General features: G+C 37.5%; 1 protein-coding gene across 1 annotated transcript; it reads left to right on the top strand.

Annotated features, from left to right (window-relative positions):
- The first annotated feature begins 26,293 nt into the window (after positions 1-26,293).
- Positions 26,294-27,028, top strand: LOC116020226. Its single transcript, XM_031260712.1, has one exon. The coding sequence runs from the start codon at positions 26,294-26,296 to the stop codon at positions 27,026-27,028; it is 735 nt and encodes a 244-aa protein (XP_031116572.1).
- The last annotated feature ends 45,061 nt before the right edge of the window (positions 27,029-72,089 follow it).

The raw sequence follows: 72,089 nt of genomic DNA, 5'->3' as shown, positions 1-72,089 counted from the left end.
GGATTTATTACAAAATCACTAATAATATATATATCACAGCGGAAGCTAATAATCCAACCAGCAGAAAACTGGGTGTTACCGCCACGCTTAGGTATCTCTCCTATACCCAAACGCACAGGCTAAACTTACAACATCAAAATACATCCAAAGTCCAACTTAATACAAGTGGACATAATTCTTCCAAGGTGGCTATTCTAGGATCTCAACCTCAACCTCCATCCTATTCAGAGCTCATCGGCTACCTGAGCATACCCACGCTAGACTTCATCTGATAAGGTACACAATGAAGTGTAGTTAGCGCGGCGGCTAAGTAAGGATATCCATGGTCACTTGAAAATAAACAAAGGTTTTCAAAAATAATTCTCAATAATAACAAGGCGAGATAACATTACCCAACAATCGCAATCAACCTGCAAACATTTTAACAACAAGCAGTTTCACTTTATTTCAGCAATTCAAGCATATAACACAGTCATTAATTCACCCGATGGTTAGCTCTCACACATCGCCCGTGGTACACAATTCTCGCCTTACTCATAAGTGGGGTACGAAACACATCCACTGTTAGTTCTCGGTGGGGTACACAACACATCCACCTTTAATTCACGGTGGGGTACAAAACACATCCACCTTTAATTCACGAGTGGGGTACGAAACACATCCACTGTTAGTTCTCGGTGGGGTACACAACACATCCACCTTTAATTCACGATGGGGTACAAAACACATCCACCTTTAATTCTCGCGTGGGGTACAAAACACATCCACGTTTAGTTCTCGGTGGGGTACACAACACATCCACCTTTAATTCACGGTGGGGTACGAAACACATCCACCTTTAATTCTCGCGTGGGGTACAAAACACATCCACGTTTAGTTCTCGGTGGGGTACACAACACATCCCCCTTTAATTCACGAGTGGGGTACGAAACACATCCACTGTTAGTTCTCGGTGGGGTACACAACACATCCACCTTTAATTCACGGTGGGGTACAAAACACATCCACCCTTAATTCTCGCGTGGGGTACAAAACACATCCACGTTTAGTTCTTAATTCTCGCGTGGGGTACAAAACACATCCACGTTTAGTTCTCGGTTCTCGCGTGGGGTACAAAACACATCCACGTTTAGTTCTCGGTGGGCGCGTGGGGTACAAAACACATCCACGTTTAGTTCTCGGTGGGGTACACAACACATCCACCTTTAATCGTTTAGTTCTCGGTGGGGTACACAACACATCCACCTTTAATTCACGGTGGGGTACGAAACACATCCACCTTTAATTCTCGCGTGGGGTACAAAGTACGAAACACATCCACCTTTAATTCTCGCGTGGGGTACAAAACACATCCACGTTTAGTTCTCGGTGGGGTACACAACACATCCACCTTTAATTCACCACACGACCCCATAACCAATAAACTTACTCAAGTATATTTTCCCAACCCGCATGCTTAGGTTAGTATTAGTCACATCACAGAAATCCAAGTATAGGAGTCATAATAATTTTCAAACATAATTATTTTCCAAGTTAGTAAAATACACGAACACGAAAATATTATTTGAGCCTTCAAAAGATTTCACCCGGATGCCCGTAGGCTTTCAAAACATCGCAACACACAAGGTTAAAAGCATCGGGGAAAAACCGGGTCAAGAACAAGTCGAAAACGAGTCCGCGTCGCGCGGACTCGCGACTGAACAAGTCGAAAACGAGTCCGCGTCGCGCGGACTCGCGACTGGCCGCGCCAGCGGACGCACGGCGGACGCACGTCCGGACCGCGTCCGCTGGTTCGGCGTGCTGTGCCGAAGGCTGGGCGCCTACGGACGCGCAGCGGACGCGCTGTGCCGAAGGCTGGGCGCCTACGGACGCGCAGCGGACGCGCGCGTCCGAAGGCTGGGCGCCTACGGACGCGCAGCGGACGCGCGCGTCCGCGAGGCGTCCAGCTACGGACGCGCAGCGGACGCGCGCGTCCGCGAGGCGTCCAGCCTCGCTGCCGGAGGTTACGCGCGCGTCCGCGAGGCGTCCAGCCTCGCTGCCGGAGGTTTCTGCTGGCGACACTCGAAAGATCGGGCCGTTAAAAATAGTTCCCGAACTCTTTTCCACTTGAAATTTTTATGGTAGAACCCTAACTCATAGTACTTGATGTCCATAAAAAGTTTTGGTCAAAAAGGTCCACGAATTAACACAGAAAATTACCTTTTTGCCCCTGGTCCGAAATAGTTTTCACACTGGACCAGTTTTGGAAAAATGAGCAAAAACTATATTTACACTACTCCGATCATTATGAAATTTTATATGTAGGTTCTACACTTGTTGATCTACATGTCTACAAAATTTGGAGTCAAAATACCTCACCAATTTTTCCCAATAATTTTCGAAAGGTCACTGCTGGAAACTAGTTTGGTTTTTACCCAATAATTTCACAAATATAAATTTATATGGGCAAAAATACAACCTATACATGCATAAAATAGCTATAACATGTATGTTAGAATTTACCAAAAATCAAAGTAAGGATTTTTGAAGCCAATTTATAGATCTATGGCATAACACATAATTAGTGCGTAAAAATTCCTAATCATATAATTCCTAGCAATTGTCTATATCCAAGTGATTGAGCCAACTTAAGGGATTCCTTACCTTTGTAGAAACCTTTAAAAACCGCACTAGTTGATGGTGCTTTCCTTGGATTCCTTCACCAAAGATCCTAACATAACACCATAATAACAATATTTTCATAAATCTTAAGTTCAAGCTTAAATCTTAGGAGGGATTGAACCGAACAAAACCGAAGTTCTTACCTATAGTAGAGCTCTTGGAGTTGAAGAAATGCCTAAGGAGTTCTTGGATCACAATGGAAGACTAAGCTAATTTTTTTCTTCTTCTCCTACTAGTATGGTTCGAAAATGAGAGAGAGAGAGAGAGAGATGAGTGTGATAGTGTAGATCTTGTTCTTGAAGATCAAGCAAGCAAGTGCAATGCCTCCATACCTCATTAATGCTAGCATTAAATGATCAATCTTAGTCTAGATTTGCTTGCCACTTGTCAACACCCTATGGAGTCCTTAAGAAGATCACAAATTTAATTGGCCAGTTTATGCTTAAATCAGATGAAAGCTCGGAGGATTATAACTTAATTCGGGAAAATTCTAATACCAAAATTATCCTAAAAATAATCCCGTCGCAAATCACCAAAATTGGGAATTTTTCGGTATCTCGCGAAATATAGGTACAGAGTTCGTAACAATTTACCCCTTACAGTCCATTTAATATTTTCTTGAACTAACTAGAAGTTCAGGCTTAATCGTATGATACTTAATAATCCAATTTCTAGGAAAATTCGAATTGAATCTACGTCCTTAAAATTTCCTCGATTCGTAACCGATACGTAGCTCGCAGCTTATCGATAATTAATCCTAAAAAAATTATTTCAAGCACCGAACCGTCTTCTCTTAAATGTCATAGCTTAAGAAAAAAAATTTTATACCGCTATTCTCGGACTTTAACCTTGTCGTAAAAACCGAGGGGTTACACCTTGTCCTTTTGTTGCTGCTGTGCTGGTGGTGGTGTTGGAGTCAGCCCTAAATCACTCCCTTGCTGCTGTGCTGGTTGTGGTGGTGGAGTCAGCCCTAAATCCCCCTCCTGTTGCTGTGCTGGTGGTGGTGATGGACTCAGCCCCAAATCAAAGGTCGGAGCATCCAATTGGTCCGATGGCTGTGTTGCTTGAGATAGCCCCAAGTCAAAAGAAGGGGCATTAGGGTCCATTTGTTTCCTTGTCTTTTCAAAGGCTTCGACAAGGGCATCCACAGCCGCAGTGAAGCTTTCACTACCAAAGAAGATGTCGTCCAGCTGGGAGGATGTTGGGGTTGAAGTGGCTTCTATGGTGCTGGCAACATTTAGCATGTTTGATAAGCCCGAAAATGTCTTCCTCATCACATTTACGGGTGCTCCTTGCTGTCCAATTTCAGCCATAGCCTCACCAAACTCTCCTACTGTCGAAGCCAGCTTTTGTAGGATCCCTGCCACCCTATCTACACTTGATGATGGGATATTCAATGCAGCAACAGGAGGTTGATCATTCTGCCTGGAGGTGGCAGCAGCAATATCAGTAGGTTTTGATATTCTAGGGAGCACTGTCCCCCTTCCAAACGACCCTGCTTTGTTTTCTTCTTTAACCCTTTTTCTAGCAAGTTCAGCACTCCACCCAACAATGGTTGGGTATGTTCTATTCACTTTCATCCCCTTGAACTGTACTCGGTCAAAGTACACAAGCTGCACAAGACAGGGAGTTAGAACTGAAGTTTATTCACAGTTTGAAAAGCCCATATTTACACATTCACAGATTCAGTACAGTATATTCACATATTCAATACACTATTACTATCTGTTATAGATTCACACATTCATGTCTATATATTCACAACTTCAATACATTATATTCACAGTTTGAAAAGCCCATATTTACACATTCACAGATTCAGTACAGTATATTCACATATTCAATACACTATTACTATCTGTTATAGATTCACACATGCATGTCTATATATTCACAACTTCAATACATTATATTCACAGTTTGAAAAGCCCATATTTACACATTCACAGATTCAGTACAGTATATTCACATATTCAATACACTATTACTATCTGTTATAGATTCACACATTCATGTCTATATATTCACAACTTCAATACATTATATTCACAGTTTGAAAAGTTCATATTCACACATTCCAGTGATACTTGTTCACATATTTCAATAATTATAGTAGTATCTGTTCTAGATTCACACATTCATGTCCATATATTCATAGCTTCAATACTATATATTCACAATCTGACAAGTATATATTCATAGATTTCAGTAATTATATTACTATCTGTTATAGATTCACACATTCATGTCTATATATTCACAACTTCAATACATTATATTCACAGTTTGAAAAGTTCATATTCACACATTCCAGTGATACTTGTTCACATATTTCAATAATTACAGTAGTATCTGTTCTAGATTCACACATTCATGTCCATATATTCACAGCTTCAATACTATATATTCACAAACAAATAAGTCATTATTTTATAAAAAATAGTAATGAAAATTCAAAATAAAGTGAACTTACTAGGATGAATGCAACCGGTCCAGTGAAGAATTGCTTGTCATTCTTCTGAAAAGATTGAATGGAGTCGACCATAGAGTTGTGTGTATAGGCACAGCAATTGTAGCTCTTGATCTGGTCAAGGTCTATCAAGGATTTTCAATTGTAGCTCTTGATCTGGTCAAGGTCTATCAAGGATTTTAAAATGTAGCTCTTGATCTGGTCAAGGTCTATCAAGGATTTTAAAATCCTAAAGTTGCTCTGGTCAAGGTCTATCAAGGATTTTAAAATCCTAAAGTTGCAATGGTCAAGGTCTATCAAGGATTTTAAAATCCTAAAGTTGCAACACCTATCTTGGTTCAAGGATTTTAAAATCCTAAAGTTGCAACACCTATCTTGGTGGCCACACAGCATTGCCGATACTATAAACAGGACAAAGTCGCGTTTAAACATATCGCCATGGTCTCCTCTTTTCAGAATTTGCCCCAGCATTGATGTTGTGATTGGGGATTTACCATCAATTCCCCATCGTTCCCTCCATAAGGCCACGAGGTTGGCATACGCTCCACTAGCACCATCTTCTGCCATATGCTCAAATCTTGTGGCCTCCTCAACCACTTTGCTCCCTTGTGGGATCCCCAACGTTCTTTGAACATCATCCTCTTCAATAAGCAGCAATTCACCCCCTTCAAGCCGGATTGCAGAGCGATAAACATCAAACTGTCTAAGCAAGTACTTCATTAGAGGGCCTTCACTCTTTGTTAGTTGGAGGTGTAATATCCCTCCAAATCCGATCTCCTCCATAGCCCTTTTCTGTTCATCAGTCAGCTCTTGCACAAACTCAGCCACAATCTTCGGGCTCATCCTTGTATTCCACGTTTTTTGTTGTTTCTCTACATTTTCATCCTCATCTGTGCGTGGATTTTTTCTTGTAGATTTTCTCTTTGCTGCTCTTTCAGCCCGACTACCTTCCCCTTGTTCCACTGCTTTCCTCTTTCCTGTTTTTTTTCAGCGGCAGATGGCCTNATTTCGCTGTTTTGTTCTTACTTCGGCTTGGATAGAGGAGTCTGAACTTTCTGCCTCTGCAGCTTGAGAGGAAAGTATAGCTCTTGTCTTCCTTGCCTCTTTGTTCACACGGCTAGGATTTGTTTTCTCCATTGCTGCCAATTGTACCAATGAATAGTTTAGAAATAAAAACAGAACACCACAGGGCTATAGATTCACACATTGAAAACTATATATTCACATAAGCTATACTACATATTCACAATCTAGAAACACCATAGGGCTATATGTTTATTAATTATATCAACACTGTTATGCATTCACACATTCAAAACTATATATTCACAGTTAATATACTCTATATTCACAGTTAGAAAACAACACATTCACACATTTCAGTGATAATTGTTCAGTAATATAATTACTATCTCTTCTACATTCACACATTCGTAACACTAGATTCACATACCATATACTGTATATTCACATTTTGAAAACTCTAGATTCACACATTTAAGGGGCAATATGTTTAGTACTTATATCAACACTGTTATGCATTCACACACTCAAATCACTACATTCACAGAAGCAGTACTCTATATTCACAGTTTGAACACTCCACATTCACACATTTCAAGGGCAATATGTTTTGTAATTATATTTATCAATGTCATGCATTTAGACATTCAAAACTCTATTTTCACGCTTCATATTCTCCATATTCACAGTTTGAAAACCTCACATTCACAGAGATTAAACTCTATGTCACAAAATTATAATCTCACATTCACAAAGATTAAACTATTAACATTGTATGTTACATACAATAGAAATCTACTCCACAGAAACTCATTAAACTACTTAGAATCACAAAATATTGAATAAAACGTAAAATTTTTGAACTAAAATCCCATAATATAAAAATGTGAAGAAATACCTGTTTTCAAAATGCTTCAATGATAATATGAAGACTACTGCTTAGTGTTGTTGCAAAAACTTCCGGCGAACGAGTGCTATTGTGAGCGTCGCCGATGCGATTATGTCGGGAAAACGGCGAAATGCTCTTGCGGAGGAAGGGATTCGTCGTTGAAATGGCGAAGAAACGCAGACAGTAACTTGCTTGAGAAGACTTATTTGGCTTATATATTTAAAAAAAAAAATTGATTGGCTGGGGATAACGGTGCCACTAACAGCACCGTTATACCCAGCAATTAAACGGTGTCGTTTAAGGACCCAGGTGCACCTTGCAAGGTGCACCTGGGTCCACGGCATAACAGTTGCGGTTATCACATATAAAAAAAAAAAATTCTCTTCTCTTTTCTTCTAGAGTTGAAATCTTTCTTCCAAAGCCAAAGGGAAACCTCGTCAATTGAAGGTTTTAAGGGGAAAGTGAAGGAATTGCTTTCAAGTAAGTGGTTATGTCTTCTATTACTTTGCCTTTTTTATAAATAAAAAAAAACCATATGAACTTTGGACGGTTAATGATTATAAGAATGTTTTAACTTTTTTGTATGATTATTTGGAAGTATGAGTTGTGATATTGTACTCAATTGCTTTTGTATAAAATGCATAATAAAAAAATATATATTCATTTTCCTTATATTTATATAAATTGGGTGTATATAAAAAAAAATAATTAATTGTAGAGTTAAAGAAATAGCAAATTTTTAGATTGTTATGTACCTACAGTGTTCGGATTGTAGGTTTGCATAAAAAAATTAAATTAAATTATTATTTGTGTAAATGTAAGTACTACCGTATATATATAAAAAATTTATAATTTATATTTTAAATCTTCAATTTATTATATATTATTGTTGGCTAAAAAAAAAAGAAAAAGAATATGTATATATATATATATATATAATAAAACTGTACCATTTGTCATACATATATAATGTTTTAATTAATTTAAATTTATATAAAAGTTTTGTACGCATTATAATATTTAAACATGGGTAATTTGCATTTACTAGCTAAATCTATTTTTTTTAGAAAATATATGTATGTGTAATTCGTGCAGTGTATTGATATCTATAAATAATAATATATGTTTTATATGTGTGATGTTCGTACATATGAATGTATTTAGTAGCAAATCAATTCTCACAATTTATACAATTGCCGTACGTAATTATGTTTTATTTTAATTTTTATAATAGTTAAATATGATTAATATGAAACAAGTGTGTGCTCTTTATTTTAAAAGAGGAAAACTTTATTTTGCATTGTGCATGAAGTATAAATGCTCAAGTGTTGAATGAGGTTGCTGTAATGATCAATCTTTTCTCTATGGTATGTAAGTTGGAAGAATTTTGATTTTGAAAGTTCATCAATTGGAGTTGTTAAATGTGATCTTGAGCACATGAACTTCTTAATTAAATTGTTGAAGTCTAAAAGCTAAGCTTGAATTGATGAAATTAATTTATGTAAGCTTATGGAAGATATGATATGATCATGTGAAGTATTTAGTTGGATACTAAATACTAGGGCATTAATTGTCCTGTTTAAATTTTAGAGTGGTTATATGAATTTACCATTGGGGCGTTATTTGTCCTGTTTAAATTTTGGAGTGGTTATATGAATTTATCACTAGGGCATTATTTGTCCTGTTTAGTTGTGAAGTGGTTATATGAATTTACCACTAGGGTCGTCTATGTACCCTATTTTGGGAGGAGCCAGTAGAAACATATCATGGCTACCTTGGGCTTAGAACTTCTCGGTGAGGCTTGGAATCCTCATTCGGGGGTGTGCACACTTAAGGTTTGGGTCCAGATTCCACTGGAATGGGAATTTGTGGAGTGTTCAGCGTGGAGCTGTTCACTAGGGCCTAAGTATAAAGGACCCTGTCTCATTTATATGTTGATGTTCTTCCATAATCTTTTAACTTGTTAGAAAGTAAATTTAATATTGCTAAGGTAAAATTTTGGTATATGGAGATTTATTGTTGATGAAGCAAGAGGTGTATTGTAAGTAACTTTTAAAGAATATTCGTTTTGAAAAACATGTACCTTATTTTATTTAATGTATGTTTTTGGGCAAAGTACACCCTTACTTAGCAAGTGTTGCTAATATTTTTGTTATTTGTGTTATTTTCCTTCTATGATTTAGCAGGAATGGATTGAAGAATTGATATGGATGAGAGCGTTAGCACGATTTGCAAGTCTGGTGTAATAGTTGGTTTTTATCTATTATGGACTTAAATAGAATTGAATAAGGGGTGATGTTTTCCCTAAAGATTAATTTTTGGATGGAGATTTTACTTAAATTTTGTTTTGTGGTTTAGCCTTAAATTAGCACTTAGGTTCATTAGTTGCCTAAGTGTGGCGGTAATACCCTTAATAAAGTTTGTAAAGCTTCCATATTTCAAATTATGTTTTAAGGTCTATTGAATTGTTTTGTGAAAATAAGAAAAAAAAAATTGGCCGTTTTTGGGGGTGTTACACCCTAGCTTAGGATTGCTTATTAGCCAACTAAAAGCATTAGAGGCATTTCATTGAACACTTAGACTTCAACACCTTCCTACTAACCTAACCTTAGATAGTTAGATCTACATAGGAATTCATGATTGCAAGGAGCTAGCATCAACACTAATCACTAACATGCTTAGATTAAGGCCTTAATCGTCAAAGAGATTGGCCAACAACTCTTAGAATTCAATCAATATAAAATCATGAAACAAGAATAGGAATTCCAATTAGAGTAATCAATTTCCACAATTGAAAATTAAAGATCAACACTAGTCATCACAACTTTTCACAATTCAATCCCTATAAAGCAATTAGCTATTCATTCTAGGAATGAAATCACAAAACCTAATTTCATACAAGGAATTAAAATTGCAATCAAAATTGAAACATAAACTAAAATAGAAATGAAGATTACCTAAGAGAATTCAATTACAAGCTTCAATGTAAAATTGCTTCTTCAAACTTGGATCAAATGATGAAAATCTCTAGAATCTCTCCTTTCTCTCTCTACAATGTTTTTTTTTTTTTTTGAAAACCTCTCTACAATGTTCTTCAAAGTAAAAGTCTAATCTAGAATTATGATCTAAAAAATTGTCTAACTCTTCTAAAATTTCCTTATTAAGCCTTTAAATAGCTTCCCAAAATAGCCCATCTCATTAATGATTTCCGCACCTCCTGTCTACGTAGGCTCTACGCGTGGAGGCTTGGCGTGGATCAGAGCTAGAAACGATCAATGCAGGCTCTACACGTGGAGAGGTGTTCAGCACTGCCCCGGGCTTTTCTTCCTCGCTTCATTTGCTCGTTAAGTCCTCATGTCTTGCCACTTGATTTCTGGGACCTATAAAAACACTCAAATACACCAAGATATAGGTTTGCAATAGACCTACTCATTAGAGCACGGAAACGCCATATATAATTCACATAAGGATAGTAAACGTTACTAAATAACCCCAACTTAGACCCTTGATTCTAGTTATCTTGGGTGCTTATCAAAGTTTCCACACTTAACTTTGCTTTTCCTCAAGCAAATCATTCCAAACCATAAGCACATAAGAACCAAAGATAACTAGGATCGCTCTATTGGCAATTCGGTCAATCAACAATGAATGCAAAAGCTACCGGAGAGGGGGAAATCCCTCATGCTATCTACAAAGAGTGTTAGCTAAATGTCATACAACTCAAGAAATATTCTAGGGAAGCAAAAACCCTTTAAAGATAGACATTTAAGTATTAGGGACACACCTCTCATACCATGTGCAAGCATGCAAACCAAATTAAATTCACCTCCTATTTAGCTAGGGCCTTAAAGCCAATCCCACTAGTGGGAACAATGTACACAATTCAATCAACCCTTCCAACCGAATGCCAAAGCCTTATGCGTAAAAATAAATGAGGGTAGGGGCATGGACCACTCACCGCCGATGGCTTAGGGTGGTCCCTCTTTCTTCTCACTTCCTAGGGTAACGTCATCGGGCACCCGACTTCACATGGATCTCCATGCTTTTTCAAAGGTCGGTGCAATGGGTACCCGAACCCTAGCAAAGCGTCTCACCTCCTTTATTGTTTTCTCATCTTCTAGAATCATTTCATTTGGACTACCGACTTCACGTAGAGTTCTACACTTGTTCGAAGACGGTGCAATGGTTGCCCAATCCTACCAAGACGACTTTCCTTGGTTTTTTACCTCTAGGAGTGGCCTTTTTCCTTTTCTACTTTTTCACCATACAACCCTTCTTGCCTTTTTCTTAGGATTTGGGATTTTTCTCTCTCTAATGCTCACCAATAGGCTCACCTTTTTCCCATGCCCTACCAAGGTTAGTTCAATTTCGGGCTTCGCTTACAATATCCTTCTCAAATTAAGATGTGTACATACACTCCCACTTCGAGAGATTCTTGACTAAGGTCCTAACGAAATAAGAGGTGAACATCATGCAAGCATACAAGAACGTAAACCTACTTGGTTCTAAACACTCTCATCTTCCGTTTCCCCGCTTTTCTTTCCACCTTGGTCAATTTTAGCTCGAACTTAGCACCGTTTTGGCCACCAAACCCTGCAAATTAGTCTCCAAAAACATACGCAAACAAAACACTAACAAAAATGACAAAAAACCACAAGAAAATCAAAACAAAATATACACAAAAACACATTGGGTTGCCTCCCAAGAAGTGCCACGTTTAACGTCCTTGGCTAGACGCAACGTTCTTCCTTCTTTTCAACCATATTCTTTGATCTTTGGTTGGAAGCACTTGGGCACCCAAGTGTTCTTCTACACTAACTTCTCACTTTCCCATCTCGGTCTGGTCTTAGTTTTCACCTTGACCATTCCTTTCAACTCTTCCCTTCCTTCTTTCTCAGCATTCACCTTCTCCGTATTGGCTTTCTCACCATCAAATTTTAATGTAATTTCGCCCGTGCCCACATCAATTCGGGAACGGCACGTCTCCAAGAACGGTCTCCCTAGAATCAAAGAGCCGAAGGGCTCATATCTCCCCATCTCACAAACCACGAAGTCAACCGGCACAAGAAAGTCACCAACCTTTATAAGCACATCCTCCACCAAGCTTCTCAGATACCGAGTGGTACCATCGGCTATACGGAGTGAAAGTGTAGTACCCCGTAATTTCGTTCAAGCCTTGAGACCGGTAATTATTTCCACCGGGTAATTTATTTGATTTAATTGGGCTTAATCTTTCCAATTGATATATATATATATATATATATATATATATATATATCAAATTCTTGAATCCGGAATTAATTATTTATTCTAAGGCCCAATTCTTGATTTAATTCTTGTAAGGGATTTATTTAAATTTGGATCCTTACAATTCTTATAAGTAAGAGTATTTTTATAATGGCCCAATATGTATATTTATTCTTGAAGGATTAATTCCCTACTAACTAGTAGTATAATAAATAATGTGAGACCCATTTTATAAGGGCCCATTATTTCATGTCTTACCCTAATTGATACATACATGATATATGTAATGATCTTTCCCTACTAATATAAAAGTCTTGTACTTACAACCCTATTCCTCTTTTCATTTCCTGCAAATATAATTCATCCTACTCCTTTCACCTCTAAAGAACCCTAAGTAAATCCTACACTTTCATCTTCAAGATTCAAGACCAAGATTGCTCTTTTAGGATTGATAAGGCTTGGGTAAGTGTCTATCTTTAGGAATATACCACTACAAAAAAATGCATTTTTAGTGACGGACAAAATCCGTCGCTAAAAGGGCGAAATCCGTCGCTATTTAGCGACGGATTATGTCCGTCGCTAAAACCCTCCTCACTAGAATTTAGCGACAAAATTTTTGTCAGTCGCTAGGGTTTAGCGACGAATATTTCCGTCGCTAAGTAAAATAAATCTGTCGCTAAATTTCTTCCGACGACGAATTTGATGATGAAATTTGTGAGGGAATAACGACGATGAAATCCGTCGTTAAATCTAGCAACGGAAAATCCGTCGTTAGGTTAAGAAAAAAATCCGTCGCTGATTTTCTAATTTGAAGATCTAGTGACGAATTTGAAAGGGAATAGCAACAGATATTTCCGTCGCTAATTATATTTAAAAAAATATATATTTTATTTTTTAATTAAGACTCCTATTTTTTTAATTTACCTGCTAAAACTTAAAATCCATATCAACACACTATATCTAACACTATTATCATCAACACTACCTACTACTATCAAATTACCATCAAATTTTATATTATCATAAAATTAAACTATTATCAAACTTTATAGTAACACAATACTTTAAATCACACTTTAATAAAATAATATATATATATATCATCAAAATACAATAGTATCAAATCAAAACTACAGTTACATAACAAAAGTCTTTTGGTTGATTTTGGAAGTAAATGATGCAAATCCATTCTGTGTATACAACATTGATGGAAGTGAATGGAAATGGAAACCATCAGCATGATACTCCTCCACCCACATGCAAAACATCATTACATTATTTTCACAAGCAATTAAGCATTAAGCATCAAACATCATACTCTTTTCTTTGACTTCAATTCCATTGGAACTAAATTTTAAACTCAGGAGTTCAAGTAAATAGGCACAAGTAAATTTTAAACTCAAGAGTTCAACAATAGACTACTAATCATCTTAATAATTCATAAATAATCTCTAATCACCATTATTAAAAATCTAACCACCATTAATCAATAAAAGCTAAGTGTAATGCACAGTAGTTGGAAATTTCAACTTGGCCGCAGTCTGAAAGATTATTTCTGTAAAAATACTTTCCGAACTCATTTTTACTTGAAATTTTTATGGTAGAACCTAAACTTATAGTACTTGATATCCATTAAAAGTTTGAGTCAGTTTGATCTTCAAATAAACACAGAAAATTACGTTTCTACCCTTGGCAGTGTGCTGTCCAGATTTTGTTTTCTCTCTGGATCAGTTTTGGAAAATAATTCGAAAACAATACTTCTACATATATATATGTATATATGTATATGTATATATGTATATACATATATATATATATGTATATGTATATATGTATATACATATATATATATATGTATATGTATATATGTATATACATATATACATATACATATATACATATATATATATATCCAAATAAATCATCAAAGATTGTTAAAAATAAACTGAAAGAGAGAGAGAGAGAGAGAGGGGAGAGGTACCAGCATAATAGGCAAAAAAAAATAAAACCATCAAAGCATACATAGCTGACCCTTCACCAGCCTTCCAACTGCATTTTCTACTGCAGCTCCCCACTTCTCCCCATCAACCAAGGTCTATAAAGCACAAATTTCACCTTAGCATTACATGGGGTGCTCTCTGCTGTAATAACAACAACAACTAACAACAAAAAAAAAAAAAAAACACACACACACACACACGAGAATTGGAGTTAAGGGAAAAAAAAGTGAAATTTTAACTTCAAAGTAGAAGTGTAGATGAAGCTCTAAATTGCCCTTGATTTTTACACACGAGAAGATTTTGTTTTTTATAAGACTAAAACCAACAACAAAAGAACTTTTATTTCAACCAAGAAGCGTCCGGTACGATTGACGGAGGAATTAGGGCTACTGAATTGAATGTTTTCTTAGGGTTTATGAATACGCGAGAGGACTCTACAAATTCGAGTCCTTCGTGTGACGCAGTAAAAATGCTTTTCTTTGCCGTTTAGCCTCGCCTCGCCTCGCAAGTCGCCGTTTAGCCTCGCCTTGCTGCCTCGCAAGTCGTAGTCGGCGTCACTGCCTTGCCATTTAGCCTCACCTCACCTCGCAAGTCGACATTTAGCGTTCGGGGCCTAGGCGGATATGGGGCATGCACGGCAGAGCAGTCGGCGGTCGGGCAGGGGATACGGTGTTGTCGACTGTCGACGGCGGATGTAGTGCTGTCGGTGGTCGGCGGTCTACGGCAGATGCTGTGCAGTCGGCTAGGGGAAGTCCTGGCAGAGCTCTCAGCGGCGGCTGTGTATGTAAATTGTAAACCAATGTTTAGGGCTGAAATGTTGAATGTTCACACCAAAGGTTGCAATATTCTATATTCACATTTAGCGACAGAATTAAATTTCGTCGCTAGAATTAGCGACGGATTTCAATTCCGTCGCTAGATTCTATTACACAAGGTTATATTACTTTAGTGACGGATTTTGAATCCGTCGCTATATGTAGAGATGGATCGTAGCGACGGATTTTATTCAAAATCCGTCGCTAAATTTCATTAAAAATCCCACTATTTTTAGTGAAAATCTAGCGACGGATTCAAATTTCGTCGCTAGATTTTTATTTTGAAAAATTTTTGCCCGTTTCCTTAATTATCTAGCGACGGAATTTTGAATCCGTCGCTACTTTAGCAACGGATTAAAATTTCCGTCGCTAGATTTTGTCAAAAAAATTCCGGCTCACAATTACCTGGTATATCTTGCTTCTAAAAAATTAGCGTGAATTTTTGACAAAAATCCGTAGCAAGTTTATGCGCGAAAATTTACCGCTAAAATTAGCTACGGATTTAACGATAAAAAGTTTTCGTCGCTAATCCGTCGCTAATTTTCATTTTTTTTTAAATAAGCAAATTCATCGCTAAACCGTCGCTAAATCCGTCGTTATTTCCGCGTTTTTTTGTAGTGTACCTTGCATCATGTTATTTTCATAATCTTTATGGATTTATGAACTTGTGTTCTTGATCCTTTGTATCTTGATGTTTATGGATATTTATTGGTATGGATTCCATGTTTATTTGGCTTATGGGAGTTGTAATCTGAACAATCTGATCTTATTTTTGTATTCTGGAATGGACATTGCGTATTCTGTCTGAGTCTGTGATCTGAGGTTTGGGTTTGCCTTTGCGGAGTACCCCAGCGGTATACTGTGTCCCGCTGGAGTCTTCCGTAAGTGGGTCACGGTGAGGGACGGCGGAAGAGAGGGTTCCGTTGAGGTGGTCCGCTCCCTTCTTGCGGAGGTGGGTGGCGGAGGGCAGAGTTCCGTTTGGGGGTTCCGTCTGTTCTATTGAGATTCTGTTCCAGTGAGTTATTTTGTGATCTGTTGTTTGGTTGTTTCCCCTTTTGTTCTGGATTTTGTTGGAATAATTAGTTGGGTATTTTACCATGTTTTTGGAGTATTTATTCACATATCTTGGTTCATTATTTGAGTCTCTTGGTTAGTTAAATCCTTGATTATATTCCCTGGGAGTTGGTTGAGTTCATAATCTGAGATGAACACTGTGAATGGTTTGTTCTTGGGTTGAGTCTAAGGTTGGATGTGGATGATGGATCTTTGAGTATCTTTGGGGTGTTTGAGGGTGAATTAATCGTGGGCACCATTTGCCTCTATGTATTTGGGCACCATTTGCCTCTATGTATTTGGGCACCATTTGCCTTTGTGTATTTGGGCACCATTTGCCTCTATGTATTTGGGCACCATTTGTCTCTGTGTATTTGGACACCATTTGCCTCTGTGTATTTGGGCACTATTTGCCTATGTGTATATGGGCACCATTTGCTTCTGTGTATTTGGGCACCATTTGCCTCTATTGTTTGGGCATTATTTGCCTTTGTGAACTGAGTTTGGGTTTGATGATTGGTATGAGGAATAGTATGTTGGTTGGAGGGTAAGGGTTGGTGTTATCCTTAGGTTGAGATCTGTTTGGTTCCTAAAGTAAACAAGTAATGAAACAATCAAACGGAAGAAACTAGGGAACGAATCGTGCTTGGTTGTGATGCATCATCATGCGTCTATTCCAATGGAACATTGATTCACCTAAATGGGTTATTCAAGGGTGTTTGATCTCGATTCATTTCCACAAATAGTGTACTAGAGCTCCCTAGCTTTGGAGTGCTTATTAGCCAACCAAAAGCATTAGAGGCATTTCATCGAACACTTAGACTTCAACACCTTCCTACTAACCTAACCTTAGATCTACATAGGAATTCATGATTGCAAGGAGCTAGCCTCAACACTAATCACTAACATGCTTAGATTAAGGCCTTAATCATCCAAGAGATTGGCCAATAACGCTTAGAATTCAATCAATACTACAATCATGAAATAAGAATAGGAATTCCAATTAGAACAATCAATTTCCACAATTGAGAATTATAGATCAACACTAGGCATCACAACTTTTCACAATTCAATCCCTATAAAGCAATTAGCTATTCATTCTATCAATTGAAATCACAAAACCTAATTTCATACAAGGAATTAAAATTGCAATCAAAATTGAAATATAAACTAGAATAGAAATGAAGATTACCTAAGAGAATTCAATTGTTTAAATAGAAATATATCTCATATTCTAATTTATTTAATTGTTAAGAATGCCTAATTCCTTGATTTAATTTTTAAAAGGGATTTTCCATTTTGGTCTCTTTCACCCCTTATAGTAAATTAAATATTTAAGTGGCCCAATCTATGAAGGACCATGCTTTATATTAATTTAACTAGTATTTAATTGGATAGCCCATCCCTTATGGGTGAGGCCATGTTCTATTTAAACACCCTAATATTATATACACTATGTATTTAATGATTTTAAGATTCATATAAAAGCTTCCTAATAATAATTCCCTACCCTCTTTCCTTCTCTTGCAAAAGACTTTCACCATCTCTTTCATTCCTAAAACCCTACATACACACCATTCTTCATCCTAGCAAAGTTGCAAGCAAGATTACTCTTTTAGGATTTATTGTGATTGGGTAAGTACTAATCCCTAGTTTGATTGGATTTCATCTTATAATTTCCTAGTCTTTTTATAAATTTCTTATTATTCTTCTTTGGGCTTCTTGGGTTAAGATGACCAAGGAGGTGATGATGGTCTGAGGGATTGAGCTTAGGAATTGTGATTGCTTTTGGATTGTTAAAGCTTCAAGATGTAATCTTCCATGTTACACTAAAACCTACTTTCACTCTTGAATATGTATATGATTTGGTGTTGTGGATCCTGTAGATTATTCTTGGTTTTGCCCTGATTTGTTGATTTGATGAGCATATCATGTGATTCTTGAGTTGTATTCATTATCCTTGAACCTTGGTTTGTTTGGGTGTTGATATTATGGATTCCATGTATTATTCAGCTTCTAGAAATGTATATTCTGATCTTGATCTGGGTACTGGAATGGTTTATTGATCATCGCTTCGAGTCTGGTTGGATTCTATGTATTCTGCGTGGGGAGTTATTCTTACGGAAGTGAGTGGCGGTATAATGTGTCCCGCTAATACTTTCCTCTTGAACACGGCGGAATGGTGCAGCGGTGAGGTGTGATTCGTGGATCCCCTCCGCAGCTTTCTTACGGACCAGTCCAGCGGACTGTGGTGTTCTGCCACTATGTTCCTTCAGTTCATTTCTGGTTCTGTTCCAATGATTGTTTGATGGTTTATTAACTCTATTGTTTCACCTTTGATTCTAGAATATGTCATGAGTATGTTATTGAGTATCCTACCTTGATTATTGAGTATTTATTCATAATCGTTGGTCAATTATCTCGAATTATTGAGCTAGTATTATTGGTTAATTCCTTGGCTATTGTTCTGAGCATGTCCTGTATGCATGTTCTGAATCTGAGTACTGTTAGTATGAAAATATGAATTGATGTATTGAGACCTTGTGTCCTTATGAATGATTCATTGACTTCTTGAGTCTTGTGTACCCTTTGGAAGCGGTTATTTGAGCTAAGGTTCTACATGTGGTTGTTATTACGAGAGGAGTTGTTTGGGCTGGTATGCCTCTGTGTTGGTTGGGTTTGTATGCCTCTGTGTTGGTTGGGCTTGTATGCCTCTGTGGTAATGAGCTTTATGTCTCTGTGGTTGGGCTTTATGCCTATGTGGTTGGGCTTTTATGCCTCTATAATTGAGCATTGGTTGCCTCTGTGGTGTGGTATTGGTATCATGGTTTGGTGGTAATGGTTTGGTGGTGATGGTTGGTGATTGTGGTTTGGGTTTTATCCTATGTACCTTGGGTTGTGGTCACTTGTGCTAGTTATTATGTTGAACTTATGCCTTGGTTGAGTATCTTATTGTAGAACTGTTGTATTATGGATTTGTTCCTTGGTATTGGATTCACTTGGAAGTGTCTTTGGTTTGTGATTCATTCAGCTTGTTGTTGTTGAGTCATATGATTTTAAATAAAGAACAATCTCGTTAGCGTGTATATTTTGTACGCGTGTGTAAAACCTATTTACAACCTATGCTATACTATGTATTTCTCACGAGTGTGAGTGGTTGATTACTTAGCATTCCTTTGCTAATGTTTCTAACTTTTTTTCAGGTATGGAGTAGATTGAGCCGTGAGAGCGCTAGTGATAGATCTACTTCGCCTTATGAGTAGCTTAGTGATCTGCTTGGTTGGTTCAGACATTTTCCGGCCTGCGCGCCTTAGACTTTGATTATGTAATGACTTATACAGTTATGTTTACTTTTGATGGATTAGTTTGTGGATTTTTGGCCTTAGCATCTAGGTGCTGACTTACCTAGATGTGGCATGACACCCTCTGAGTACTAGTATTGCTTCCGTTGTATTCTGTCTTGGTTATGAGATTTGCTAGCTTTATATTAAGTATTTGCCTATGCCAGAGTGAAAATTTTGGGGGTTTCACAGCTTCCCCAAAATTGCCACTCTCATTAATGATTTCCGCACTTCCTGTCCACGCAGGCTCCAAGCGTGGAGGCTTAGCGTGGATCAGCACTCGAAATGATCCATGCAGGCTCCACGCATGGAGAGTTGTTCAGCACTGCCCCAGGCTTTTCTTCCTCACTTTGTTTGCTCGTTAAGTCCTCATATCTTGCCACTTGATTCTCGTGACCTATAAAAACACTCAAATACACCAAAGATATACTTTTGCTATAGACTTATGCATTAGAGCACAAAAACGCCATAAATAATTCACATAAGGATACAAAACGTTACTAAAAGACCCCAACTTAGACCCTTAATTTTAGTTATCTTGGGTGCTTATCATCTTCACAGCAATCAACAAGAAATTCCTAGGCAACAAGTTTCATACGACTATTCTTTATTCTCCTTTATATTCATTATTGTTAATTAATTGCATAATTAATCTTTGGAAAACAGTGTTGCGTGAGTTGATTCATGCCAAAATTCTTTATGCTTTGCTAAGTAATTATTCTAGGAACATGATTTAAGTTACCATGAAATTTATGTATTGATTTGTGTTTAATTTTCCTATCACATTAAATTTCGACCTTTGATTTTCTTCTGTTAATTGATGGTGTTAATGGGTGACCAACTTAGCATGACTCAATTATATTAATTTGAGGGAATTATCTGAGTAACACAATAATTACATGCTCTTGGGGGATAAAATGATAAATAATTTAATTGTCTTATTAGATTATTTATTAAATTCACACCCCGAGTATTCCGTAGTTCTTTTAGGCTAAATGAGTTTTAGCCGTTTGAATAAGTATCTTAAGTACATGAATAATTAAAGCACGTGATTGACTCTAGACGCCATACGGAGTAGTCATATAACAGTTAGAACGAACCATTAATTGGTTGGCAAAGTTAAATTAATATGCAACATAAGTATTGGTAATTGATTGATGTTCCTAGTCTTTATTCCCTTGCTGTTATTTCATTTCGTGGTTATTCGATTGTTTTCCCTGTTCGTTGCTAAATTGTCTAGTATCTCGGTCTTCTTACTGTTTAATTATTTTATTTCCCCAAGTTATATTACTATTTTCGGTTTTATTTTATTGCATTCAAGTTAATTATTTTCAAGTCTATAAATTGTATTGTACCAATTCCCTGTGGATTCGACCATTTCTTTTGCACACTATCACTATAGTGATTCGTGCACTTGTGATGATAATTAAATTGTCCATCAATTTTAGCGTCATTGCCGTGGAATTTTTCACCCTTTCTTTTTATTTAAATAATTTCTTAATATTTAATTCAAAAAAATTACTTTATATTTATTTTTGTTCCCCTTATTCCCTTTATTTTTTATCACTTTTTTAATCATTGCTTCTTCTTCTTTTGTTTTTTTTTTCTATTCCCTTTATTATTGTTGCTATTTTGTTTCCTTTTCAATTTAATTCTATCTTGCTTATTAAAAAAATTTGCTTTTTGAAAAATGTATGGTTAATTTCAACACTGACTTGGCTTTTCAAATGTCTAAGCTAGCAAAACATATGAAAACTATGTGCTCTCTATATACTTTAAGCCAAAATAATTCATTCGTAAATAAGAGAAATAATAACGGCTTTGAACAAGGCTAATTCAATGAATGTTGCTTTTAATCAAAGGCTAGTGTATAACCCATTTTATAATTCTTGTAACCCGGGTTGGGAAAATCACTCTAATTTTTCTTGGGGTAGTAATCAAAATGATTTTCAACCAAATCATCTTAATTTTACTTGGGATAATAATCAAAATGATTTTCTACCAACTCCACCTTAACCAAAAAAACCATTTTTAGAGGATTCCATGAATGCTTTTATACAAGCCTGCACTAGACAACAAAAAGCTTATGAGCAGCGATTCTAGATGCAGCAAGAAGCAAATGATCAATGATTCCAAATGCAACAAGAAGCTTATGAGCAGCAATTTCAGAGGCAGCAAGAAATGACATGACATAGCAACAATTCTAGTAAAATGAGGTTTCCCTGAGAAAACTGGAGGTACAAGTAGGTCAAATTGCTAAAGCTTTGTAAGGGCATGTGCTAGGTAAGTTGTCAAGCCAACCTGAAGAAGTTAAGGCTGTAAGAAGTGGTAAAATCATTGAAAACAATTTAAAAGAAAATACCACTCCTAACAAATTGAAATGATAAAAAAATTGAACAATGATGTTAATGTTATTAGTAATGATAAGTGACGGTAATAATGGGTTACCGGGTAAGTAATCTAAGTATTATTGAAGTAAGATGGTACAGTGTTTGAGTACTTGAGAACAATATTGAGCGTAGTGTTCAGTGTACAAGTGAATGTAATATCTATTGTCTAGTAAGAAGTGTAAGAAAATGTCCCCCCTCACTATGTGGTTGTGAGCCTTTTTATTCCCTTTAGCTCAATAACGGAGCATTGATGAAGAGTTGATCGTTGGACATCAGTACCTGAGGTGTTGAATGCTGAGGAGCTGAACGTCTGTCATCAATGCTGAGGAGCTGAACGTTGGCCATCAATGCTGAGGAGTTGAACCGTTGAGCATTGATGCTGAGGGGTGAGGTGTCTTGGGTGCTGCCAATAGTTCCGGGTCGGGTACCCAATTACCCTGTCAATAAGGATGAACCTCAATTGCATAAATAAAATGATCCTGATTTGCCTCACAAGCCTTATGTGGCCACAATCCCTTTTGTTAGGAATATTGTAATTGTTTTGATGAACCAAAAATGTAATATTAGACCCCCAATTTTATTTTGAGTCTAGTATAGGATTACGTCGAGTACAAGCCTAGTCGATTAAGTGGAAATTACAATAGTATAAAATTTTAATTTATACTTGTAAGTCGTTCGCTTCCACTTTACAAATTGAGAAGAATTTGGAAGATTGATCAAGACTCGGAGACATGCCGGAACGTGACAACAGTTCAAATTGGAAGAATTAATTCTTTGGAATAATTAATTAATTCAAGATGAGGATGTTGAAATTAAAAGTCAAAATTGAAGTCAATCTCAAATGGGTTTTCTCACAAATATTTTAGAGACTAACTCATGCAAGGGAAATATTTTTGGAGATAAGGATGACCTCATGGAGCAAAGTGGCGTGGTCAACCTTGACCGTGTAGAAGTTCAAAGAAGAGGATGACTTGTGTAATACCCCGTATTTAATTCAAGCCTTAAAACCCAGTAATTAATTCTACCGTGTAATTAATTTAATTTAATTGGGCTCCGACCTTCTTATAGATATATATTTTCCCATCCGGAATTATTTTTTCATTCCAAGGCCCAATTTTCTTGACTTAATTTTGTAAGGGATGTTCTTTAATTGGATCCTCTTCTATTCCTTACTAATATATTAATTATGTAATGACCCAATCATTCGAAGGACCATATTTATATCGATTAAATTAATTTTGGGTAAGGAAGACCCATTTCTTATAAATAAGCCCATGTCTTGTTTTATTACCCTAGTATGATAAATACATGATATACGTAATGATTTTCCTTACTCATATAAAAGTCTTGTACTTACAACCCTATCTCTCTTTTCTTTTTCCTGCAAAATACATTTCATCCTACTCCTTTCACCTCTAAAGAACCCTAAGCATATCCTACACTTCATCCTTCAAGATTTCAAGCCAAGATTGCTCTTTTAGAATCTATAGCATTTGGGTAAGTGTTTTTCCTTAGGAAGACATCTCTTATCATCTTGTTTTCATAGTCTTTTATAAGTTCTCATCATATTCTTTTGGGGATCTATCTTGGGAAAAAGATGATCAAGATGAAGGTGGTGCTTTGTGAGGTGTTTTGAGGATTGCTTGGTTGGGAAGAGCTCCAAGAGGTAACCATCATGTCTCACTAAAACCTATTTTACACTCTTGATCTATATATATGATTTGGTGTTGGAATCCTGTGAATTTTCTTGGGGTTATAGCTTTGTTGATGGTCTGTGAACCTTTGTTTGTGGATTGTTGGACTTGTGTTCATCATCCTTTGTATCTAGATGTGTGAGTAATTCTTGTTATGGATTCCATGATTTATTGGCTTCTGAGATGTGTGATCTGTGTATTCTGAGCATGATTTGTATTCTGGAATGATTCATCGCATGATCTGATCTGTCTGGGAGTTCTGGTGTGTTGGGGTTGCACTTACGGTGCACATTGGCGGTATAATGTGTCCCGACAATGTGTTCCGCAAGTGTAAGGGCGGATGGTTGTGGCAGAGAGAAGTGATCCGTTGCTCTCTTCCGTTCCTTCGTGCGGTACAGTCCAGCGGACCAGAGCATTCTGATAGATGCCAAAAGTACCAAATTATCTATAACTAATTAAGTTGATTTCTTGCCAAAACAAAGTTTTAAAGAATGCAATTATGCGTTTTCATGCTATTTTACTAACAAATTGCAAAAGAGTTTTGTGTGCAGTGTTCTAAAGGATTCCCACAGGAATGAAGGCTGAAATCAACCAAAGAGAGCATAAACCAGTAAAAAGAAAAATCAAGCCACACGGGAGCACACAAAGACCAAATCGGAAACAACAAAAGAGACGAAAACGAAGAAACCCACGCCCACGAGCACCACCATGCGTGTGAGCTGGCGTGGAATTATTCTAGTAACCGTCCACGCCAGTCCACACGCGTGTGAGCAGGCGTGGACAGGCACCAGAATCCTGCGCGATGTTTTAGTATTTAAGGGACATTTCAGCTAGGAAGAGAGAGTCTTTTGTCAATTTTTCACTTCTCACTTTAAGTTAGGGTTAGATAGGATTAGGGAGAGGATGAGGAGCTTCTTGGAGAAGAGAACTTGGAACACCATAGCCTTGAGATCCTTTGGGTAAACTCTATCATTAAAACTTGTTTTCTCTTTGGAACTCTCTTGCTTTTTTCTTTCTCCTAAAGTTATTATTTGCTTTTTATCTTGATCTTGTAAATATGCTTTTCTATTTGAATAAGATGATGTTGTTAAAGCCTATGAAGGCCTAATCCCTAGGATAGGGGCTAGGTAGAATGGAGATTTGGTATTCATGATCTAATTTGATGAATGAGTTTGATTTCTTTGGGGAATGTTGAAATTGTGTGTATGTTTTGTATGATCTTGTTAGATCGAGGGCTTCGATCTCTTCAAGAGTATAGGATCATCTCTTTGGCGAGATATCGCAAAGAGATGTAGCCCACTACCCACATCTCCTGCTCTCAATCTGAGAAGATGAGATCCGGAGGGAACTTGTAGACAAAGTGTTTGACAAAATTCCCCAACCGACTGAGGATTGGGAGCTTGAGTGTGTTGCCACTCAGGACAATGTTCCAAGCTCCTTCAACCATGACTCAATGAAAATCAATACTCTACTTTACGCCTTGAACCAATCTCCACGATACTCTAGCCCCCATCCGCTTTTCTTTACATTTACCTACCTTAAATCTTATCAACCTTTGCACCCTCACTACTTCAATTCAACAATCTTTACATGTTCGACCTTAGTGTTATCCAAACAACTCAAGATAGGAAATCTGTATATTCTCCAATTTGCCATCCGCGAGAGATACGACACTCGGGGAGTTCATGACTCTTTGTTTTAACACCTCCATATCACACATCCACCTCACCACATACTTACAGCTTGTCAAAATGGCGCCGTTGCCGGGGATGGCAAACGGTGAATTTAAAGTTTTACTATCTTGAATCATTTGGATAACTTGCTTATTTTATTGCTATTTACACTTTCGCATCCATCCATACACCACTTGCGCTAATCTGTGAAAGGAGTTACCTCTTGTGCTCCGATTTTTTGTCTGAAAATTTGATTGCAGGACCTCTTTGACGCAATCATGGATCCACCTCCACCTGATGATCGAACTTACCATAGTTATATACCATACGGAAGAAATCCTTACTATTCTTCACCACCCCAACCACCATATCCACCGCCTCAATACTATCATAATTACCCTTTTCCTTACCCACCATCTTTTCCATATCCAATACTTCCACCACCAATTTATTATCATGAGCAAGCTTACGTAACACAGCATTTTCAACCCCAAAGATATCCTACTCATGAGATGCCTCCATATTACCCTCCAACGCACTTTGACGAGCCAAACCATCTAAATTCTGAAAATTTTGCGAGCAGTGATCCATCCACGCGAGCCACACGCGTGTGTGCCGGCGTGGGAGCTCACTGGAACAATTCCACGCCGAGTCACACGCGTGTTGACGACGTGGACAGAGCCGACACATGTGTCTATTCTTCTACTTTCCCAGAACCGCCTCTTTCGCCCGAAAACAATCAAACAACCCTCGAGCAACGCTTGAATGATTTTATACGAGAAACAAGGGAGGTGAATGCTAAACTCAAAGAAACTATCACTAAAGAGATGCTGGGGAATGCTAAACTCAAAGAAACTATCACTAAAGAGATGCTGGGAGAAATTCAAGAGCTTCGCCACATCACTAAAGAGATGCTGGGAGAAATTCAAGAGCTTCGCCACGAAACTAAAGAGATGCTGGGAGAAATTCAAGAGCTTCGCCACGAAACACTCGAGATGCTGGGAGAAATTCAAGAGCTTCGCCACGAAACACTCTAGATGCTGGGAGAAATTCAAGAGCTTCGCCACGAAACACTCTCACCGCTCCAAACGGTTGAGAGCACACTCGCAAAGATTATGGAAATGATCCAAGTTCAGGGAGAAACAGATGTGAACGCTATAACACTGAGAAGCGGGAGAGCACTTCCAGAAGTTGTTCCACCTCCGCCACAATCTGTTCCAACAAAAGAACCAAGGATTGACAATGATGAGACTTCTAACGCGACGGAAGTTGAACGAGCACTCGAAGAAGAATTCAGAAGGGAAGACATACAACCACCACCCTCTCGAAAAGGAAAAGAAATCATGCAAGAGCCGCCACCAGTGCCGAAAGCAAAACTTCCATTTCCTCAAAGATTCCGCACTAACATCGACAACGCCAAGTATGATAAGTTCTTACAAATGCTACGCCAACTACACATTGACATGCCATTTATTGACGCACTAGGAGAAATGCCGAGGTATGCCAAATTCCTTAAAGACCTTCTATCTAACAAAAAGAGATTGGCTGAAACCGCTACTGTTGTGTTAGGAGAAGAGTGTTCTGCTATATTACATAAGGATGTGCCCCGGAAGTTAAAAGATCCGGGAAGCTTCACTATACCTTGTAATATAGGGAGCACTACTTTTAATAGAGCCTTGGCAGACCTAGGTGCTAGCATTAATTTGATGCTTTTTGCACTATATCGGAAATTGAATTTAGAAACTCTTAAGCCTACACGCATGTGCATTTAGTTGGTTGACCGATCCACCAAAAACCCCAGGGGTATAGTGGAAGATGTTTTGGTCCGAGTCGATAAATTCATTTTTCTAGTGGACTTTGTGATTTTAGATATGGACCCAGATGTGGAGATCCCTCTCATCTTGGGCAGACCTTTTTTGGCGACCGCTAGAGCTTTGATAGACGTGGGAGAAGGCAAACTCGTTATCTGTGTGGGAGACGAGTCCGCCAGCTTCGACGTAACCAAAATTATGAAATATCTTCTAGATGGGGATGAATGCTTTTTTGTTGACTACGTGCATGATGAAATAGACTATCTATGCGAAGTGCCCAAAGCCAAGAGGCATGATTTTAATTGGGAATGTCCCATAGGGGCTAAGAATTGTGATGAAAATACTTTTGAGCATGAGCTTAACACTTTACATATTGCTTTACACCGAGAGGTTGATCGTTTTAATTTAATTGATAATGATTATGCTTCTGAATTTGTTGAAAATATAAACTCTGTTGGTGAAGTCTCGGAGGAAACGGTTGGAAATGATGTGGATGAATTTGGGGAGGAATTTGATGATGGAAATGAGAAAAGAAAGGAGGATGAAATAATACAGGAAGGGGAACTAAAACCTTTACCTGCCCATCTTGAGTATGCTTACCTTGGATCAGGGAAGGAGTTGCCAGTTGTCATCGCTACAGATCTTTCGGCTATACAAAAAGAGCAACTGATAGCAATGCTGAAGAAAAACAAGGAAGCAATCGGTTGGAGGATGACTGATTTAAAAGGGATTAATCCGGCCATTTGCACACATAAAATTCTATTGGAAGAAGGATCCAAACTTGTAGCACAACCGCAGCGTCGACTTAACCCGAACACATTCGAAGTCATGAAAAACGAGGTGATCAAACTTATGGATGTCGGAATGATTTACCCTATTTCGGACAGCGTGTGGGTTAGCCCAACTCATGTAGTGCCCAAGAAAGGTGGAATCACGGTCACTGAAAATGATAACAAGGAATTGATTCCCACGAGAAAGATAACTTGATGGAGAGTCTGTATCGATTATAGGAAGCTCAACGAAGCCACTTGTAAAGACCACTTTCCGTTACGCTTTGTAGATCAAATGATTGAGAAAGTAAGCGGATACGGTTACTATTGTTTCTTGGACGGAATGAGTGGATACTTTCAGATTCTAGTAGCCTTGGAGGATCAAGAGAAAACAACATTCATTTGTCCGTTTGGTACGTTTGCTTACAGAAGAATGCCGTTTGGTCTCTGTAATGCCCCTGCTACCTTCATGCGCTGCATGCTGGCTATTTTTGAAGATTTCATTGGCAATTTTATGGAAGTATTTATGGACAACTTCACGATTTTTGGAGAAACTTTCGAAGAATGCCTTGGAAATCTGGAGAAGGTTTTAGAACGGTGCCATCAGATGAATTTGGCATTGTCATGGGAAAAATGCTATTACATGGTCACGGAAGGAATTGTGCTTGGACATAAAATTTGGAAAAAAGGAATTGAGGTTGATAGAGCTAAGACAGCAATTATTGAAACCCTGCCACCACCGTAGAATGTGACATCCCTGAGGAGTTTCTTAGGACATGTGGGATTCTATAGAATATTTATAAAGGACTTCTCAAAGATTGCAAGACCGTTGACTAAACTATTGGAAAAGGACGCTGTATTCGAACTAAATGAAGACGCAATGAAAGCATTCCAGAATTTAAAGGATGCCATGGTACATACTCCAATTCTTGTAGGACCAAAATGGGATCAACCTTTTGAGCTAATGTGCGACGCGAGCAATTTTGCAGTTGGAGTTGTGCTAGGGCAGAAAAATGACAAAAAATTTCAGCCTATTGCCTATGCTAGTCGAATGTTGACAAAGCCACAACAAGCCTACACCACGACCGAGAAAGAGTTATTCGCAATAGTGTTTGCATTAGATAAATTTAGATCATATCTCTTAATGTCAAAGGTCGTCATTCATACTGATCATGCAGCTATCAGATTTCTCATGTCTAAACCTGAAGCAAAGCCAAGACTGATCAGATGGGTTTTGCTATTGTAAGAATTCGACGTGACTATTATGGACCGTAAAGGAGTTGAAAACAGTGCAGCGGATCATTTGTCAAGGTTAGAGAATGAAAAATGACAAGATATGACTGGAGACGTGAACGAGTATTTCCCTGAGGAAAAATTGATGGGTCTCTACCTCACACCTTGGTACGCTGATCTGGCCAACTACCTGGTCGGGGGAGAATTACCAGAGTTCTTGGATACACACGCTAGGAGAAAATTAATAGCAGAATCTCGATTTTATTTCTGGGACGAGCCATATCTATTCAAAGTGTGTGCTGATCAAATAATTCGACGATGTGTAACAGAGGCTGAAGGACATGAAATTCTGGGAGAGTGCCATCGAATGGGCCATCACTCGGCAAATAGAACTGAGAGGAGAGTACTTGAAGCAGGATTCTATTGGCCCTCAATATTTCGGGACGCTCAGATTTGCGTGAGAAATTGTAACAGATGTCAACGGACTGGGAACATCATTGGGAAAGATGAGATGCCACAGAATTACATACTAGCATGCGAAATTTTTAATATATGGGGATTAGACTTTGCAGGACCATTTCCAGATTCCAAAGGTTTCAAATATATTTTTATAGCAGTAGATTACGTATCAAAGTGGGTTGAAGCAGAAGCACTTCGAAACAATGATGCCAGGAGTGTAACAAGATTTCTAAAGAAATTATTCACAAGATTTGGAGTGCCACGAATTGTAATTAGCGATAGGGGTACACACTTCCGGAATGTGCCCATGCGGAGATTACTTCAAAAGCAAGGCATACAACATCGAGGAGGAGTCCCGTATCACCCTCAGACTACCGGGCAAGTTGAGAATGCAAATAGAGATATCAAGGACATATTGGAAAAGATAGTGGCTCGGCATAGGAAGGATTGGACCGACAAGCTTAGCGACGCGCTATGGGCTTTCCAGACTGCATATAAGATACCGATAGGGACTACTCCATACAGATTGGTATATGGCAAAGCATGTCACCTTCAGTTGAAATCGAGCATAAGGCATATTGGGCCATCAAAAAGCTGAATGAGGATTTAACCATAGCTGGACAGGAGAGGATGTTTCAACTGAATGAATTGGAAGAATGGCGTTTGCTTGCCTATGAGACATCCAGATCTTACAAGGAAAGATCCAAGTTTTACCACGACATGTATATCAGGAAGAAGAAAGAATTCACGGAAGGAGATAAGGTGTTGTTATTCAATTCCAGACTGCGACTATTTCCTGGAAAGCTTAAATCACGATGGACGGGGCCATATGTTGTTACAAAGGTTTTTCCTTACGGAACTTTAGAGATCATGCATCCCAAGAAAGGAACTTTCAAAGTAAACGGCCACCAAGTCAAGAAATACTATGGGTTGGAAAATGCGCAAGGAATAGTCCAGTGTTGCAGGCTAGTACCCTGGGATGTTGAGTAACAAGATCCTCATATCATTCTCGTCGGGCTAAAGACGTTAAACGTAGCGCTGATCGGGAGGCAACCCGATATTTACTTTGCTTTGTTATTATCTTTACCTCATTTTATCAAATAATCCTCCAAGTTGAGATTCTCTATTTTGTAGATTCTATAATTACATGCAGATCTCGTTGCAAGAAAATGAGAGTCATCTTTTCAAGAATTTGTGAGCAACATGACGGGGGATGCTTACTAGGTCCTTTACCTCTTATCCCTTGTCTATTTATTATGTGAACCTCATGTTTTCATTTTAAAGTGTGGAAAAATGCATGTTTTGTTGTTTCTTTGTTTCGTTATATTATAAGTCAACATCGAGGACGATGTTGGATCTAAAGTGTGGAAAGAGCTGTGCTTAAAATGAAAATATTTCTTAAACAAAACTCTATCTCGTTTATTTGAAAGATAATCAAGCCACAAGTATGTGTTGTTATTCATTCTATCTTTGGAGAATGCTAAATCTGTGCCAAAAAGTTTCCTCTTTGAATAACCTTGAAAGTACCCATATCTCGACCTTTAAAAATTTGAAATTTGCATGCTTGTTTGTTATTCGCCTCTTATTTTGTAAAGACCTTAGTTAAGGATCTCTCGAAGTGGGAGTGTGCAACCCCTAATTTCAGAAAGATAAGTTAAGGGAAGCCCGGAATTGAATAATCATAGAATAGAACATGGGGCAAAAGGAGAGCTTTCTGTTGAGCATTGAGTGAAATATCCCTTTTCCCAAAGTAAAAGGCATGAGGGGTTGTTCGGAGAAAAGAGTAGAAAAGGCAAAAAGGCCAATCCCCGAGATAAGATACGAGGAAAGACATCTCGCTAGGTGGTGAGCAACCATAGTCTTCAAAATATATAAATGTTATATCTGGAGTCGGTTGCTCACAATAAAATGACCCTAGGAGATGAGAAAATTGAGATGAGGAAAGCCGCTTCGCTAGGGTTCAAGCACCCATTGCACTGTCTTCGAAAAAGCATGGAGCTCCATGTGAAGTCGGGTCGCTTGATGATGTTACCCTAGGAAGTGAGAAGAATGAGTTACCGCCCAAGCCACTGGCGGAGAGAGGCCCATGGATCTATTTTCACTTACTTTTATGTTGGGCTTTGGCGACAAGGGAGGCCGATTGATTAGGTTTTGTACATCGTTCCCACTAGGGGGATCAGTTTAAGGCCTTCGCACAATAAGAGGTGAATGAAATTTTGGACTGCATGATATTGTGAAAACTAATTAACTGTCCAATTTGTGACCAACAGGGGTTTTGCTTTGTTTGAATATTGATAGCAGTGTATGGCACATTTTTATCATTCCTTGAAGATATTGTGAAGGATTTCACATCTCCTGGTAGATTGTGTTTTGAATAAATGCTAATCATTGAGCATATCTTTAGCTTAGATACTTTTGGCATCTAAATGAGAAGGCTTTGAATGTATAATTTGCTCGTGGACGAGCAATCTAAAGTGTGGAAACTTTGATAGACGCCAAAAGTGCCTAATTATCTAGAACTAATTAAGTTGATTTCTTGCCAAAACAAAGTCTTAAAGAATGCAATTATGCGCTTTCGTGCTATTTTACTAACAAATTGCAAAAGAGTTTTGTGTGGAGTGTTTTGAAGGATTCCCACAGGAATGAAGGCTGAAATCAACCAAAGAGAGCATAAACCAGTAAAAAGAAAAATCAAGGCACATGGGAGCACACAAACACCAAACTGGAAACAACAAAAGAGACGAAAACGAAAAAACCCACGCCCACGAGCACCACCACGCGTGTGAGCTTGCGTGGAATTATTCCAGTAACCATCCACGCCAGTCCACACGCGTGTGAGCAGACGTGGACAGGCAGCAGAATCCTGCGCGATGTTTTAGTATTTAAGGGACATTTCAGCTAGGAGGAGGGAGTCTTTTGTCAATTTTTCACTTCTCACTTTAGGTTAGGGTTAGATAGGATTAGGGAGAGGAGGAGGAGCTCCTTGGAGAAGAGAACTTGGATCTCCATAGCCTTGAGATCCTTTGGGTAAACTCTTTCATTAAAACTTGTTTTCTCTTTGAAACTCTCTTGCTTTTTTCTTTCTCCTAAAGTTATTTGCTTTTTATCTTGATCTTGTAAATATGCTTTTCTATTTGAATGAGATGATGTTGTTAAAGCCTATGAAGGCCTAATCCCTAGGATAGGGGCTAGGTAGAATGGAGATTTGGTATTCATGATCTAATTTGATGAATGAGTTTGATTTCTTTGGGGAATGTTGAAATTGTGTGTATGTTTAGTATGATCTTGTTAGATCGAGGGCCCCGATCTCTTCAAGATTATAGGATCATCTCTTTAGCGAGATATCGCAAAGAGATGTAGCCCACTACCCACATCTCCCGCTCTCAATCTAAGAAGATGAGATCCGGAGAGAACTTGTAGACAAAGTGTTTGACAAAATTCCCCAACCGACTGAGGATTGGGAGCTTGAGTGTGACGCCACTCATGACAATGTTCCAAGCTCCTTCAACCATGACTCAATGGAAATCAATACTCTACTTTACGCCACGAACCAATCTCCACGATACTCTAGCCCCCATCCGCTTTTCTTTACATTTACCTACCTTAAATCTTATCAACCTTTGCACCCTCACTACTTCAATTCAACAATCTTTACGTGTTCGACCTTAGTGTAAACATATTTACAAGCTTATTATATTATGTATGTTTCCACGAGTGTGAGTGGTGGTTGCTTAGCATTCTTTTGCTAATGGTTTTCTAAATGTTTTCCAGGTATGGAGTAGTCTAAGCCGTGAGCGCGCTAGACGATGTTTAGTTTCCTTTTGGGCCTATGTCCCTTTGTTTCGGATTATGTACCTTGACTAGCTTTGTGACTATGATGTTTTTAGGATTTATGTTTTGTTTTTGGATTTTTAGCCTGTGCACCTAGTATGGATTGTACCTAGGTGTGGCATGACACCCTTCAGGTTTTATATATGCTTCCGCTTTGGTTATGATTAGTCCTTGAGATCTATAGCTTTTATGTTAAGTTATACCTATCTTAGCTTGTGAAAAATTGGGGTGTCACAGTTGGTATCAGAGCCTGTGTTGAGGTCTAAGTAGGAATCCTAGGGTTGAACACTTGAGACTCTAGGACTTGAATAGTATAAGTTAAGGAAACGTGACTCCTAAGACTGTGTGAGAACTAGGACTCGCGGTGAGGACTCGTTTTAATTGTTTATATCTTGTTTGTATCTGCTTTGCTTGTTTGCTTGTCTGTTGTGGGCGTGTTCTCACTTCTGATTGCGCGAATTGGGAAGGCCGACTGCAGCGCCACGCGTCTTTTCGTAGCTTACCTTTCCTTCGTAGCAGTCATGGTGCCACCCCGGAGACGCGAGGATGTCCTTGATATTCCGTTCAGTGAGCAGCTGATGCAGAACCTTCAACAGCTGACGCGGATCTCTTAGTTCCTCGGTAATGCGATGGTTCAGAACCATCAGTGTTGGCATCCGGACTTAGTCCGGAGGGTGGTAGGGCAGCATCCACCTTTTTACGCTGGGCAGGAGGACCCGGTAGTGCTCGAGGAGTGGATACGTTCCTTCGACAAGATCCTGGAGGTGGTGGAGTGTCGGGAGGGGCGGCGCGTCGAGATGGCCAACTTCTACTTGCAACTAGAAGTCGATCTTTGGTGGGTTCATGAGGGCCCGACGATCCGACAGGAGCCCGACCTCTGCTGGGAGACCTTCAAGGATAGGATGCGCGCTCGTTTCTATCCCGCACATGTGAAAGCGGCGATGTAGGAGGAGTTCTTGCGCCTCACGCAGGGTCCCCGGTCTGTGCAGGAATACCATAAGCGTTTTCTGGAGTTGGCTCGCTTCGCCCCAGCGTTGGCCTCGACGGAAGAAAGTAAGATCGAGAGGTTTGTCGCAGGGTTGAACCTGGACACTCGTATGGCGTTGGTTGTGTTCAAATTTTAGATGTTGAGCGAGGCCTACAGTAGTGCGGCAGATCACTATCGAGTGCTGACTATCCGGCGGGGAGCGCAGGACCGATCTAAGAAGCCCAGGGAGGGTAGTGCGTCCGACTCCAAGAGGCATAGGCCTGGAGGCTCCGGCTTGGGAGGAAGCTTTTAGAGCAGCGGTGCCAACAGTGGAGGCACATCCCGCCCTAGCTTGGGGCAAGGACCTAGGAGTGACGGAGTCCGAGAGCGGCACTTTTATTGTAGGAGGTGTAGGAAAGACCATCCAGGGAGGAATTGTGAAGGGTACTTGGTTGAGTGTTTCAGTTGCGGTCAACGAGGTCACAGGGCTTTTGAGTGTGCGTCCGGGAAAGGAGTATCGTCCCACTCCGGACCAAGTACGACCCTAGGGGTACAGACCTCGACCCGACCCGACCCCCGTAGGAGACCGAGGGCAAGAGTGGGAACAAGCGAGGAGGTGCTCGTGGGCCGCAGTCTGGGCCACAGCAGAGGAAGATCTTCGTGATGGGCCGACCTCAGGCTGAAGCTAGTGGGCTGAATGAAGGTAACACTCGAGCCTAATCTCTAGTTGCATTTCATATAGGCATGTAATACGGGAAGGGTAGTTTGATCTCTTAGTTGTTGAACCTTTAAGTGAGCTATACGAGTTTTCGTTAGTTTTAAGTGGCAAAAACAAGGAATTCGTTAAACCAAGGTAAAAAAAAAGGACGAAGAGACATCAAGTTCGCATAAGAAGAAGCTCGAACCCGCGATGGAGTAAGGGTAGTAAGGGACCAGACCATTCAACCACGCTGACTTATCGATCCCAGGTTGCAAGACTCGATTTTTATTTTAAAACCAAGGCGAGCTTGGCAGTGCGAAAGGGAGACGCGGAGCTGGTCACACCGCGGGACGTTTCCGTGTAGCCTTGCGGAAGGGAGGATTGGTACGGGTTGGTCCGTGGAAGTGTTCCGCACGGGCTCGTGCAACAGAGCAACAATGAGGGAGAATCCGCGAATATGTTCCGCTAGTAGGAAGGGCAGAGTTGTATTTTCCCCTTTCCACCCAGATTAAAACCCTACCCTTGTCTTTTGATCTATCGGACCCTTTTCTTCTCCGCCTTCTTTTCTTCCCCGTAGCAGTATTGTAGTCCAGAGCTCCGTGAAACAATTCCGTGGGAGCAGTAGGCCAAGCACGCCGGCGGCAGTACAGTTCTCGTGCACATCTCCTCTATTTTTGGTGCACTACTCAAGCAGCCAGGAAGCTCCAAATCAATAGTGTGAGGTAGTCCAAACAATATGGGAGAAGGCTAAGAAAATATCCGGTATCAGTTCTCGATGATAAAGCTCTCGACCCTTTACATTTCTCGCCCGAGCTTGTGGATATGCTTAATTTTCAAGGCTTGTTGGAGCAATTTTTGCTCATTGAGAATGTAGTCTACCCCAACCTAGTTGATGAGTTTTATCAGAATATGCGGGTTAAAAAGGTTAATCAGGTACCCGTGCTCACAACAATTGTGAAGGGTGTGAAGATTTCCTTTGACCCTCCTAAGCTTGCTAAATTACTCAAGTTGCTGTTAGGAGGTGTATGTCAGTATGATAGGCATTATTGGATTGAGATCCCGGAGGTAGGATTCCGTGACTATCTGCAGTATATGTTGGGGCATGAGGAGGGCATCACTTTGGATGCCAGGCCCATTAAGTATGACCTGACGGGAGAGCAAAGGATATTGACTATGCTCGTAGGGGAGAGTTTGTTGCCTAACAAGAACAATAGCAAGGAGGTAGCGGGTTTAGAGTGCACTTTTGCTTACTTCTTGAAGCATAGGATTAAGTTCAATATGCCAGTTTGATGATTTCACATATGGAGTTTTACAAGACAGTTTAGCGTCGCAATCGGCCGTATGGGATGATTCTGAGTTGGATTTTTCAGAAAAAGGGAGTGAATGTGACTGGGGAGTTAGCTAAGCAACCAGTTCATGGTGTTTTCAATGCTCCAAATCTGCAGCACTTTGGTTTATTTCGGGTAGGCGGGAATGAATACATCACCACCCAAGAGTTGAGCAAGATGCCACCGGATGAGAGCAGGGTGCTTATAAACCGCTATCACATTCCACACAAGAGGTTGAGAGGTTTGGTGGTACCCCAGGAGGCCGAGCAGACAGGCGACGGTGAGGAAGATGATAGCTCTGTGGAGGAGTCCGAGGACGAGATTGATCGGGAGCACCGGCGGAAGGAACAACACGATCCTCTAGTTTCTGCGCAGCCAATTGACCCCGTACTTCTCCAGTTGCAGGAAATGCACCGTATGGTCGAGGCGAGGTTCACATTGTTGGATCTAAGGGTGGACCGCGGTTTTCAGTGCCTGGGTTTCATCGAAGCTAAGCTAGGCATTGAGGTTCCGCCGGAGTACTTGCACCCCGGATCGTTTCAGGCTCCTGGTAGCTCGTCGCGAGGTGGTTTTCAAGGTCAGCGAGTTTTTCCTCGTTCGCATGTTAAGGTTTTCGTTTTGTTCCTTTTCTTTTGGCCAAGGTAGGAAGTTAGCTTAGTTCTTGCATGCTATGCATGGGTTGGGTAAGCTAGAAGCTTAGGAATTAGGAGTATAGTATGTTCTTAAGTATAGGTGTGGTTGAGCAATCTTTTCTTTAACCTTTGATCAATCCTTATTCTTTTAATCTATCCAATCCTAGTTCCCGTGAGCTTTGAGCTTCGGGGACGAAGCTCCTTGTAAGAAGGGTAGAGTGTAATACCCCGTATTTAATTCAAGCCTTAAAACCCGGTAATTAATTCTACCATGTAATTAATTTAATTTAATTGGGCTCCGGCCTTCTTATAGATATATATTTTCCCATCCGAAATTATTTATTCATTCCAAGGCCCAATTTTCTTGACTTAATTTTATAAGGGATGTTCTTTAATTGGATCCTCTTCTATTCCTTACAAATATATTAATTATGTAATGGCCCAATCATTGGAAGGATCATATTTATATCCATTAAATTAATTTTGTGTAAGGAAAACTCATTTCTTATAAATAAGCCCATGTCTTGTTTTATTACCCTAATATGATACATACATGATATATGTAATGATTTTCCCTACTCATATAAAAGTCTTGTACTTACAACCCTATCTCTCTTTCCTTTTTCCTGCAAAATACATTTCATCCTACTCCTTTCACCTCTAAAGAACCCTAAGCATATCCTACACTTCATCCTTCAAGATTTCAAGCCAAGATTGCTCTTTTAGGATCTATTGCATTTGGGTAAGTGTTTTTCCTTAGGAAGACATCTTTTATCATCTTGTTTACATAGTCTTTTATAAGTTCTCATCATATTCTTTTGGGGATCTTTCTTGGGAAAAAGATGATCAAGATGGAGGTGGTGCTTTGTGAGGTGTTTTGAGGATTGCTTGGTTGGGAAGAGCTCCAAGAGGTAACCATCATGTCTCACTAAAACCTATTTTACACTCTTGATCTATATATATGATTTGGTGTTGGAATCCTATGAATTTTCTTGGGGTTATAGCTTTGTTGATGGTCTGTGAACCTTTGTTTGTGGATTGTTGGACTTGTGTTCATCATCCTTTGTATCTAGATGTGTGTGAGTAATTCTCGTTATGGCACCATAATTTATTGGCTTCTGAGATGTGTGATCTGTGTATTCTGAGCATGATTTGTATTCTGGAATGATTCATCGCATGATCTGATATGTCTGGGAGTTTTGGTGTGTTGGGGTTGCACTTACAGTGCACATTGGCGGTATAATGTGTCCCGCCAATGTGTTCCGCAAGTGTAAGGGCGGATGGTTGTGGCGGAGAGAAGTGATCCTTTGATCTCTTCCGTTCCTTCATGTGGTACAGTCCAGCGGATCAGAGCATTCCGTTGCTGCATTCCGTTAGTTCATTTGTGAGTCTGATCCAGTGTCTGTTTTGCGATCCTTGAACTCTATTTGATTCCTTTTGATTATGGAATGTGTACTGAATATTTTGTTGAGTATTCTACCTTGATTCTTGAGTATTTATTCATAATCTTTAGTCATTCATCTTGATTTATTGAACTTGTATTGTTAGCTTATTCCTTGGCTGTCATTCTGAGCATGTACTGTGTTTATATTCTGAAATGAACACTGTTGGTGAGTGGTTCTTTGGGAATGAATCTGAGTTTGCTATGTGGAGACTTTGAGTCCTTACGAGTATCTCCTTATCTCGTCGAGTCTTTGATATCCTCTTTGGAATGTAGTTGGTGGAAACATGGTTTGTTTGTGGTTGGTAATGTGTGGGGTATTGTATGCCTCCGTAATTAGGCCCGTGTGCCTCTATGATTGGGAATTGGGTACCTCTGTGATAATGGGCTTGTGTGCCTCTGTAATAATGGGCCCGTATGCCTCTGCGTTGTGATATTGGTATGGAAGGTTGGTTTGATGGTTGGTATTGTAGTTTGGTGCTTAATTCTTGGTATTGTTGATTGTTAGTTTCCTTTGTAGTTCCTTGATTGAGTTGTATCTCGATTGATATATTGTTGTTTCTTTGTGTTTATTCTGTTGGAGTCATGATTCAGTCTGTATCTTGTGTCGGGACTTGATGACTTATGCATTCGTATTGGATATGGGTTTCATTGGAAGAGTCTTGGTTTGTGGCTTATTCAGCTTGTTGTTGTTGAGTCTCTGATTTAAACAAAGAACAGTTCGTTGGTGTGTATATTCTATACGTGTGTGTAAACCTATTTACAAGCTTATTATATTATGTATGTTTCCACGAGTGTGAGTGGTGGTTGCTTAGCATTTTTTTGCTAATGGTTTTCTAAATGTTTTCCAGGTATGGAGTAGTCTAAGCCGTGAGTGCGCTAGAGCTATGTTATCTTGCTTAGACTAGACGATGTTTAGTTTCTTTTTGGGTCTGTGTGCCTTTGGTTCGGATTATGTACCTTGACTAGCTTTGTGACTATGATGTTTTGAGGATTTATGTTTTGTTTTTGGATTTTTAGCCTGTGCACCTAAGATGGATTGTACCTAGGTGTGGCATGACACCCTTCAGGTTTTATATATGCTTCCGCTTTGGTTATGATTAGCCCTTGAGATCTATAGCTTTTATGTTAAGTTATATCTATCTTAGCTTGTGAAAAGTTAGGGTGTCACAGTTGGTATCAGCCTGTGTTGAGGTCTAAGTAGGAATCCTAGGGTTGAACACTTGAGACTCTAGGACTTGAACAGTAGAAGTTAAGGAAACGAGACTCCTAGGAGTGTGTGAGAACTAGGACTCGCGGTGAGGACTCGTTTTAATCGTTTATATCTTGTTTATATCTGCTTGTTTGCTTGTCTGTTGTGGGCGTGTTCTCACTTCTGATTGCACGAATTGGGAAGGCCGACCGCAGCGCCACGCGTCTTTTTGTAGGTTACCTTTCCTTCGTAGCAGTCATGGTGCCACCCGGGAGACGCGAGGATGTCCCTGATATTTCGTTAAGTGAGCAGCTGATGCAGAACCTCCAACATCTGACGCAGATCTCTCAGTTCCTCGGGAACACGATGGTTCAGAACCATCAGCGTGGGCAACCGGACTTAGTCCGAAGGGTGGCAGGGCAGCATCCACCTTTCTACGCTGGGCAGGGTAGCATTAATTATGCTGAAGCAAGAGTCACCAAACAGATATATCTCAGAGCAACCTGACTTATGGATTATGAACAAAGTCAAGTGTTCACACTACCAAAGTCAAGGATGGATGGCTACAAGTTATAAGGAAAATTATGTCAGTGATTGTAGAAGAACGTTGGAGAATTATCAGAAGCAAATATTCAAATTCATCTGACAGAGCCATCAAAGTTGACGAAGACCATCTAAAGGCATTTAATGCTCTGAAGAATCATAACGGGCAAATAACTAATTTAGCTATATAAACCCAAGAATACTTGATGACAAGCACGGAAGATAGAGGTTGAAAAGGGAAAAGAGTCAAAAGACACAGAAGAGGTATTAGCACTGAATACACAACAAGTGAGATCAGGTTAGAAAGTGCTAAGTATTGAGCTAAAAACGAGAGTAATCAAGTCTTAGAAAGAAATACTCTTATTTCTTGAAGAAAACTGTAGGAGTGTAGCTTTGTGCAAAACACTCGGGGGAAACTAAGTGTAGATGGGTGCAAAACACTTAGTTGATTAGCTTTGTGCGAATTACTCGGATAAGTGCAGCTTTGTGCAGAACACTCGTGGAGACTAAGTGTAGCTGGGTGCAAAACACTTGGTTGAAGGGCGTAGCTGGGTGCGAGACGCTCGTGAACGTAGCTGGGTGCAAGACGTTCGGGTTTGAGTGTTGCTGTAGGCAAAGAGCATTCGGAGTAGAGGAGTGCTAGAAGAGCACTAATTCACTATTGTATCTGGGTGATTGAAGCCCAGGAGGACCCAAGAAGACTGCCACACACGTGTGAGTGCGCATGGCCGCAATCCAGTAGCCTCCCACGCACGCTCACACGCGTGTGGAGTGGAATGGAGACTGCAATGCCTGAAAATTCACTAGGGTTGCTTTTCGGAGACTATTTAAACCCCCTTGATAGATTTTCAGAGGAGGTTCCCCCAATTTTAGAAAACTTTTGATCATTTTAGGAGTAGTTTAGATAATTTCCATTGTAGAAGATAACAAGTTTGGATTGAAGGATCACTTCATTCTAGGTGATTTCTATTACATTTCTATTATATTTTATTATCTTGTTCTTGGATTAAATTAGCTTTTCTCTTGAATTTCATATCATGAGTGGCTAGTTTAATCTAGGGATTTGGATTGTGTTAAGATATGTTGCTAGTGTGATGCTCTTATATCTATTTTTGGATCTAAATGCTTAGATTGTTGGATTATCTATTCTTGTCTATTGATTGTTGTTTTGATGAGATCTTGTTTGGATTTGGCCAATCCAGATGAGAGATTGAGCTCTTGACACTTTCATGTCTTTGATTAGAGTTAGGATTGAAGCTTTGTAGCAATCATAGATCCTATGGACTTCTTAAGAATAGTAGGAGAGTGTGTAGCTTAAGTGTTTGATAAAATTCCTCTTAGAACTTTGGATGCTTGAAGGCATGCCTAAGTCAAAGAAGCCTTAGTACACAAAGGTGGAAAAGGACTAAGAACACACACTCTTGAATAGCCAACATCTTTGTCCAGTTTATCCATTACCTTAGACACACCAAAATGCAACATAGATGAACACTATCCAATCCATACCCCTTTTACATATTTCCAATCTCTTTACTTTACCATTTACTTTCTCAAACCAAACCTTATGAACTCCTTTCACTCAGAAATCACCATTCACCACACTCAAATCCCTTACATGACTCAATCAAGTAAACACCCGAATTCTTGACACACCTCCACGTCCTTCCTTCGAGACCGACACTCGGGGAGTCACTGACTTTCCGTTTTAACGCAAACATATCTTTTGACGATTCAACCACTACCCATAAACTGCACAAACGTCAAAATGGCGCCGTTGCCGGGGAAGGTAATAGGTTGTCAAGAGTTTTTTGTTTACTTTGATTGAATGATTGTTAGATTTGAGCATTGTTAATCCATACCACCTTCTTTTGTTTCATTTTTATTTTATTTTGTTTTTGCTACTTACCCAATTGACTACTTCTAGTCAATTGTGGAATCTTTGCTTCATTGATAATCTTACTAGGTGAATGCACATGCGAGCAAAGGGAAATCAAGGCTTACTACCCTACATTCCTGAAATCAATAGAGCAACTAGGAAGAAAAATACCCAAAGGTCACAAATGGCTTCATCAAGCGCAACAAGAAATCCACAAGGAAGAGGAGCGACTATAACAAATCCACCCCCAGTTCCAATTATTCCCCAAGGACCAATTAACCATGAAGAACCAATTCTTGAAGAACCACAAGCTAACAGAGCAAACAACCAAGAAAATATTCGTGAAGAAGAATACTATGGAATTCCTCAGGAACTACAGAGATCAATTGCAGATTACATGACCCCTGATTTTAACGTGCATAACTTGATCTATGTACCGCCGATGGAAAACGTCAACTTTCACGTGCATCCAACTATTCTCACACTGGTCCAGAACAGGCAATACTCGGGATTACCATCCGAATATCCCAATTCACACATAACAAGGTTCATACGAGCATGTGGAATGTACAAACAAAAAGGCGTTAGTGAGGAGATAATTCGACTTAAATTATTCCCATTTTCAGTTATAAGAGAAGCAGCACGTTGGTTGGAAAGCTAAGACGACAATCATTTCAGATCATGGCAACAGTTGCATCGTGAATTCATGAACGAGTTCTTTCCCATCACAAAGACTATGAGAATTCGAAGGCTAATACAGGAATTCAAGCAAGGAAGGCTTGAGAGTTTGGGAGAGGCTTGGAGACGATTCATGATTCTCAAAAGACAATGCCCGCAAGATCTGATGCACCCATGGGACATGTAATACCCGGTTATTTTACAATATGGTTCATAGTTATATGAATTTATTATTATATATTATGTGATCCAAAATTATTTTGAGGGTATTTTATTAATATTATTTTTAATGATATTATAGTTTCCTAATTCATATTATCTTATGAATATTATATTGAGTCTAATATTTTCCCAATCTGAGTAATCTTAATATATATCATAGTATGTATGTATGCTCATCATATATTTATAATTAAATTCCTAATCCTAATTATATTTTCCCTCTACATATATATTATCTTATCTTATCTGAGATTACCCTAATTCCATATATTTTACTCTCTGTGTCGCCATTCCCATCTCTCCCAAACAAATAAAACCCTAGTCTCCTCCCTATTCATCATCAATCTCCTATTCATAATCAATTAGTCTTAAACTAGCAGACAAGGATCATCAAGAATTTCTTGTGGGTGCAGTGGAGTTTTGGCTCTAGAGTAAGTATCACCAAAATTATTTCTTTTTCTCAATAAAAAAAATATTATTCTTCCTAAGTTTCTGTTGTGAATTTTGTATAAATATATTTTGTGTGGTATATATTTATATGGTGATTTTATGGTATTAAGAAATAAGGGTTCCATTCATTGTAATCATGGTTTGAGAAAATTCTGACTAGCGCAGTTTGAAATAAAAATTCGTGAAAAATACTTTTTGAACTCTGATTGGCCTGAAATTTTATTTAGAGATCCTAGACTTATGATATTTGATGTATATAAAATTATTTTTTTAGAGATATGCTTCATTATTTCTAGAAAAATTTCTTAATGTTGTGGCAGTGTGCTGTCAGTTAAATTTCTGTGCAGCGCAGTGTTGGCGAAATATTCAAAACAAATACTTCTAGACCTTGGATTGGCCTGAAAATTTTTGTGTATAATCTAGACTTGCTATAATTCCTATCTGGAAAATTGTGTGTTAAAATATGCACCCGACCTTCCTCAGAAAATTCTACAATCTAGGTCATAATTTCTGAAATTTCTGTCAGTTTATGTTTCTTGTGTTTTGTTGATTATTTGAGCCATTGAGAAGTTGTTTATTTGAGATTATGTGCATATGTGTTGGTTATAGAGGTTTGAATATTATGTTGAAGGGAGGCATGGGAATATTTTTGAAAAATGCATACATTTGTATATGGAATTCAAGTGAATGTTATTAGTAGTCTATGTTTTAGTTGGCTACAAAGCTTGTGATTGAATTTATAAAATCTACCATCTTGGAGTGGCATATGAGAAATATTGTTATTACTAACTTTATAAAGATGAAGGATAAAATGCTTTGTTAGGTTGTGATACCCTTAATGAATTTTAAGGTTTGTGTAGTATCCTGTGGTGAAATTCTGGATACTTGGGTTATAACCCAGTTTGTTGTGGAGTGAGCAGTAGAAACGTATCCTGTCTCAAGAGGACTTTTAACTTTGTTGTTTTGAGGAGTGGTTAGCGGAGTCTACCACTAGGGTATTTACCCTGTTGAGTAGTAGTCATTAGAAACGTATCATGACTACTAGGACTAGTTACTACCCATTGGACTTAGAAACCCATTGGGGGTGTGCACACTTAAGGTATTAGTTCTGTTCCACTTAAATGGGATTTATGCGTAGTGTTCAGTAGAGTGATTACTGCTCACTAGGGCTTATTAATTAAGATCCTGCCCATTATTTGAGATTGAATGGGATTTTGTGTATTGTTCAATGGAGAGATTATTGTTCACTAGGGCTTGATGAAACAAGACCCTGCCCATTATTGGAGATTGAATCGGATTTTGTGTAGTGTTCAATAGAGAGATTATTGTTCACTAGGGCTTGATGAAACAAGACCCTGCCCATTGTATTGAGATTGTTGTTCCTCTATGTATATGTACATGTATATATTAACAGTGATTTTGAAAGATATATTACTTTTGAAATGTTCCTAAAATTTCTATTATGAGAAATATTGATTTGGAAATTATGAATTATGAGTATTTTTGAGAAATTATGTGTTTTGGAATTCTTGAATATATTTAGAGAACTGTGATTACTTAGAATATTGTGAGTATTGCTTATTTGCATCTTTATGTTCCAATAATTTTAATGTACACATTTATACATATTATTATCTACAAGTTGTGTTCCAATGTGCTATGTGATACACTCTCATTTGTACTTATTTTACTTGTGTTTTTATGTAGGTTTTATAGTTAATTGTGTGATAAAATGTTGTGTCCAATGCTTATTTCCTTGTTTTCATATTTTAAATGGTATAATGCTTGGTTTAGATGTTTTTGATGTGTTTAGAAGTGCATTAGAACTATTTGGGAGCAAAAGCCAATTCAAAGGAGCCAAAGAGTTGTAATTCCCGCTACCATGGCGACATCTTGGTAATCGGACCATATCTCTTCCTATGAATATCCAAATGAGATGATTCTTGAGCCATTGGAAAGAAGACTTCAAGGGCTACAACTCTTATGAAGACATCAAAGTGTANTATTTTTTGTTTCCCTTTAGTTTATTTTGTTTAATAATTTTCTCTCCTTATTTTGTCATGCCATGCTTACGTTGTTGTTTAGATGTGTATATCCCTTGGCTCATAGGATCGGTGAGGAGTAGATCTTGATTTGAAGAGGCTTCTTGATGTGCACAAGCTACTCATTAAGGGAGTCTCATTATCTTTCTCTTGCTCCTTGTGCTTTATTGCATTATCTTGTTTAAATTGATCCAACCTCACCCTACCTCCTCTTGTGCTTAATGTTTTATCTATTATGCTTTATTTCTTTTTACATCGAGGACGATGTAAATTTTTAAGTGTGGGGGAGAAGACAAGTATTGAGGTAAAGTTTTGCTTGGATGACTCATATGCTTTTTGTGTGAATAAATTGCTATCTAGGCTTGAAGTTGTGATTATTTCCTCTTTGATGGTTGGCGGTTTGCTTTGGTGGAACTTGTTACAATTTGACTTGTGATAGATGAATCAATGTGAAACATATGATTGAGCTATTCTCTTGCCAATATCCTTGTTAACCACTAATCAATTGGATAAATTTCAATCTAGTGTGTTGTGCATTGCTAGTGAAGGTTTATGTGAGATACCGGTGTTGGCTTAATTGCTATACCTTGTCATAATACTGTCTATGTGAAGTCCAATGATTGCATGCTTAGAAATGATTTAGGCTATTTTTGTTAGCCCCCGAGCCTTCAAACCTACCCGTTATATATGTTACCCTTGTTACCCCCGTTGAGCCTTTTGATTTTTTTTGTTAAACCCCGTTGTATTTATTTTCTTGTGTTCTCAATTATCCTAATTTTTCCTCATATGCATTAAAAGGAAGATTAAGGTGATTGAGTTCTTAACCTTGTCATTTAACCCTTAGCCATAACCAAAAATGTTTTCCCTTCACCCTTGAGAGAATTTATCATTTATTCATAATTTTTGTTGAAGAGATGTAATATGGAGCATTGAATTTTATTTGCAACATTTTGTAAATATTTATGTTCGGGGTTGTCATGACATTTGGAATAGCTTATTACTCCCTTGAGCTATTCAATAAACTAGAATGCTTATTACTCCCGTGAGCTATTCTTGTCAAAATTTGAGAAAAAAAAATAGAAAATGAAAAAAAAAAAAAAGAGATACGAAAAAAAAAAAAAATCAAAATTTGTATTTTTATTTTTTCATCCCCTTTTGTAGAAATGTTGCCTTAATTCTCATTTGTAAAATGCTCCTAAAAAGTTCATCTCTTCTAAATCCTATTTGTGAATAATTGTGAATTTTCTCTCTTTTTGATTTCCTTACCATTCTTTGTTTAAACCTCACCCCTAGCCCCATTATAAGCTTATAAAAGTCCTACTTGATCTTTGTATGCAATCTTGGAGTTGAATTAGTAAGAGTATGAAGGACACACCACTTTTGCATAAACTCAACTTAGAATGTGCACACTAGATTCACACACACTTAAATGGCAAAGGTGCTTAGTTATTGGCTTGAGAATGGAACTTGTGTGTCAATCTAAGGTGATTCTTGAAACAAGTTGAGTTGTGAAAAGTTTGGTTTGTGGTATGATTGGTTGTACAAAGAGGAGTATGAACAACTTCAATTTCGATTTGCAATTTATTCTTTGTGTTTGCTTGAGGACAAGCAAAATCTTAAGTGTGAGGGAGTTTGATACACTCTCATTTGTACTTATTTTACTTGTGTTTTTATGTAGGTTTTATAGTTAATTGTGTGATAAAATGTTGTGTCCAATGCTTATTTCCTTGTTTTCATATTTTAAATGGTATAATGCTTGGTTTAGATGTTTTTGATGTGTTTAGAAGTGCATTAGAACTATTTGGGAGCAAAAGCCAATTCAAAGGAGCCAAAGAGTTGTAATTCCCGCTACCATGGCGACATCTTGGTAATCGGACCATATCTCTTCCTATGAATATCCAAATGAGATGATTCTTGAGCCATTGGAAAGAAGACTTCAAGGGCTACAACTCTTATGAAGACATCAAAGTGTAGATCAAAAGGAAAACTGGTCAAAAGATCAAAGAGTTGTAATTTCTGCTAAATATGGCGACACCTCGGTAATTGGACCATATCTCAGCCTAGAAAATATCCAAATGAGGTGATTCTTAAACCATTGGAAAGAAGACTTCAAGGGCTACAACTCTTATGAAGACATCAAAGTGTAATTCGAAGGGGAAAAGGGTCAAAATCAGGATGCAAGTCGGAACTGCGTCACAGGAATTTTCGACGCGTCGAACTCAACTTTCGACGCGTCGAAAATCCCAAAAATGAGGCAGAATAGCCTCGTTTCGGCGCTGTAAAGATTCGACGCGTCAAATGTTGGATTCGACGCGTCGAATGTCGCAGATCTGCGATTCTAAACTTCTAAAAATTGTCATTTTTGCCCTCCATTCTCCACCCACTATAAAAGCATCATTTTCTCTTCAAACCCTAAGCTTGGCTGCGGATTTGGACAAAGGAGAGCAAGGAAAGGAAGCTCTCATCTTCTCAAAGAGCTCAAAAGGAAAAATCAATTGGAGAGGAGAGACCAAAGAGAAGAGCTTGGAGGCTTCATTCGGGAGAATTTCTTCATCTCTTTTCTATTTTAAAGCTTTATTGTATGTTTGTTGAATCTATTTTAGCCATGATAGGCTAAGCTTTCCTTTGGGATTTTTGGATTGATAAGTGTTTATGAACCTATGTGCCTAGTTCTTTAATTGCTTGAATGAAATATCTATTTGAGTTTATTACTTGTGTTGTAATTGTGGCTTAATTTCTTGATGCTTGTAGTTAAGGATCCTAATTACTTGTTTCATTGCTAAATTTGTCTATGAATTAGAGCACCCACAATTGCACTTGATTCTTGTACCTCGAGAGAGGACATGTTGATTAAGGGATTTATTGTGAATAGCTCACGAGAGTGAGTATTCCAATTGTGAATAGCCCACGAGAGTGGGTATTCCATTTATTGCTTGTTCTTGATTATATGTTGTGAATAGCTCACGAGAGTGAGTATTCCAATTACCATGTTTTGGGATTGAATTACGAGAGTAATCTTTCCCTTTTAGATTGCAATCATCCACACTTGTTGAACCCGAATGATTATTTCACTTTAGATTGGCACTAGGTGATTAAACACTTTGACACCCAAAAATCCCGCTCTTAATCTCTTGTATATAAAAGTCCGTTTGCCTTGCTTCATTTATTTTATTTTCATAATTTTAGATAAATACCCATTGTTAACGTAGGAATAGCTTCTCGTGAATTAATTAGTAACTAGTGCTTAATACCCCGCTTCCCTGTGGATCGATAACCCCGGAATACTCCGGGTATTTGCTTGTACCTAAAAATGCTACGACCACTATGTGTATGTAAATATTTATTTTATGAGGTGAATTAAATCTTACTTAGCTTTGCGCTAACTTTGGATACTCTTTGAGTATATTTCAGGTGCATCTGCATGAGCATGGATTATGAGAGCAATTCGCCACTTCCTAGATAGTTGGTTAGAGTTTCATTTTTATTAGATAATCAAGAGGTTGTATTTAAAAGAAATGTATTTAGTTCATTGTATTAGTATAAGTTATGGGTTATTTTTAGTAGTTTTTTTAGCCTTAGCGTTTAGGTATAAGAGAAATACCTGAGCGTTGCGGTAACACCCATATTCTTTTGGTTAGATGTTTGAGCTTCTGTAATATTATTAATTACTAATGACTTTAATAGATATGTTGTAAGAATTTTGGATATGGAAATGGGGGTGTTACAAATTGGTATCAGAGCAGTTCGAATCTTTGGGAGCCTATGTTTTAATATCTTAGGTATATGTTGTAATTAAAATTGACTAGGAATATAAAATTTTGAAAACCCGTTGGTGAGGATGTGAGACCTTGCATATTGTTGCATAATTATTTGAATATGGTGCATTATTTTGATATTTGTGATATATTTTTAAACTTAGTGATTTTGTTTGGTTACATATTTGCTTATTTTTCTTGATGGTGAATGTGCTTATTTTTCTCAATATAGCTTTGGTAAGAACTTGCATGAAAGTTACGGGGACGTAACTTTATTTCTTAGCAGGGGAGAATGTGATACCTTGTCTTTACGGTGCATTGTACCTAAGTTTGAGTCTATTGAGTTCCTTACTGATCGAGTATACCTTGTTCTTCATTGTCGTATGGATATGCTTCGGGGACGAAGCATCCTTTAAGGGGGATAGATTGTAATACCCGGTTATTTTACAATATGGTTCGTAATTATTTGAATTTATTCTTATATATTATGTGATCCAAAATTATTTTGAAGGTATTTTATTAATATTATTTTTAATGATATTATAGTTTCCCAATTCATATTATCTTATAAATATTATATTGAGTCTAATATTTTCCCAATCTGAGTAATCTTAATATATATCATCTGTAGTATGTATGTATGCTCATCATATATTTATAATTAAATTCCTAATCCTAATTATATTTTCCTTCTACATATATATTATCTTATCTTCTCTGAGATAACCCTAATTCCATATATTTTACTCTCTGTGTCGCCATTCCCATCTCTCCCAAACAAATAAAACCCTAGTCTCCTCCCTATTCATCATCAATCTCCTATTCATCATCAATTAGTCTTAAACTAGCAGACAAGGATCATCAAGAATTTCTTGTGGGTGCAGTGGAGTTTTGGCTCTAGAGTAAGTATCACCAAAATTATTTCTTTTTCTCAATAAAAAAATATTATTCTTCCTAAGTTTCTGTTGTGAATTGTGTATAAATATATTTTGTGTGGTATATATTTATATGGTGATTTTATGGTATTAAGAAATAAGGGTTCTATTCATTGTAGCCATTGTTTGAGAAAATTCTGACTGGCGCAGTTTGAAATAAAATTTCGTGCAAAATACTTTTTGAATTCTGATTGGCCTGAAATTTTATTTAGAGATCCTAGACTTATGATATTTGATATATATAAAATTATTTTGTTACAGATATGCTTCATTATTTCTAGAAAAATTTCGTAAAGTTGTGGCAGTGTGCTGTCAGTTAAATTTCCGTGAAGCGCAGTGTTGGGGAAAAATTCAAAACAAATACTTCTATACCTTGGATTGGCCTGAAAATTTTTGTGTATAATATAGACTTGCTATACTTTCTATCTGGAAAATTGTGTGTTAAAATATGCTCCCGAATTTCCTCAGAAAAATCTACAATCAAGGTCATAATTTCTGAAATTTCTGTCAGTTTATGTTTCTTGTGTTTTGTTGATTATTTGTGCCATTGAGAAGTTGTTTATTTGAGATTATGTGCATATGTGTTGATTATAGAGGTTTGAATATTATGTTGATGGGAAGCATGGGAATATTTTTGAAAAATGCATACATTTGTATATGGAATTCAAGTGAATGTTATTAGTAGTCTATGTTTTAGTTGGCTACAAAGCTTGTGATTGAATTTTGAAAATCTACCATCTTGCAGTGGCATATGAGAAATATTGTTATTACTAACTTTATAAAGATGAAGGATAAAATGCTTTGTTGGGTTGTGATGCCCTTAATGAATTTTAAGGTTTGTGTAGTATCCTGTGGTGAAATTCTGGATACTTGGGTTAAAACCCAGTTTGTTGTGGAGTGAGCAGTAGAAACGTATCATGTCTCAAGAGAACTTTTAACTTTGTTGTTTTGAGGAGTGGTTAGCGGAGTCTACCACTAGGTTATTTACATTGTTAAGTAGTAGTCATTAGAAATGTATCATAACTACTAAGACTAGTTACTACCCAATGGACTTGGAAACCCATTGGGGGTGTGCACACTTAAGGTATTAGTTCTGTTCCACTTAAATGGGATTTATGCGTAGTGTTTAGTATAGTTATTACTGTTCACTAGGGCTTATTAATTAAGACCCTGCCCATTATTTGAAATTGAATGCGATTTTGTGTATTGTTCAATAGAAAGATTATTGTTCACTAGGGCTTGATGAAACAAGACCCTGCCCATTATTTGAGATTAAATGGGATTTTGTGTAGTGTTCAATAGAGAGATTATTGTTCACTAGGGCTTGATGAAACAAGACCCTGCCCATTTTATTGAGATTGGTGTTCCTCCATGTATATGTACATGTATATATTAACAGTGGTTTTGAAAGATATATTACTTTTGAAATGTTCCTAAAATTTCTATTATGAGAAATATTGGTTTGGAAATTATGAATTATGAGTATTTTTGAGAAATTATGGGTTTTGTGAGTATTGCTTATTTGGAGAACACTACACTACACATATTCTCCCTTTTGGAATTCTTGAATATATTTGGAGAACTGTGATTACTTAGAATATTGTGAGTATTGTTTATTTGCATCTTTATGTTCCAATAATTTTAATGTACACATTTATACATATTATTATCTACAAGTTGTGCTCCAATGTGATATGTGTATGTAAATAGTTATTTTAGGAGGTGAATTAAATCTTACTTAGATTTGCGCTAACTTTGGATACTCTTTGAGTATATTTTAGGTGCATCTGCATGAGAATGGATTATGAGAGCGATTCGCCACTTCCTAGATAGTTGGTTAGAGTTTCATTTTTATTAGATAATATAGAGGTTGTATTTAAAAGAAATGTATTTAGTTCATTGTATTAGTATAAGTTATGGTTTATTTTTAGTAGTTGCTTTAGTCTTAGGGTTTAGGTATAAGAGAAATATCTGAGCGTGGCGGTAACACCCATATTCTTTTGGTTAGATGTTTGAGCTTTCGCAATATTATTAGTTACTAATGATTTTAATAGATATGTTGTAAGAAATTTGGATATGGAAATGGGGGTGCTACAAATTGGTATCAGAGCATTTCGAACCTTTGGGAGCCTATGTTTTAATATCTTAGGTATATGTTGGAATTAAAATTGACTAGGAATATAAAATTTTGAAAACCTGTTGGTGAGGATGTGAGACCTTGCATATTGTTGTATAATTATTTGAATATGGTGCATTATTTTGATATTTGTGATATATTTTTAAACTTAGTGATTTTGTTTGGTTACATATTTGCTTATTTTTCTTGATGGTGAATGTGCTTATTTTTCTCAATATAGCTTTGGTAAGAACTTGCATGAAAGTTACGGGGACGTAACTTTATTTCTTAGCAGGGGAGAATGTGATACCTTGTCTTTACGGTGCATTGTACCTAAGTTTGAGTCTATTGAGTTCCTTACTGATCGAGTATACCTTGTTCTTCATTGTCGTATGGATATGCTTCGGGGACGAAGCATCCTTTAAGGGGGATAGATTGTAATACCCGGTTATTTTACAATATGGTTCGTAATTATTTGAATTTATTCTTATATATTATGTGATCCAAAATTATTTTGAAGGTATTTTATTAATATTATTTTTAATGATATTATAGTTTCCCAATTCATATTATCTTATAAATATTATATTGAGTCTAATATTTTCCCAATCTGAGTAATCTTAATATATATCATCTGTAGTATGTATGTATGCTCATCATATATTTATAATTAAATTCCTAATCCTAATTATATTTTCCTTCTACATATATATTATCTTATCTTCTCTGAGATAACCCTAATTCCATATATTTTACTCTCTGTGTCGCCATTCCCATCTCTCCCAAACAAATAAAACCCTAGTCTCCTCCCTATTCATCATCAATCTCCTATTCATCATCAATTAGTCTTAAACTAGCAGACAAGGATCATCAAGAATTTCTTGTGGGTGCAGTGGAGTTTTGGCTCTAGAGTAAGTATCACCAAAATTATTTCTTTTTCTCAATAAAAAAATATTATTCTTCCTAAGTTTCTGTTGTGAATTGTGTATAAATATATTTTGTGTGGTATATATTTATATGGTGATTTTATGGTATTAAGAAATAAGGGTTCTATTCATTGTAGCCATTGTTTGAGAAAATTCTGACTGGCGCAGTTTGAAATAAAATTTCGTGCAAAATACTTTTTGAATTCTGATTGGCCTGAAATTTTATTTAGAGATCCTAGACTTATGATATTTGATATATATAAAATTATTTTGTTACAGATATGCTTCATTATTTCTAGAAAAATTTCGTAAAGTTGTGGCAGTGTGCTGTCAGTTAAATTTCCGTGAAGCGCAGTGTTGGGGAAAAATTCAAAACAAATACTTCTATACCTTGGATTGGCCTGAAAATTTTTGTGTATAATATAGACTTGCTATACTTTCTATCTGGAAAATTGTGTGTTAAAATATGCTCCCGAATTTCCTCAGAAAAATCTACAATCAAGGTCATAATTTCTGAAATTTCTGTCAGTTTATGTTTCTTGTGTTTTGTTGATTATTTGTGCCATTGAGAAGTTGTTTATTTGAGATTATGTGCATATGTGTTGATTATAGAGGTTTGAATATTATGTTGATGGGAAGCATGGGAATATTTTTGAAAAATGCATACATTTGTATATGGAATTCAAGTGAATGTTATTAGTAGTCTATGTTTTAGTTGGCTACAAAGCTTGTGATTGAATTTTGAAAATCTACCATCTTGCAGTGGCATATGAGAAATATTGTTATTACTAACTTTATAAAGATGAAGGATAAAATGCTTTGTTGGGTTGTGATGCCCTTAATGAATTTTAAGGTTTGTGTAGTATCCTGTGGTGAAATTCTGGATACTTGGGTTAAAACCCAGTTTGTTGTGGAGTGAGCAGTAGAAACGTATCATGTCTCAAGAGAACTTTTAACTTTGTTGTTTTGAGGAGTGGTTAGCGGAGTCTACCACTAGGTTATTTACATTGTTAAGTAGTAGTCATTAGAAATGTATCATAACTACTAAGACTAGTTACTACCCAATGGACTTGGAAACCCATTGGGGGTGTGCACACTTAAGGTATTAGTTCTGTTCCACTTAAATGGGATTTATGCGTAGTGTTTAGTATAGTTATTACTGTTCACTAGGGCTTATTAATTAAGACCCTGCCCATTATTTGAAATTGAATGCGATTTTGTGTATTGTTCAATAGAAAGATTATTGTTCACTAGGGCTTGATGAAACAAGACCCTGCCCATTATTTGAGATTAAATGGGATTTTGTGTAGTGTTCAATAGAGAGATTATTGTTCACTAGGGCTTGATGAAACAAGACCCTGCCCATTTTATTGAGATTGGTGTTCCTCCATGTATATGTACATGTATATATTAACAGTGGTTTTGAAAGATATATTACTTTTGAAATGTTCCTAAAATTTCTATTATGAGAAATATTGGTTTGGAAATTATGAATTATGAGTATTTTTGAGAAATTATGGGTTTTGTGAGTATTGCTTATTTGGAGAACACTACACTACACATATTCTCCCTTTTGGAATTCTTGAATATATTTGGAGAACTGTGATTACTTAGAATATTGTGAGTATTGTTTATTTGCATCTTTATGTTCCAATAATTTTAATGTACACATTTATACATATTATTATCTACAAGTTGTGCTCCAATGTGATATGTGTATGTAAATAGTTATTTTAGGAGGTGAATTAAATCTTACTTAGATTTGCGCTAACTTTGGATACTCTTTGAGTATATTTTAGGTGCATCTGCATGAGAATGGATTATGAGAGCGATTCGCCACTTCCTAGATAGTTGGTTAGAGTTTCATTTTTATTAGATAATATAGAGGTTGTATTTAAAAGAAATGTATTTAGTTCATTGTATTAGTATAAGTTATGGTTTATTTTTAGTAGTTGCTTTAGTCTTAGGGTTTAGGTATAAGAGAAATATCTGAGCGTGGCGGTAACACCCATATTCTTTTGGTTAGATGTTTGAGCTTTCGCAATATTATTAGTTACTAATGATTTTAATAGATATGTTGTAAGAAATTTGGATATGGAAATGGGGGTGCTACAAATTGGTATCAGAGCATTTCGAACCTTTGGGAGCCTATGTTTTAATATCTTAGGTATATGTTGGAATTAAAATTGACTAGGAATATAAAATTTTGAAAACCTGTTGGTGAGGATGTGAGACCTTGCATATTGTTGTATAATTATTTGAATATGGTGCATTATTTTGATATTTGTGATANTAATATCTTAGGTATATGTTGGAATTAAAATTGACTAGGAATATAAAATTTTGAAAACCTGTTGGTGAGGATGTGAGACCTTGCATATTGTTGTATAATTATTTGAATATGGTGCATTATTTTGATATTTGTGATATATTTTTAAACTTAGTGATTTTGTTTGGTTACATATTTGCTTATTTTTCTTGATGGTGAATGTGCTTATTTTTCTCAATATAGCTTTGGTAAGAACTTGCATGAAAGTTACGGGGACGTAACTTTATTTCTTAGCAGGGGAGAATGTGATACCTTGTCTTTACGGTGCATTGTACCTAAGTTTGAGTCTATTGAGTTCCTTACTGATCGAGTATACCTTGTTCTTCATTGTCGTATGGATATGCTTCGGGGACGAAGCATCCTTTAAGGGGGATAGATTGTAATACCCGGTTATTTTACAATATGGTTCGTAATTATTTGAATTTATTCTTATATATTATGTGATCCAAAATTATTTTGAAGGTATTTTATTAATATTATTTTTAATGATATTATAGTTTCCCAATTCATATTATCTTATAAATATTATATTGAGTCTAATATTTTCCCAATCTGAGTAATCTTAATATATATCATCTGTAGTATGTATGTATGCTCATCATATATTTATAATTAAATTCCTAATCCTAATTATATTTTCCTTCTACATATATATTATCTTATCTTCTCTGAGATAACCCTAATTCCATATATTTTACTCTCTGTGTCGCCATTCCCATCTCTCCCAAACAAATAAAACCCTAGTCTCCTCCCTATTCATCATCAATCTCCTATTCATCATCAATTAGTCTTAAACTAGCAGACAAGGATCATCAAGAATTTCTTGTGGGTGCAGTGGAGTTTTGGCTCTAGAGTAAGTATCACCAAAATTATTTCTTTTTCTCAATAAAAAAATATTATTCTTCCTAAGTTTCTGTTGTGAATTGTGTATAAATATATTTTGTGTGGTATATATTTATATGGTGATTTTATGGTATTAAGAAATAAGGGTTCTATTCATTGTAGCCATTGTTTGAGAAAATTATGACTGGCGCAGTTTGAAATAAAAATTTGTGAAAAATACTTTTTGAACTCTGATTGGCCTGAAATTTTATTTAGAGATCCTAGGGTTATTAATTAAGACCCTGCCCATTATTTGAGATTGAATGCGATTTTGTATATTGTTCAATAGAGAGATTATTGTTCACTAGGGCTTGATGAAACAAGACCCTGCCCATTATTTGAGATTGAATGGGATGTTTTGTGTAGTGTTCAATAGAGAGATTATTGTTCACTAGGGCTTGATGAAACAAGACCCTGCCCATTGTATTGAGATTGGTGTTCCTTCATGTATATGTACATGTATATATTAACAGTGATTTTGAAAGATATATTACTTTTGAAATGTTCCTAAAATTTCTATTATGAGAAATATTGATTTGGAAATTATGAATTATGAGTATTTTTGAGAAATTATGGGTTTTGTGAGTATTGCTTATTTGGAGAACACTACACTACACATATTCTCCCTTCTGGAATTCTTGAATATATTTGGAGAACTGTGATTACTTAGAATATTGTGAGTATTGCTTATTTGCATCTTTATGTTCCAATAATTTTAATGTACACATTTATACATATTATTATCTACAAGTTGTGTTCCAATGTGCTATGTGTATGTAAATAGTTATTTTAGGAGGTGAATTAAATCTTACTTAGCTTTGCGCTAACTTTGGATACTCTTTGAGTATATTTCAGGTGCATCTGAGCATGGATTATGAGAGCGATTCGCCACTTTCTAGATAGTTGGTTAGAGTTTCATTTTTATTAGATAATCTAGAGGTTGTATTTAAAGGAAATGTATTTAGTTCATTGTATTAGTATAAGTTATGGGTTATTTTTAGTAGTTGTTTTAGGCTTAGCGTTTAGATATAAGTGAAATACCTGAGCGTGGCGGTAACACCCATATTCTTTTGGTTAGATGTTTGAGCTTTCGCAATATTATTAATTACTAATGATTTTAATAGATATGTTGTAAGAATTTTGGATATGGAAATGGGGGTGTTACAGGAAATGATTAGTTCATTCTACGGAGGGCTAACCGATGAAGGAAAGATGTTACTTGACTCATCCTCCAACGGTGCCTTTGTCTCCTTAGCTTTGCCAGAAGCCGAAAAATTGATCGAGAGAATATCTAAGAATACCTCTTGTTGGAATGACCGACGAGGAGAGCATGGAGGCATGTATGTGGTTAATAGCCATGTGGCAAGTGAGGCGAAAATATAGGCAATGAATCACGAAATCAAGAAACTACAGGCCATGGTAGAAAAAATGGAAGGAAAACCCAAGCCTTGTATGGCTTTGGCACTTTACTGTAACATCTGTGGAGGACCTCATGATACCAACATTTGCACTTCACCGTTTGCATCTAAACAGGTTGAGGCGATAGACTATCAAAGGAACTCCAACTACAATGCCTATGGACAGAATCAAAGGACAAATAACAATTGGAAGCAGGGTGAGGGATAGAATAACAATGATGGATATCAAGCGCGAGGACAATACAATTATGGAAACAAGCTTGTTTATGGACAAAATGACAAGGGCATATTGATGTACAATCAAAATCAAGGCAATGGAGGTCAAATGACCCAGTTCAGGCCACAATACAACTCTCAAATTGACTTAACTCAACAGAGGAGGGATGATATCCGTGAAGTAGATGAAAGGCTTACCAGGACGATTATGGAATTGAAAAATGATTGTGCAAATCTTAAACAAGAGATCACTTAGGAAATCAAACAAGAGATTTCTAGTGTCAGACAAGAATCCAAAGCTACACTTAAGACCATTGAGAATCAAATCTCACAAATGTTTAAGATGATGTCTAAGAGACACTACGGACAACTCCCTAGTAACACAGAGAATAATCCATAGGAGAGAGTCAATGCTATTGATGCCAAGGAAGAAAAGCACGAAAATTGTGACCCGATGGATATTGTATGCGGAACATGCCAATGTAAGGAGGGAGGTAAGAGAGATGAGACTACCTCTTGTAGTCCCGATCTTGAATTAAAGAATGCGAGCGCTTCGTGCACAATTTCGATGAAGGAAAGCCATGAGAAAACCACTTCTGAAGTACGCCCCAAAGAAAAGAAGCTATCACAAGACAAAACCAAGAATGCAAAGGAGAAAGAAGCGGCACGAGAAGGTACAATTAATGCTTTTATCCAAAAGTTTTACAATAACAAAGAATACCACGAGTTATTTGAGGATGAAAATTGTGATATTTTTACTTGCTTAAGCCAAGAGTCTTCGGCTTGTTTGACTGAGGGTTACCCTAGAAAGGAGGGCGACCCTAGAGCTTTGTTGATTCCTTGTTCTATACAGGACATGGATCCTCAAAATGCTCTAGCCGATCTCGGAGCTTCAATTAATGTAATGTCTTCAAATCTTTTTGAAAAATTGAACTTACCAAGTTTGAAACCGACAAGGCTGACACTACGTTTAGCTGACGGGACCACACGGTACCTGGAAGGCTTGGCGGAAGACGTTCTAGTAAGAGTAGGAAAATTTCTTGTGTCTGTCGATTTTGTTGTTTGTAAGATGGGAGATACAGAGCCCCATGGTTCTTTAATTCTTGGAAGACCATTTCTGGCTACTTGTCACGCACGCATTGACGTAAGCTTAGGGGAGATAACCTTGAGATTTGATGGACAAGCCACAAATGATGACAAAGCAAGAACGAAAGGGACTGATGAAGAAGTAAGGGCGATGGTCAGAACGAAGAATAAATCAAAACCGAAGTGGAAAAATGACAAGCTAACGTGGAAGAACACGTGGGTACCAAAATGTTTCCTACCCACTACCAAGGAGTATGGTTGAAAAATGAACAAGGTATAATGCGTCTAGCCAAAGACGTAAACTGTGGCGCTGCTTGGGAGGCAACCCAAGATTTAATAAATTGTTTTTATGTTCTTTTTTATGTTTTCGTTTTAATGTTTTGTTACAATCTATTTGGTACCATGTTTTTGAAAACTAATTTGTAGGATTCGAGACTGTAAAATGCTTTGGAAAGGCCTAACACAGATATAGGTGTGACGGGAATGAGCAAAATCGAGAAAAATGACGCACCAGGGTGACACGCATGGTCACACGCATGTAAACCGGCGTGGGAACGATCCAGTAAGCCCACACGCCCGGTCACACGCGTGTCAACCAGTGTGTGAGCAAAACAGTAAGCTCACACGCGCGTCCACACGCGTGTGGACACACGTGGAACCATCAACACGAGATAAGTACCCCTTCAGCCTCCCCACGCCATTTTGCTCTCCAAAACGTAGTTTTTCTTCTCTTCTCCACGCAAGGTAATCTCCAAACCTTAAGGATTGAGCATAGTAACTTATTTTCATCTTCAAGAAGGTTAAAACATCACTATCAAGGTAAAATCCTATCTTTTAACCAATTATTTTGAATATCCATGAGTTTGGAAGATCTTGAATGTTGAAATTTTATCCTACATTACCTTGAATGTTTTTGAATGATTTATTAAGTGTTTGAATTGGTTTATAATGCTTCATAGAACTAGCCTTTAATGTTTGCTTTCATTATTGATAGTTACATTGATGGATTGAGACTTATATTTGAGCTTAAAGTGTAAACACCATTGTTGAGCAAATGGGTTTCTTGAATTTCTTGTCTAGTTTATGAAATTGATGCTTGAATTGATGTGTAAACTTGTTGTAGAACTATTATATGCCATCAATTTGACTTTCCACATGCTACATTGCAAAAATTGAATTTTCAATTTCGAACCCTAATTTTAGAATTTGGGGAAGAAGATGAAGTTGACTTTTTGAAATTCTTGACTTTTGTAGTTGACTTCTTATTTGACTATCAAATTGAACTATCTTATGATGATATTGTGCATGTGTGTGATAATGGAATGATATTGTTGATATTATTATGCTAGAATTGTTCAAAATATAGGGGAAACTATGGCGAAATTTTCGAAAATCCTTAACCCTATATGTTTGAAATCCATTATCTTGACAAGGAATTTTATATGAATGCAATGGTGATTTATTTGAATGTTAGTTACTCAAAACCAATTACCATGAGTGTTAATTTCTAAATTTTGTAGGATGAGAAGGCATTAGGAAGTAGCTAAGAAAGCAAGACATGACAATGTGGAATCCAGTAGAACGAGAGCTAGGGCTCAAACACCGCGAAATCAACCAGATGTTCCACCACCTCCTCGAGAACGAGGCACAAGATCTCTGAGACATCTATCACTTCCGGAGCGTGCCTTGATGGATGCATATAAGAGCAAGCAATTGAGTGAGGGCAGGTTCTTTGATCAAAATGTTTTAAGGGAATTTGGTTGTATTGATGAAGTTAATCGTTTGAGGAGGCACACACAATTAAGCCGACTGTTCAAGTGGCGAGGACCAACATACGCGCCTGTCACTTATGAATTCTTAGCCACATTGGAAATCGCAAAAGAGGCCAATGATGCGAGAGACTCTATCAAATTTTGTTTGTTTGGCGAGCGTTACAGCCTCTCTGTTAACACTTTAGGTGTTACTCTTGGATTCCATGATGCTATTGAGGTAACTATGCCATATTTCAGGGATTACAAGACTGACTTTGATTCAGACTCAGTTGCTATCAACTATTGGAAGAGCATAACAAACAATGCAGCGTACAACTCATCCAACTTGAAGGCAAAACTAATCACAAAGAACTATCTGAAAACCATCAGATTGGCTTTTGCTGTGAACCTCTCGGGAAGAACAACAAACAGGAACAAGGTCTACAAACAAGACTTATTTTACATGTGGTGCATGGAGAATCATGCCGACATTAACATGGGAGTTTAGGCACGAAAATGGCTTAAAACCCAACTCAAAAACAAGGTACAAACAGTCTTTATTGGACCTTTCGTTACAAGATTGTGTCAGGGTTTGGGCCTAGCAAACCGTCTTTTAGGCGAAAAAGACGAGGGTCCCATGATTGCATTTTCCGTGACTGAGTTCTTCGCGATGTACCTTAAGTTGGGTGGGGATGATGCGCCGGATCTGGAAGCTGACAGTGAGTCTGATGAGGATAACGAAGATGAAGAGAATGATAACGGAAATGCCAACACCGCAGCGCAGGAGCAAGGCCCTACTTCGATGGAGTGGGAAGCATCTCGGACTTTCCATAGGCAGCTCCATGATGAGCAAATGAATTATTGGCACGAGCAGCGTACATAGCAGGAAGGGCAGTTCACTTCTATATCTGCGAGGCAGGACGTCCACAGTGAGGAGCTTCTTCGTATGCGAAGAGCAGTGGAGGAAAATGAAAGAAGGATTCAAGAGCTTCAGGCTCGATTCGATAGCCAGTTCCATCCTCCATCCTTTGACGATCAGTGACGCCTTCCTCATCCATTCTCAATCCTGATTCTTGATCTGTGACTCTGAAGTCTACATGACATTGGTTACCATTAGTTGTCTATCCCACTTAAACATTAGGTTCCCTATGCGCGGGGTTCCGACTTTATACGTTTTTTAAATTCATATTTCGTTTCACATTTAGCGACGTTTTTTAAACGTCGATAAAAATAAAAATACGTCACCAAATGTCTTTACTGACGAAATAAAAACGTCACCCGGATCATCGGCTTAGCGGCGTATGGAAAGGTATTACTGACGAAGTTAAATTTTCGTCACAAAATATTACAATTACTGACGTTTTTGCATGGTCTTGATAATGTCATGGAATACGTACTTTTTGAAACGAAATATTAACAAAAACGTCGGTAATAGTTTGTGACGAAGTAAAATATTTCGTCAGCAAATGTGTCTTTACTGACGTTTTCCATTCAATTATGCTTGTCAGGAATAAATTTAATTGGTGACGAAAAATGAAATGCGTCAATAAAATTAAAATTTGTCAGTAAAAAGACATTTACTAATGTTTTTTCCATATTCGTTGTCATCGCAAAATTTTATATTTTGAGATATTTGCAATTTTTCTCAATAATTGATGATAATTTACATATACTTGTATATAAAAAGGTTTACACAACAATTTCATATAATTGAAAATAAAATATTTTAGCATCAATTAAATGTTCAAATAGAAGAATATTTTCATAATATAATATTTATTGAATTACAAGGATGTAATGTGATACAAATGACTCTTAAATAAGGTTAAATAAGGCTAGTCTAGACACAAGAATATATACAATTCTATGCACATAAAGATGATAATAATTTTCATGTTTATCAAAACTATTGAGGTCGACACTTCGGAAGTCCTTTGTCTTGGGAAAAAGGTCTGCTTTGATGAGTGCATCTAGATATGCAATAATTCCCTGCCACTAAAAAACATAAATATTTTTCAAGCATGAGTAATAAATTATTCAAAACTATATATTCAACTCAATCAAATAATTAATTTACATCGCTTATACTTTCTTGTGATTATATTAAATTTCTAACATAGTAACATAACTTTTCTTTGCTAATTTTTCATTTAGTTGCTTATAGCATGTAATCAATTTCCATTCTAGCCGTATACTCCCATGAAGACACATGAAGACCTCTACAAGGCCAAATCCAAGCTAATTCATGGCAAAACATCCACATTTAGAAGTATCCAACTTCTCAGGAATGTCTGCTAGGGATGAGACAATTTTAATTCTCTTTGAAAAGTTGTTTATATTCTTTTATTATGAGCACTTGAAGAATACAAAATGATCTTCAACTACTTCAATTCCGTGACACATAATACATAATAATAAAAACAAAAATTTGCTTTCAAAAATGCTAAATGATCCTGTTAGAACAAAATATTTTTTGGGGTAGCAAAGGAAAAACAAGTATTCTCACTATGACAAACATCATTTAAAAAAATCAAATTTTCATATGTTAAACATTACCGCCACAAGTTCTAACAAAATGTCAAAAGAGAATCCAAAGCTAGTATGTTAAACTCATAAATTGAAAGTTTATAAAGACAAGTAAAACTTGCTAAGTCTATGAAAAAATTTCTGGAGAAAACGACTATTAAAATTTAGATATCAAGTATTCAATCAATAGCAATATGTACCTTTTTGTAGGTCAAGTTGCCAATCTTGATAATGCCATATATATTAATCAAAAACTTAAGCTTTGTCTCATGAGTTGGTATAAGTTTCTATTATGCCAATTATTTTTTGTATAGTGGTCTCTTTCGCACCTGCATATAGTTAATTCATTCACAAGCATGTCAAGAAAAGAAGTCATCTCGTTTTCATAAAGTAAACACCTCATTTAGCAATTATTGATCTCAGGCAAGTAAATTATTGATCTCAAGTAAATTAATCTTCAGTTATGATAAGCAGCTCATAGCTCACGACAGTGAATCAGTTAAGAAGGTACATTATCACACTTGAAGGAACAAATTCTTGTAGAAAAATGAAAGAACCTGCATACTGAATCCTCCCTATTCCTCTGCTCCTCTCCTCTCTGTTCTTGCTTGGTTCTTGACTTATCTCGAAAAACAATGTTTCATTCCTTATCCAGGTAGCATAAGGAAGAAGATTAACCCCTTTTTCAACATGTACTCTTCATGGAATGTGATGTCAGCCTCTATTACAAATTAACAATTATCGGAACTGAATAAGCAAAACAACAATAGATGAAGTTAAATATGCAAACCTATTCATATGACAATTGACAGATAAGACCTTGTCCATGAAGCAACCTTGTCATTGCAATTTGATGAACCTGGCAAACAAGGATGAAAGTGATAGGAAATAGCTAAAAGATTAAAGCAGGCAATGATATCATTTGATATGGACATAATTTGATAGCTATGAAATCATGGATAGATATCATCCAACACTGTTAATATAATAATAATAATCAAATATACTTGTGCAAGCCAGGCCTTCAATGTCTCCGTTCCAACAGTAGTTTACATCATCGTTACCCTAGAAAGAAGAACAAATCATTTTATCTTGATAATAACCATAAATGTATATGTTGCTGAATGCACCACAAGAATAAGGAGAGGATAGGATAAATTCGTAAAATATCTGCATCACATCTTACTATAAAATTATTTTATTATGCTCAAAAAGCCAAACATGCACCTAAAATTACTTCATTATGCTCAAATATTGCAGCAATCGTTCTCGAGTGAACTATTCTCACCATTTCTCCTTAGATGATGATCTGTGTAGCAATCTGTATTTGAACTATAATACTCATACTCATTAGAAAAATAATAGTAAAACTTGTAGTACAGGCACTAGTGTTAGCCAGTATGCAGCAATACTAGGAATTAACACTTGGCATAGACCAAAACTTCTGAAAATAATTCAAAATTGGACACAATAAGATTTGACTAGTTGGCTTACCTCTAAGGTCATTGTATAAGTTTTCATCAAGTTTAACCTGAAGTATTCCAAACTCCACAGTCATTTAAGGTGACCCATGATGAAAAATATTATATTAAATGCAAAATCAAAATCTGTAAATCATCAGAAATACTCCTTGTTGTCAATTGGTTTAGGTAAATACACCTTACAATTTTTATTCGAACTATACTGAAAATACCTTTAAATTCTAATAAAAACATATTAATTATTACATATGCAAACTATAAAGAGAAAATAGAATAAAATGCCAAAATACTAAAAGATGTCAAATAATCTGTGAACAAAACCAAGCCATCTATTCCCATGGTAATGAATGGTAGCAATCTAGAAAATGCACTAGTCCATAAGTCAGAACCATTGACAAATATATGCCCATATTTAATAATCATGGTAAAAGGAAATGACTAATAATTATTAACAGCTAGATCATACTTAGATCTATCACAGCCATCTGCAAAATAAGCCAAAACAACACCCAGATCTATCACAGCAAAAACTAGCTGCCTCTCCTCCAGAACCTGCAGCAAATTGTTGTTACCTAAGTCTTCTTAGAGGTCTCATTCCCCCTTAATAAGCTGAAACCATTGATGTTGTGAATTTAGTGGGAGTGAATGTGAAGGTGGTAAAACAAAGAGTCAAGACTCCCTGAGTGTCATGTCTCTCAAGGATGGCGAATGGGAACGAATTAGTGTGTTGGCATTTAAGAGGTTGAAAAGAAAGAGTTACGGGATTTGCTAAGGTTGGATATCATTTGTAGGAAGGTTTGAAAGGTTGTTTTGGTTGTGATAAAAATAAATGGAAAGACGGAGATCGGGGCCTTAGGCTTCTCTATGTGGACTATCTTTGTATGGTTTCGTGAGCTAGAGATGTGGAATAGACTAAGGAGTTCGTGGCACATCACCAAGTGGCGTCACACTTGGACTCCCACATCCTCATTCGGTTGGGGCATTTCATCGAACACCTTGTCTACCACTCCTCTCGGATCTCGTCCTTTCGAACTAAAGGCGGAGATGTGGGTGAGTTAGACTCGTGAGTGGCCGCTATCGCGCACACACTCACTTCCTTTGGGTTTGCTACCTAATGTGGCTACACTTAGGCACAAAGCATTATGAACATCATCCACACAAGTTCATCATCCAACAATCAAAAAGCTCACATTTAATCTAGCAATTTATATCAAACATCCACATAGATTATTTGGCTTCTGGGAGTTGTAATCTGAACATTCTGATCCTATTTTTGTATTCTGATCTGAACATTGCGTATTCTGTCTGAGTCTGTGATTTGAGGTTTGGGTTTGCCCTTGCGGAGTACCCCAGCGGTATAATGTGTCCCGCTGGAGTCTTCCGTAAGTGGTTCACGGTGAGGGATGGCGGAAGAGAGGGTTCCGTCGAGGTGGTCCGCTCCCTTCTTGCGGAGGAGAGTGGCGAAGGGCGGAGTTCCGTTGGAGGGTTCCGTTAGTTCTGCTGGAAGTTCTGTTCCAGTGAGCTATTCTGTGGTCTGTTTGTTTGGTTTTTTCCCCTTTTGTTCTGAATCTTGTTGGAGTATTTTGTTGGGTATTTTACCATGTTTTTGCACTATTTGCCATTTGTGTATATGGGCATTATTTGCCATTTGTGTAGTTGAGGACTATTTGCCTCTATGTATTCGGGCACGATTTGACTTTGTGTATTTCGGGCACCATTTGCCTTTATGCTTCGGGCATTATATGCCTTCATGAACTGAGTTTGGGTTTGATGATTGGTATGAGGATTGGTGTTGGTTAGAGGGTAAGGGTTAGTACTTATCCTTACGTAGAGGTCTGTTTGGTCTCTTACTTGATTCTTGAGTTATATCATATCTCGTTGGTTGTTGATTATTCTTGGATATATTCTTGTTGGTCGTTTCTTATGAGTATTTTATTGAATCCTTGATTTTGTTGATATCTTGTTGTCTTGTGCAATAATTCAATTGAATATTGATATTGTTGAGGAGTCTTGGTTTATCCTTTATTCATCATGTTGTTGTTGAGTATCCGATTTTACATATTGAACAGTTCGTTGGTGTATATATTCTATATGGGTGTGTAAACCTATTTACAACTTATTATATATCTATATTTCCTTGCGGGTGTGAGTGGTGGTTGCTTAGCAGTCTTTTGCTAATGGTTTCTCGTATGTTTTCCAGGTATGCAATAAGTATAAGCGAGAGCGCGTTAGAGCTTACCCTTATGAGGCAGCTTAGACATAATTATGTTGTTTGACTTTATGATTGGGCCTGTGTGCCATTGTTGAGATTTCATATACTCTTGTTTAGATTTTTGTTATGATGGATATGTTTTGAGGATTTATATCTATACAGTTGGTTCAGTTTTTGGTTAGCCTGTGCATCTAGGGCGTGCTTTTCTGACCTAGATGTGGCATGATACCCCTTTAGGTTATAAATCGCTTCCGCTATGTATGTTTGATAGTTGAGATAGGCAGCTTTTGCGTTAAAGTTTAGCTATCTCGGCTTGTGAAAAGTTGGGGTGTCACAGAAAGCATTAAAGCATTGATCCTAAAACAAGGTAAGTAATTAAAACAAAAGCAATAAGAAAGATATGTAAATCAAGATAGGAGATGATTCTTTGCACGACCAAACCTTGGAGACTCATAAAAATTGGATGAATAAGAAAATAATGCACGAAAATGGTCAGGACCTGTCCACGCGTGTTGGCCCTCGTGGATCAGCACTGGAATGTTTCCACGCCTGTCACCACGCGTGTGGGCAAGCGTGGACAGTGCTGATCACTTTCTTCGTCTCCCGGCTTTTGCCTTCCACTTTTGATCCGGTTTAGCTCATTCGTCATGGCTTAGCACCAAAATCACCTGCAATGTTAGCTCAAGCAAGACTATTCTAAAAAAGAAAAATTGCTAATAACGAAGGAAAAGAAAAAGTAAACAAGAAATAAAGTTCTAATCATCTAAGGATAACGTTGGGATTGCCTCCCAAGTGCGCCATGGTTTAACGTCTCCTGGCCAGACGTGGTGTGCTCTATCCTTCGAAGCACACAGATTTTGGGACCTTACCAAGCGTCCCATGTACTTTTGCTTCATGGAATGCCCCAAGATGTAGGACATTCTTGAATTCCCACGCAAATAAAGGAGGAACAAGGTGTATAATTGGAAGGTTTATGGCTTCAAACACTCCCCTTGATTTCTCAAAGGTAGTGTGATCTTCCCCTATTTTCTCATGCTCTCTTCCACCCCTGATGTTCTTATCAATTTTATCATAAGGTTGAGACCATATCCCTTCACTGGAAGTCATATCACCCCCCCTCAATTCCCTCGAACAAATCAAACGTGAAAATTCCCTCCTTATCCATTATCTCTTTCTCGCACTCTCTATTCTCATTTCCCCACTCTAATTGTCTAAAATAATCACCATTTTCTTTTTCAGAATATAACGAAGTAATATCCCCCTCACCTATCAACTCATCTCGTCCCAAATCATAGGATTCATTTTCCAAGAATTTAAAACTATCATATTCATCTTCAAACAAACTAGAATCCCTATGATTTCCAACCAATATATCACGATTTACTATGGAGTCATCCTCCCAAAAATTAAAGCAATCATAGTCATAAGTAGTAGAAACATTAACACGTAGGGAGTCATCTTTACAAGGAGCATGAGTATTTTTATCTAGACTTTCGCACTCATAGATAAAATTGTCTACAAAGCCTATGGAATCATCCTCCCGGAAATAAAAACATTCAGTATCATAAGAATAAAAATCATTGTTGCATTGTAAAAGGGAGTCATCCACTCGAGTGTCAAAAGTAAATCTATCAAGAGAACATGGATTTTTGAAGGTAGTAATGCAAGAAGGTTTAGGAATGTTACCATATGTAGGCTCTTTATCTTCCCACACTACTTCAATGTTCTCATCATCGCTCTCCATCTCGACCTCTTTTGGATTTTCCAATTTGAAAATTGGAACTTCTTCTAGCACCGGAGCATAACAATCTACTATCCCTTCACTACCTTCCTTCCTTCCAGTGTTTTGTGCATCCATCCTTGGATTGACTTCCGAAATTGGGAGATTCTCTACAAGTGGGTAGTCTATCCGTGATGAACTAGTCCTCATGAACTCCTCCATCATGGCTAGCATTTTTGTTTCAATCTCCTCCAATGGAAGTCCTTCTTCCTGGAGAGTAGCGAGATAATCCTTTAATTCGCTCCTGATTTCGGCTTTCAAGTTAGCCGTATCCTCCTTGGCCATTCTTGTGAATACTTCTATTTTCTCTTTAAGAATTTCGATTTCGTCCTTAGCCGGTGGGATGTAATCACAAGGATCGGGTATGGTAAAATATGGATTGGAAGGTGGTGTTTCAAGGAAATGGGTAGGATTTTTTACTTTAAGAATTTGTGATGGAGATGGGTAATGGTTGTTTGGGTGGGAATTATGGAACGAAAATGGCTCGGGAGTATAGATTGGGTTGATTGTTCTCATCATTAGTGAACGCTTACTCTCTATGTTTTGGAATATTTCTTTAGAGCTTACCGAGTCATTTTGATAAGTGGAGTATTGTGGGGGAAATTTGTTTTGATTCAGTGGGATAGGGTGTGTGTATGGTGGTGGGTGATGGTTATGTATATAAGATGGATAAGAAGTTGGGTGCGGTAAGTAGTGATATGGAAATGGATAAGGGTTTTGAGGTGGATAGTGATATGTTGGTGGAATGTAAGTATGGGTGGAATGGGGATAATTTGGATATGGTTGGAGTGCAATATAGTTCAAAGGATTTCCCTCATGGTGTGGGTAACCATGGGGATACATTTGAGCTCTCATTGGCAAGCTTACAAATGATTTTTAACAAAAATTTCCTGCACAAAGTTTAGCCAACAACAAATATATGCAACTAGAAGTAGTTGCAAGTAATATATGCAACTAGAAGTAGTTGCAAGTGAGCAATAAAATATTCAAGACAAATAAGCTCACTTCTTCAACCAAGTAATGAAAAATAAGAAAATATAACAAACAAAAAGAAAGCAATTCAAGAACTCTTAAAAATCAACTTCCAAAATATCAACACAATTCAAGAAATGTTTGTCATCCCTGGCAACGGCGCCATTTTGATGTTGTGAATTTAGTGGGAGTGAATGTGAAGGTGGTAAAATGAAGAGTCAAGACTCCCCGAGTGTCGTGTCTCTCAAGGATGGCGAATAGGAACGAATTAGTGTGTTGGGATTTAAGAGGTTGAAAAGAAAGAGTTACGGGATTTGCTAAGGTTGGATATCATTTGTAGGAAGGTTTGAAAGGTTGTTTTGGTTGTGATAAAAATAAATGGAAAGACGGAGATCGGGGCCTTAGGCTTGTCTATGTGGACTATCTTTGTATGGTTTCGTGTGCTAGAGATGTGGAATAGACTAAGGAGTTCGTGGCACATCACTAAGTGGCGTCATACTTGGACTCCCACATCCTCATTCGGTTGGGGCATTTCATCGAACACCTTGTCTACCACTCCTCTCGGACCTCGTCCTTTCGGACTAAGGGCGGAGATGTGGGTGAGTTAGACTCGTGAGTGGCCGCTATCGCGCACACACTCACTTCGTTTGGGTTTGCTACCTAATGTGGCCACACTTAGGCACAAAGCATTATGAACATCATCCACACAAGTTCATCATCCAACAATCAAAAAGCTCACATTTAATCTAGCAATTTATATCAAACATCCACATAGATTAACCTTGGGGCCACCAATCCCCTTTCTAATCTACTCTAACATTCTAAAGAAATAAGAAAAAGATATGAAATCTCAAAGAAGCAAATATTAGATTAAGAGTTGGATAGAATAGTTACCACCCTCAAGATGGGAGCCTTTTACAATTTGTCCTTGAAATTCCAATCTTCATCCTTGCCCTTGAAGCGAATCTAATCTAGGAGAAGAGGAATTTCCCCCAAAAGGGGAGAAAAACCCTAAGAGACCTAATCTAAAATTATTCTATGGCTACTGGGAATTGCTCTAAAAAACCTATAAAGGCCATATATATGGCCTCCAAAATCTCGCCCTAATTATTTCAGCGATGTGTCGCGTCCACGCGCGCTCACACGCGTGTGAGCGCGCGTGGGAGCAATCCAGTACGCAACCACGCATGCTCACACGCGTGTGAGTGTGCGTGGTGAAGTTTGCTTCTGCTGTCTTCTTCTATGTTGTAGCTCTCGACGATACGGTTCCATAGCCAACTGCCTCGCCTCATTCAGACATTCCTAGCTCCGGTTACGTCCGTTTTACTGAAGTGTCGCCGGAATGCCCTACGAAGTGCAAGATTTGTGCAAATTATATTGAAACACACATGATAACTCCCTAGACCTATATGCAATGAAATTACCCTATCTTAGTATATTTTTAGGCCTAATGGACATCTAAAGTAGCATATTTCACACCTAAATGACCCCTAAAATACGCCTACTTTTGGCACTTATCAACCATCATCAATCAAAACCAACAACCAATCCACACTCAAGCTTGCTGCATATCTGTAGAGATTACAGCAGATTGCAGCTAACTTATCCTACAGCCACCCCAAAACTGCAGTAGCTAATCCTTGCAAAATCATCCCCTAACCTCACATCAAAACCAACATACAGCCTCACCTCAAAACTACTTGCAAAAACCCAAATCCCACCCCCAAATCTGCTACATCCTGTAGCCAAAACTACAGGTTGCATCACCCTAGATTATTATTTTTATTTCTAAACCACTCACCTATGTATGAATAATTCATAATAAATTTAAATATATATAATAAAAAACAAATCACAACAAAGTTATAAAAAAAAAAAAAAAAAAAACCAGAAGCTAGAGAGAAAACTATCCTATTCTAACTAATGAGAGCAAAAATCACCAAATGATACCAAAAATAGAGTTTATACATGAATGCTTGGGTGGAGATTACTTGATTAGGGTTTGTATTTACTTGGACATGAATCTTCTCTTGTAAGCTTGGGTCCTTTGGAAGACTTCCACTGGGATTTTGCAGAGATGAAGGCTAGGTATTATGAAGAAATAGTGAAGAAATTCTATTGTAGTGTAGTGTAGTGTAGTGAGATGAGGGGAAAACTAGAGATACAGAGTGCGGTGCTGCTATGGAAGACCAAGAGGTTCACTTACAACCAATTTTCTCGCAGTGGAATCGACGGTGGTGTTACGGAGCGGTCGCAGTGGAAATAATGGCGGT

The sequence above is a fragment of the Ipomoea triloba genome, chromosome 5 (assembly GCF_003576645.1).
Source record: "Ipomoea triloba cultivar NCNSP0323 chromosome 5, ASM357664v1".
Taxonomy (NCBI): domain Eukaryota; kingdom Viridiplantae; phylum Streptophyta; class Magnoliopsida; order Solanales; family Convolvulaceae; genus Ipomoea; species Ipomoea triloba.
This window is presented reverse-complemented; position numbering and strand designations above follow the sequence as displayed.

Coding starts and splice junctions, on each gene's coding strand:
- LOC116020226 (XM_031260712.1), top strand. CDS start 26,294: ATGCTGGGAGAAATTCAAGAGCTTCGCCACGAAACACTCTCACCGCTC.